Genomic DNA, 72089 nt, shown 5'->3' with positions numbered 1-72089 from the left:
GGTCTGATGTTCTGGGTGTCACCTTATGAGCCATCAGAAACTAAGGTAAACCTTTGTTCTTCTCAGATTGTACCTTCTGAACAGAGAAATGAAGGACCAATTAAGAGAAAAGAGACGTTCCACAAGATGCATTCTAGATAAGAAATCTAGGGCTAGGTACAGTGGCTCATGCCTGTAAACTCAGCTCTTTGGGAGGCCAAGGCAGGAGGATCGCTTGGGGCCAGGAGTTTGAGACCACCCTGGGCAACACTGACTGACTCCTGTCTCTACAAGATATTTTAAAATTAGCCCAATGTGGTGTGTGCACCTGTGGTCCCAGCTACTCAGGAGTCTGAGGCAGGACGATCACTTGAGCCCAGGAGTTTGAGGCTGCAGTCAGCTGTGATCACATCACTACACTCCAACCTGGGTGACAAAATGAGACCTTATCTCTAAAAAAATCAAAAAATTAAAAATTAATTTTTTTTTCAAGACAGAGTCTTGCTTTGTTGCCCAGGCTGGAGTGCAGTGGTGCGATCTCAGCTCACTGCAGCCTCTGCCTCCTGGGGTCAAGCAATTCTCCTGCCTCAGTCCCTGAGTAGCTGGGATTACAGGCACATGCGACCACACCCAGCTAATTTTGTATTTTTAGTAGAGATAAGGTTTCCATGTTGGCCAGGCTGGTCTCAAACTCCTGACCTCTAATGATCCCCCGCCTCAGCCTCCCAAAGTTCTGGGATTACAGGCGTGAGCCACTGTGCCCGGCAAACATTTTAAATAACACTTCCTAGCACTGTGGGTATTATATCACAGAGGCCAGAGGCAGCAGCCGAGAGAATGTGGGATTCTGGAGTAGAGATGGGAACGATGGGAGTGGAGGAAAGAATAAGACCATGGTGAAGTGTCCCAAACCCTGCATGCATCAGACAACTGCAGTCTCTGAGCCCCATCCTTGTGGCCAGGCACAGCTCAGGCCAGCGGGAACAAACAGTAAATAAATAACTGCTAAGATAAGGAACCCTGGGAGAAGAGGGGGCACCCATCAAGAGGGCGAGTTGAAGATACAAGAATGGGAAGGAATCCACAGCATGAGAGATGGCAAAATGAATACCCCTTCTATTGTAAGAAAGAGGAGGTGGTGTGAACCAGGCAGAAGCTGGTAGGACTGCAGGTTTGGGGGCTGGAAACAGAGGCATCTCCAAATAAGTGCTTCTCTGTGTGGCGTGTTCACTTTTCTCTAGTTCTCATGAGATTCCTCCTGTGGCTTTGGTTGTTAGTGGAGCCCATTCACCCACGTTGCTGCACGTAGCTGGAGTTTATCTTTATTGCTTCCAACGAATACAATTTTCATTGTACCACTTACCCATTCTGCTGTTGATGGACATTGGAGTTCCTTCCAGTCTTGGGATATTTCAAATAATGCTGCTATGTATATTCTTTAATTTTGTTATGTGTTCTTAAATTTATCTTTATTAATTCTTTTTCTTTAGAGATAAGGTTTTGCTCTGTTGCTCAGGCTAGAGTACAGTGGCACCATCATAGCTCACTGTAACTTCAAACTGCTGGGCTCAAGCGATCCTCCCACCTCAGCCTCCTGAATAGCCGGGACTACAGGTAAGTGCCATGACACTCAACTAATTTTTAAAATTTTTGTAGAGATGGGGGTCTCACTATGTTGCCCAGGCTGCTCTTGAACTCCTGGACTCAAGCGATCCTGCTGACTTGGCCTCCCAAACTGTTGGAATTACAGTTGTGAGCCATTGCACCTGGCTTATGTACAGTCTTATACACCTCTTTTCATTACTATGAGCATATTTTGGGGGGGTGTATATCTAGGAGTAGAACTGCTGAATCACAGGGTATGCACATTTTCAACTTTAGAAGACAGTGCCACATTGTTTCCTAAAGAGACTGTTCCAACTAACTCCCACCAGTAATGCATGAAATTTTCAGTTGCTTCACTCCTCAAATAGCCTGTTTTTAAAATTCTAACCATTCTGGTGAGTGGGTAATGGTATTTCATTGTGATTTAAATTTTTATTTCCCCAATTACTAATGAAGTTGAGCATTATTTCATATGTTTATTGACCATCTGGATTTCTGCTTTTGTAAAATTCAGTCTCTTCCCAAATTTTCAATTGGGTTATCTGTCCTTTTCTTAATGATTTGTAGCAATTCTTTCAATATTTTTGATATAATCCTTTTGTCAGTTACACCTGTTCTCAGCATCTTTTCCCAGTCTGTGGCGGGCTGGCCTTATTTATTTTGCTCATAGTGTCTTTTCATGATCAGAAGCCTTTAATTTTAATGTAGGCTTGGCCGGGCGCGGTGGGTCAAGCCTGTAATCCCAGCACTTTGGGAGGCCGAGACGGGCGGATCACGAGGTCAGGAGTTCGAGACCATCCTGGCTAACAAGGTGAAACCCCGTCTCTACTAAAAATACAAAAAACTAGCCGGGCGAGGTGGCGGGCACCTGTAGTCCCAGCTACTCGGGAGGCTGAGGCAGGAGAATGGCGTAAACCCGGGAGGCGGAGCTTGCAGTGAGCTGAGATCCGGCCACTGCACTCCAGCCTGGGCGACAGAGCGAGACTCCGTCTCAACAAAAAAAAAAAAAAAAAAAAAATTTTAATGTAGGCAAATGTATTGATCTTTTTTTTAAAAAGAGCATTAATGCAAGATCAGGAAATTCTATATCATCCTCTAAAAGCTTTTTCTGCCTATCACATTTTTTTCTACAGCCTCTCTAGGATCGACTTTTATGCATGGTGTTAGGTGGGGGACAAGTTTCTATTTTTTTTTTTTCCTTGTGGATGCCCAGTTATTCCAGGATCATTTATTTTAAAGTACATTTTTTCCCCACTTCTTTGCAGTGACACCTCTGTCAAGAATCAGCTGGGTGTGGTGGCTCACACCTGTAATCCCAGCACTTTGGGAGGCTGAGGTGGGCAGATCATGAGGTCAGGAGATCGAGACCATCCTGGCCAACATGGTGAAACCCCATCTCTACTAAAGATACAAACAATTAGCTGGGTGTGGTGGCACACACCTGTAGTCCCAGCAACTCTGGAGGCTGAGGCATGAGAATCGCTTGAACCCACGAGGCGGAGGTTGCAGCGAGCCAAGATCGCACCATTGCATTCCAGCCTGGGTGACAGTGCAAGACTCTGTCTCAAAAAAAAAGAAAAAAGGTATCAATGTCTATGTATTTAAGGATCTGTGTCTGGGCCTTCTATTCTGTTCTATTGCTGATTGTTAGACCATCACAGCATTGGCTTATTATTGTACAATTTTATAAGTCTTGATGCTTAGAAGAGTAACTCTTTCCATCTTGCTTTACTTCAAAGAGGGATCTTCTTTTCTTTTTTCTTTCTTTTTTTTTTTGAGATGGAGTTTCGCTCTTGTCACCCAGGCTGGAGTGCAGTGGCAAGATCTCGGCTCACTGCAACCTCCGCCTACCAGGTTCAAGGGATTCTTTTGCCTCAGTCTCCCGAGTAGCTGAGATTACAGATGCCTGCCACCACACCCAGCTAATTTTTTGTATTTTTAGTAGAGATGGGGTTTCAACATGTTGGCCAGGCTAGTCTACAACTCCTGACTTCAGGTGATCCACCAGCCTCGGCTTCCCAAAGTACTGTGATTAGAGGAATGAGCCACCATACCTAGCCCTCTTTTGTTTTTGTTTTTTTAATTGAGACAGGGTCTCACTGTCACCCAGGCTGGACCACAGTGGTGCAACCGCAGCTCATTGCACCCTTGAATTCTTGGGCTCGAGAGATCCTCCTGCCTCAGACTCCTGAGTAGCTAGGACTATGGGCATGTGCCATCATGCCCAGCTAACTTAAAAAAAATATTTTGGCCGGGTGCGGTGGCTCACGCCTGTAATCCCAGCACTTTGGGAGGCCGAGGCAGGTGGATCACCAGATCAGGAGGTCAAGATCATCCTGGCCAACATGGTGAAACCCCATCTCTACAAAAAATACAAAAATTAGCTGGGCATGGCAGCACATGCCTGTCGTCCCAGCCACTTGGGAGGCTGAGGCAGGAGAATTGCTTGAACCTGGGAGGTGGAGACTGCAGTGAGCTGAGATCATGCCATTGCACTCCAGCCTGGGTGACAGAGCAAGACTCTATCTAAAAAAAAAAAAAAATCGTACAGACGGGGTCTCACTATGTTGCTCAGGCTGGTTTTGAAACCCTGAGCTCAAGTAATCTTCCTGCCTCGGCCTCCCACAGTGCTGGGATTACAGGTGCGAGTCACTGTTCCTGGCTGAGGGTCTCAATTGTTGTTGTATTTCACATAAATTTAAAAATCAGATTGTCAAAAGAAACTCTTGAGATAGAATAGCACTGCATCTATTCATCAATTTATGGATACCCATATCTTTACAATAGTGAGTCTTTCAGTTCATAAGCATGGCATATCTCTCTCCATTTATTTAGCTGTTTTTAGTTTCCTGAAAAGCGATTTTATAGTTCTCTATATAGGGATCTTACTCATGTTTTATAAGATTTATTTTTAGGTACTTTATATTTTTCATATCACTGTAAGTGGTATTCTATTTCAAATCATTTAACCACCATTTGTAACGAAATTTTTGTATACTGACTTTGTATTCAGCAACTTACTGATTTTAACAAGTTCTCTGTAAATCTTAAAAGATTTTCTAAGTACATAATAGCATTCCCTTCAAATAACAGTTGGTCTTTTCTTTGCAGTTGTAGTGCCTCTGATTTCCTTTTCTTGATTTATGACACTGGCCAAGAAATGTTGAATAGCCATGGTGACAGTAGATATCCTTATCTTGTTTCCGACATTAAAGAGAAAGCTTTCAACTCTTTGCCACTAAGTCTTTGGTATTCCCGGAGATTTACTAGGTCTGGCTGTGGATTTCTTTTTTATTTATCCTGTTTGGATTTGGGGGTTTTCAATCTTCTGAAAACTGTGGCTTTATGTCTTTTGTTTTGGAAACTGTGCAGCTAAAACTCCTCAAATATTGCTTCTGCTCCCTTTTCTCCTTTATTTGTGGAACTCCAATTAAATCAATTTAGACCAGCACTAATACAACCTGCTGAATCTGTGTCCATCCTGGGGCTATTGAGCATTTGTGTTATATATCAGTATGTGACTATTAAGCATTTGAAATGTGATTAGTGCAGTCGAGAAACTGAATTTTTTTATATTTTATTTAACGGCAATTAATTTAAATTTAAATAACCACATATAGCTAGTGGCTACCCGATTGAATGGTGCAGATTTAGAACCTTCCAACTCTGTCATAAATGTCTTTTGCTCTCTCCTATGTATGTTCTATCCTTCTCATCTATCTTCCAGTACCCTTACTCTCTCTTGAGTTGTGTCTAATCTATGTTACATCCTTCTATTGTGTTCTGAATTTTATCTATTTTATTTTTCACTTCGAACATTTCTTCTGATTTCTTGTTCTGGTTATCAATGTGTTGCCTCTTGCTTCCAAATGCATCCTTTTAGGCCAAGCATGGTGGCTCATGCCTGTAATCCCAGCACTTGGGAGGCCAATGCAGGCAGATCACCTGAGCTCAGGAATTTGAGACCAGCCTGGTTAACATGGTGAAACCCCGTCTCTACTAAAAATACAAAAATTAACTGAGCATGTTGGTGGGCACCTGTAATCCCAGCTACTCAGGAGGCTGAGGCAGGAGTATCACTTGAACCCAGGAGGCGGAGATTGCAGTGAGCCGAGATCGTGCCATTGCACTCCAGCCTGGGCAAGAAGCGTGAAACTCCATCTCAAAAACAAAACACAACAAAACAAATTCACCCCTTTCCATGCTCTGTGAAAGTGGATCTTGTCCCTTAACTATTTTTTCCCATGCTAGCAGACACCAAGGCTTTCTCAGTGGAGAATGATGGACAGACACTGCAGGTGAAGGTCCCAGTGTACTCGGCTGGGCAGGCTCTTGCAGAGGGCATGGTTTTTCCCGTGCAGGCTTCTGCAGTGAGTGCAGCTTCCTCAGCACCCAGCTCCAGCAATGCACCCAGTACTCCCTCCCCTGGCACTTTTGTAGTAGAGCATCTCATCTCTAGTGACGTCCTTCCCTGTAGACAGCTTTCCCCAGCACCCTAAAGGGCAGTGGATTGGTCTGTTTTCACACTGCTGATAAAGACATACTTGAGACTGGGCAAATTACTAAAGAAAGAGATTTAATGGATTTACAGTTCCACCTGGCTGGGGAGGCCTCACAATCATGGCAGAAGGCAAAAGACACGTGTCACGGCGCAGCAGACAATAGAAGAGGAGCTTGTGCAGGGGAGCTCCTCTCTTTAAAACCATCAGATCTCATAAGACTTACTCACTATCATGAGACCTGCCCCCATGATTCAATGACCTCCCACTGGGTCCCTCCCACAACCTGTGGGAATTCAAGATGAGATTTGGGTGGGGACACAGCCAAACCACATCAGGCAGATTTCCAGCATTTCCACCAGTGCAGCAGCTCAGCAACTTCTCTGCCTTCCAGTGAGCCAGAGCTGTCCATGGCCTCTCAACAGGGTCAGAATCTGAGCCCTGGACATGGGCTAAGGTGCTCTATCTCAGCCCTGGAGTTAGCGACTGCTCTTCAAATCTGCCAGTTCTATATTTTTTTAGAGGCATTTACTTCTTACTAGTCAATCCCTTGCTACTCTAATGCTTTGATTTTTGTTGTTGTTGTTGTTGTTGTTTGGAGACAGAGTTTCACTCTTGTTATCTAGACTGGAGTGCAGTGGCACAATCTCGGCTCACTGCAACCTCTGCCACCTGGGTTCAAACGATTCTCCTGCCTCAGACTCCCGAGTAGCTGGGATTACAGGTGTCTGCCACCACACCCTGCTACTTTTTTGTATTTTTAGTAGAGACGGGGTTTCACCATGTTGGCCAGGCTGGTCAGGCTGGTCTCGAACTCCTGACCTCAGGTGATCCACCCACCTCAGCCTCCCAAAGTGCTGGGATTACAGGCATGAGCCACTGCACCCAGCTCTAATCCTTTGTTATAGTATTTTTTTTTTTCCTAGACAGGGCCTTGCTGTGTCACCCAGGCTTGAGTGCAGTGGTATGATCATGGCTCACTACAGCCTTGACTGGGCTCAATCGATCCACTCATCTCAGCCTCCTGAGTAGCTGGGATTACAGGCATACATCACTGGACCTGGCTAATTTTTGTATTTTTTTTGTGGAGATGGGGTGTTGCCATGTTTCTCAGGGTGGTCTCCTGAGAGTCTCCTCAGCTCAAGCCCTCCTCCTGCCTTGGCCTTTGAAAGTGCTGGGATTACAGATGTGAGCCACCATGCCTGGCCAATAATTCTTTATATTAAGTGTCCCCGTTTAAATTGCAATGTGTTTTCTCTCTTGTATTTGGACCTAGGCAGATATAATTTTTTTGTTCAAATATGCATGTCACTTTTTTTTTTTCCCCTTAAACAGGGTCTCGCTCTGTCCCCAGGCTGGAGTGCAGTTACAGCTTACTGCAGCCCCAAATTTCTGGGTTCAAGTGAGCCTTCCAACTTAGCCTCTCATAATGCTGGGGTAACAGGTGTGAGTCACTATGCCCAGCTAATTAAAAAAGGTTTTTTTTGACCTGGAGCAGTGGCTCATGCCTGTAATCCGAGCACTTTGAGAGGCTGAGGCAGGCAGATCACTTAAGGTCAGGAGTTTGAGACCAGCCTGGTCGACATGGTGAAACCCCATCACTACTAAAAATACAAAAATTAGACAGGCATGGTGGTGTGAGCCTGTAATCCCAGCTACTTGGGGTGCTGAGACACAAGAATTGCTTGAACCTGGGAGGTAGAGATTGCAATGAGCCAAGATCATGCCACTGCACTCCAGCCTGAATGACAGGGTGAGACTCTGTCTCAAAAAAAAAAAAGTAGAGACAGGGTTGCTTAGGCTGGCCTTGAACACCTGGGTTGAAGTGATCCTCCTGCCTTAGCCTCCAAAATTGCTGGGATTATAGGCCTGAGCCACTGTGCCCAGCCCAGTGTAACTTTTTATAGATACAGTTCCTTCCTGAAAATGTTGGTTTCCATCTCCATGAACATAATAGGCATAGGGATTTTACAGTTTGTATCTAGTAGTTGCACTATCAGGAGTAGCTGTGAGTCTGTCCCTACTGTCTGCTGATGCTGATTCTCATTATTTGGCCTTGTTCCCTCAAGTAGTAAATTGGATCTGATTTTGTGTTGGTCATTACAGTTTTGTTTTGTTTTTTAGAGACAGAGTTTCGCTCTATAGCCCAGGCTGGAGCACAGTGGCGTGACCTGAGCTTGCTGAAACCTCCACTTCCCAGGTCCCAGTTCAAGTGATTCTCCTGCCTCAGCTTCCCGAGTAGCTGGGATTATAGGCACGCACCACCATGCCCAGCGAATTTTTTTGAGTACAGACAGGGTTTTACAATGTTGGTCAGGCTGGTCTCCAACTCCTGGCCTCAAGTGATCCACCCGCCTCAGCCTTACAAAGTGCTGGGATTACAGGTGTGAGCCACCACGCCTGGCTAATTCTCTATTTAATCCTATCTAGACTGTGAGTTACTTGAGGACAAGTAACTCTCTGTGTCTGTGGTGTCTATCATGGTGCCCTGCCCCTAGGAGACCTCCAATAACTGCTACATGAATGAAGGAATGGTTAAGAAAGGATTTATTCTGATTTCTTAAATTTTGACATTTCCTCCAGAAGGGTGATCTTATCTTTGGGAGTAAGAGTTCAATCTGTTTTTCAAGGACTGACTCTTAAGGACTGAACCTACAGAGCCTGCTCAGGCGTGCCGTAGATGGCTTTCTTCCTCTTTCTCATAGCACTAATCTCTGCTTCACAGAGAACTTTTCTTTCCAGGTATTCATGTTTCAACAAGTCAGGAAGCAAATGATTTGACATTAATTTGGTGTCAAAAAGACGTCAGCCCAGGATCCCAAAATTAGATTTAAAAAAATCAATGCATGGAGATTAATTTACTTTAAAATACTGTAACTTTCTTTTAAGTACTTTGGCAAGGATAATGCGATGTGTGTAGGCATGCCTGCTTCTGTGTGTGTGTGTGTGTGTGTGTGTGTGTGTGTGTGTGTTCGTTTAAGATACACTTCAGGGAAGTCAATGTCTTTAATCAGGAACTCGCTCTTCAAGAGTGGTCAGCTAACATTTCACCTAAGGCCGCACAGCAGAGTCAGTTACCTCAAAGGCTTCACTGTACATATGTTGATCAATAGAGCAGGATTTTAGTAGCAAAATGAATGTCATAAATAGGTTTCATTTGTAAAATTGGTGGCTTGCTAAACAGTATGATGAATGTCAGAAATGGTCTGTTTTTCTACAAAGAAAATACCAAGCCCAGTTAGTTTCACAGACAAGTCAACTTTTTTGAAAAATGTCATTCTACGGCCGGGCGTGGTGGCTCAAGCCTGTAATCCCAGCACTTTGGGGGGCCTAGACGGGCGGATCACGAGGTCAGGAGATCGAGACCATCCTGGCTAACACAGTGAGCTGAGATCTGGCCACTGCACTCCAGCCTGGGCGACAGAGCGAGACTCCGTCTGAGGAGAAAAAAAGAAAAAAAAAGAAAAATGTCATTCTAATTTTATAGATTTTCCTAGAGAAGAGAGAAAATAGATTACTCCCCAACTCATTTCATGAGGCCTATATAAATTCCATTAAAATAATTAGTATCCTTTAAAATCAGGAAGAAGACAAAGATGCCCCATATGACCATGTCTATTTCATATATTCCGGCCAATACAAAGAAAACAAATTCGAGTCAAAGGTCTGAAAGGGAAGAAATAAAACTGTAATTATTTTGTGATTGTATGAATCCTCTCCTAGAAGATTGAATATATAAAGGAGAGAGTTTAGCAAGATGATAAACAGAAGATCCACATATAATATGCCACAATACATTCTATTCATTAGCAACAATATTACTAATATTGTTAGTAATATTACTTCTTTACTATTTATTTCGTTTATTTTACACTGGCATTTCCTCTCTTTACTTTTTTTCTTTTTTTTTTTTCTTTGCTGATGTGATCACATCCTCCTTTATTTTACCCTTCCTGCTTATTATTTTGGAGATTGGCCAGCAAGATGCTTTCCAGCTGGAAAGATGGATGGTGAGGGACCACTCAGTGATGCCAAGGAACTGACCCTGATCCCTACTCCCACTCCAAAGATGTGACCTTCCTGGCTCTAAAATTAACTCAAGAAACTGCAGACCCCCAAAATTAGATTGTAAAGGTTCTCACCACAAAGATCTGGGTGTGATAGCTCATGCCTGTAATCCCAGCATTTTGGGAGGCCAAGGTGGGCAGATCACTTGAGGTCAGAGTTCAAGACCAGCCTGGGTAACAGAATGAAACCCTGTCTCCACTAAAAATACAAAAATTAGCTGGGTGTGGTGGCGTGTGCCTGTAATTCCAGCTACTCAGGAAGCCGAGGTGGAAGGATCGCTTGAACATGGGAGGCGGAGGTTGCAGTGGGTCTACATAGCCTCACTGCACTCTAGCCTGGGTGGAGAGCGAGATCCGTCTCAAAAAAAGTTCTCGCCACAAAGGAATGACAGTATGTGAGGTGATAGATATGTTCATTAGCTTGATTTAATCAGTCCACATTGTCAACATGTATCAAATCATCACATTGTACTCCACGAATATATACAATTGTTACTTTGTAAATTAAAAATAAAATTAGGGGCCCGGTGTGGTTGCTCACACCTGTAATCCCAGCACTTTGGGAGGCTGAGGTGGGCAGATCACGAGGTCAGGAGATCAAGACCCTCCTGGCTAACACAGTGAAACCCTATCTCTACTAAAAATACAAAAATTAGCCAGGCATGGTGGCAGGCGCCTGTAGCCCCAGCTGCTCAGGAGGCTGAGGCAGAAGAATCATTTGAACCTGGAAGGCAGAGGTTGCAGTAAGCCGAAATCGTGCCACTGCACTCCAGCCTAGGTGAGAGAGCGAGACTCTGTCTCAAAAAAATAAAATAAAATAAAATAATAAGATTAGGTCAGGTTCTGTGGCTCCTGTCTGTAATCCCAGTGCTTTGGTTTGTTTGTTTGTTTGTTTGTTTATTTATTTTCAAGACAGAGTTTTCCTCTTGTCGCCCAGGCTGGAGTCCAACGGTGGGATCTCGGCTCCCTGCAACTTCTGCCTCTCGGGTTCAAGTAATTCTCTTGCCTCAGCCTCCTGAGTAGCTGGGATTACAGGCAAGTGCTACCACACCCGGCTAATTTTGTATTTTTAGTAGAGACAGGGTGACAGGGTTTCACCATGTTGGTCAGGCTGGTCTTGAACTCCTGACCTCAGGTGATCCGCATGCCTCAGCCTCCCAAAGTGCTGCAATTACAGGTATGAGCTACCAAACCTGGCCCTGTAATCCCAGGGCTTTAGGAAGCCCAGGCAGAAACAATACTTGAGGCCAGGAGTTGGAAACCAGCCTGGGCAACATAGCAAGACCCCATCTTTACAAAAAATGTTAAAATTGGCCAAGTATGGTGGCATATGCCTGTGGTCCCAGCTACTCAGGGGTTCAGGCAGGAGAATTGTTTGAGCCCAGGAGTTTGAGGCTGCAGTGAACTATGATCATGCCACTGCACTCCAGCCTGGGTGACAGAGGGAGACCCTGTCTCTAAAAAAAAAAATGAAATAAAATAAAAACAAATTAAAATTTAAAGACCCTCATAACTAGATGGTACATTTAAACCTAAATAGATCAATACTTTTATTAAACATTAATGTCATAAATACTCCAATAGACATAGATTGTCACACACACATACAAACACACACACACACAACAAGCAGCCCCTCATGTTTGTATCCATTCATTACACACAAGTATTAAGGTAGTTTCTATACATTTTTCCTGAACAGAATGCAAGTCCTAAAAAATAAAGGGCTGTTAAACACCCTAGAATTAAACCTCTCAAATCAGGCAAGATTCTATCAGCACCAAAAACACATCTTTTTTAGTCTTGCATTGTATCTTTAATTTGTTGAGCTTCTGTGTCCTTGGCTAAAGAAATCAAGAATTTCCAGTGTATGGATGTGGAAATCGGAAGTGGGGATGGAGCAAGGAATAGGTGTGTCATTCTGTCATTCCTTAACAGACCTGAAAAATGCAAAGTTCTGATGTAATTTTCCATTTCACTAATGATTCCATTTTATACTGGATACATATAAACAAATATTTCTCTACCATTACCTGTGAAAAGAAAAATAAAAGCACACTATCAAATATTTCTGTTCATCAAGGCACTCCATTCCTTGGCCAGTAAGATAAAATCTTAGGAACGCTGTAACTATCCTTCTGCTCCCTTACCCAGTATTGCAACACACACACACACACGCACGCACACACACAGAAGTTCATTACTCATCATGACAATCTTGTGGTCTTCTTTCTGATTTACTTATCATTTAATTAAAGTTCTTCTGGAATATTTTCATCAAACAGAAGTAGGTGTAGGATTTATTTTCTAAATCTTGTGTAATTTTGAATATATTTCTTTTACCTTAACAGTTATATAGGCTGGGCGCAGTGGCTCATGCCTGTAATCCCAGCACTGAGGGAGGCTGAGGTAGGTGGATCACTTTAGGTTAGAAGTTCAAGACCAGCCTGGCCAAAGTGCTGGGATTAAAGGCATGAGCCACTGCGCCCAGTTCACCAGGATATTCCTTAAGTGTTTTATTAATTCAGATTGGGATTTGGTGAATTCTTTCATTTTGAATACTCAATTTCTTTTTAGTACATAGGATTTATTATCATTATTATTATTATTGGTTTGGTTTAATTATAGCTTCTCTTCTACGTTTCTTTTTTAAAAACCTTTCTAGGCATTATATCATTTACATGTAAGGTTGTCTGAATCTAGACTTCAAAGACTTTGTCAGTTTCTTCAATATTTCCATCTGCTTGTAATTTTGTTTTATGTTTTGAGATTTTTCTCTCACTGAATCTTCTGGGCCACTAATTTAGCCTGCAACTATCCTCTTCTTCACTCATCAACTGAAATTTAAAATGAAAAACTCATGTTTCTTATTTTTCTTTCTTTTTTTTTTTTTTTTTTTTTAGACAGAGTCTCGCTCTGTCGCCCAGGCTGGAGTGCAGTGGCATGATCTCGGCTCACTGCAACCTCTGCCTCCCAGGTTCAAGTGATTCTCCTGCCTCAGCCTCCTGAGTAGCTGGGATTACAGGCATGTGCCACCATGCCCAGCTAATTTTTGTACTTTTAGTAGAAACGGGGTTTCACCATGTTAGCCAGGATAGTCTCGATCTCCTGACCTCGTGATCCGCCCACCTCGGCCTCCCAAAGTGCTGGGATTACAGGCATGAGCTACTGCGCCCGGCCTTGTTTCTTATTTCTGCAAAGTATTTTATGCTGTAATAGAGTCTCTTCTATTCTGGCTGGGCACAGAGGCTCACAACTGTAATCCCAGCACTTTGGGAGGCTGAGGCAGGCGGATCACTTGAGGTCAGGGATACAAGACCAGCCTAGCCAACATGGTGAAACCCTGTGTCTACTAAAAATACAAAAATTAGCTGGGCATGATGGCATGCACCTGTAGTCTCAGCTACTGGGGAGGCTGAGTTGGGAGAATTGCTTGAACCCAGGAGGAGGAGGCTGCAGTGAGCTGAGATGGCACCATTGCACTCCAGGCCTAGGTGACAGAGTGAGACTCAAAAACAAAATGAAAAGGAATCTCTTCTATTTTATTTTATTTTATTTCAGTATATAAATTTAAGGGGTACAAGTGCAGTTTTGTTACATGGATATATCTTGCAGTGGGGAAATCTAGGCTTTTAGCGTAACCATCACCCAAATATTCAATTTTACTTTCTTGTTCCTTTTGGTCCAAGTTATTGAATGCCTTCATAGATTCCTGCTTTTCCTTGGGCCGGTTCCTTTCAGATGGGCCAGTTCCTTTCCTTAGCTCACTCGTGAGTCTATTTATCACTGGGGTCCAGACCGAGCTAACTGGATACTTTTGCAATCTCTCAAGTAGTGCAAGGTCTAGGATTGGCTTCCCCTTTGGTAGGTGACATGCCAGCTGGCAGGTTGAAAGGGGATCTGGGAAGCTTTATTGTCCCTGCTGTCCTCAATGGCAGAAGCTAGATCTGTACAGCCTCAGGCCTGTGGGACACCATCTTTTCATCCTTGAAATTCTCTCCTTAGGAGATCAGCAGTGCATAGATTTTCTCCAGCCCAGCTCTCCCAAGAAAGGGAGCTCTGGTCATTGTTCTGGGCTTCTTACTGCTGGTCCCACCCCCCATCCTGCTTCAGTCATTCCTGTTGGTTGAACAGGAGGCACCAAGCTTCACCTGCCTGATGGCCACAGCTTTAGCTGCACTCAGGAAGGGGAGTTAAGCTGGTGGTTGAAACAGAGGTAGGAAGAAAAACTTGCCATTGTGTCTCATTGGTTTAGGGATGTGAAACCACGGCAACTTCCGTGAAAGGCTGCAGAGAGAAAAAGAGAAATATTTAGAGCAGTAATTTTTTATTGTTGCCTGTGGAGTCTCAATCAACGGGAAGGCAAATATTATTTATCGAACACTTAAAATAGTATGTCAGGCATGGCGCTAGGAACTTCAGATAAGTTATCTCATACAATCTTCACGACAACACTATAGTTTTGGTTCGTTAAGAGATGTGAAGGAACTTGCTCAGGGTCACCTCGGCAAGCTATTCAATGGACTAGAATGATTCAACTTCCAAATGTCTACAGTTCCCCATTGAGCTGGAGAGAGAGGGCAGCCTCCCTAACGAGCCAGCTCTACAGCTTCAGCTCCCAAAGCTTGCAGAGAACCAGTTGCCATGACAACAGGACAAAATGCAGAGACCCTAGTTGCTGGGAGAAAATGACAGGAGCCAAAAGATTAAAAACTCACCCTGGTACTGGAATGTATGAGTTACTTACAAAGACTGCCTGTAATTTTGAGAGCTTAAACCACCAGAGGGAGACAGATTGCCAGAGGTGGGGGAATCTGTATTCCAAATGCAGCTGCCTCCCAGCGCTCCCGCCTTTTCCCCACACTAAGGGCCTCTGCCCAGTCTCCAGGGTTGACCCTCCCTCTTTCAGAGCTCCTCAAACTATCTCCTCCCAACCGGAGCTCAGGACCTGGGACCTGGCCCCTTGAGGGTGACAGAAAGGTGACTTGCATCTGCTGGGGGAAAAGCAGAGGCATTCAGAAACGAGAGCCCTTCCAGAAAACCAGTTTGCACAATGACCAGGAACTCTGACACCTTAAACCCATGGGAATCTTGAACAGAGAAATCTTAGACACTGAGGTAAGGGTGGTGCTTAGAAAGTATTTTGGTCGAGATTTTTCCAGACCCTTCGATTCATAGTGGCATAGATGCTGGCAACCTGCTTGCTAGTCACCCAAGCAATTCCAGCCTGGCGTCAGGGAGGAAGATGCCCTCTGTCCTCGTTCATCTGGAAAAAGCAGGGTAACATGTGTTAACTCTTACATATCAAATTCCTCTAGGAATTCTGGGGATTCCTTTTATTTGGCTCAGAGAGGAAACACCTAGAACATTTATACTCTAACCCAGAGAACTGAGGTGGCTTCCTGGGTATTTCTGCTGTGCATGAAGAAAGAAGCTATTTCATTTTGGCCAAAAACATAAGTGGGGGCTGGATTCAAAAGCAGATTCTCCCCCTTAAAACAGCTTCTTTCTTTGCTTCTAGTCATTAGAGACAAGTCATGAGTCTCTTAAGCAGTAAGCACGTGAACAATTGGTCTGGTTCTAATAAGTGGCCCTTCCAGCAGCACTTTAGGGAGCAGAAGTGTATGCACTGCTGCAGAAAATGAGTTAGAAACTCTCATCAAGGAGGAATGTTGAGCTTGCAGGAAAAAAGTTATGAAGAATTACCATATAGCAGGGGAATGGCGTGTCTTCACTGCTGCTCCAGAGAACTAGACTAGAACCAAAGGGTGGTCCTGGGCATGAGGCATGAGGAGAACTAGGTAGGGAAGAGGTCTGTGGAGAAGTAGTAGAACCAGATAATGGAAACAAACAAACAAAAATAATCAATGCAGACAGAGTCTGATTCTAGCCAGGGCTTCTAGGCAGCTCAGAGCCTAGTGTCAGAGGATGTAGTAAACTCAGCACCACCTGGGACAATCACTGGGACCAGGCACTCCCCTCCAGCAGGCAGGACAAAGGATGCCAGGAAGCTTTCCAAAGATCCTTCCTCAAAGGACCGTCACAGCTGGTGGTGGGGTATGTAGAGGGCAGGAGGCAAAAAAGAGAACGCATGGTACCAGCATTCCATCACCAGGACAAGGCCTGGTGAAGGCCTGGCAGGAAGCTAGGTCACTGAATAGAAACTAAGGGGCTAGGTTCAGTGGCTCAAATCTGTGGTTTAAAAAAAAAAAAAAATTAAAATTTGACTTTAGACAAATTACATTTAAAAGAGTTTAATTGAGCAAAGAATGACTGGCAAATTGGGCCATCTCCTGAGCCAGAGTAGACTCAGAGACGCCAGTGTAGTCACGTGGTGGAAGATTTATGGGCAGAAAAAGGAAAGTGACATACAGAAAATGGAAGAGAAGTGCAAAAACAGCCGGAGTGGTTATAGCTCAGCATGTGCCTTATTAGAACATGGTTGGAACAGTTGACCACATTTGATTGGCCAAAACTGGTTGATTGGCACAAGAGTAGGCTATAGTCTGTTTACAATTCCATTTAGCTTATAGTCCACAATGTACAGAGAAACCTTTAGGTTGAACTTAAAATATGTAAGGAGGTAGCTTTAGGCTAAATTTGATTTAATACTTATAATCCCAGCAGGTTAGGAAGTTGAGGCAGGAGGATCTCTTGAGGCCAGGAATTCAAGACCAGCCTGGGCAACATGGGGAGACCCCATCTCTATAAAAAAAATTAGCCAGGGCATGGTGGTGTGTGCCTGTAGTCCCAGCGACTCGGGAGGCTGAGGTGGGAGGACTGCTTGGGCCCAGGAGCTTGAGGCTGCAGTGAGTTATGATGGTACCATTATACTCCAGCCTGGGTAACAGAGCAAGACCTTGTCTCTAAAAAATGAAGAAAGTAAAAGGAACTAGGGGAGTAGACTTTTGGTTAAAGCCCAGCTGGTAGACTCAGCCAATAAAACAGGAGGATTAAGCAGGAAGGAGAAGCACGAGGAACACTGTGGCTTGAGCTTCACACGGCCCAGGATGCACGAGGCCTGTGGTGCCCTGCTGTGAGAGCTGTGGCAGAGCATGTGGCATTCTGGAGTCTCTGATCTTCTTCTCACAGTAATGTTTTTCAGTGCTTGAAATAAAATACCCAGGATTATAAAGGAAACCAACAACATTGAAGGATTGTTATCAAAATAGTATTAGAAAACACATTTTTGAGTCCAGGCACGCCTGTAACCCCACCCCTTTGGGAGGCCAAGGAAGGCAGATCACCTGAGGTCAGGAGTTCAAGACCAGCCTGGCCAATGTGGTGAAACTCCATCTCTACTAAAAGTACGAAAATTAGCCAGGCATGGTGGCGTGTGCCTGTAGCCCTAGCTATTCAGGAGTCTGAGGCGGGAGAATCACTTGAACCCAGGAGGTGGAGGTTACAGTGAGCCGAGATCACACCACTGCCCTTCATCCTGGGCGACAGAGTGAGATTCTGTCTCAAAAAAGAAAAAAGAAAAAATTTTGACCTAAGGACATGTAACAACAACAGATATTCCCGTGTATTAAAGTACCTAGGGGCTGGTGAGAGGTGTGGCAGGACATGTGGGTCTGGGGAATGGAGAGCAGCATGCAGAGCTGGGGAAGACCAGGAAAGACAGAGGGAGGGACCACAATGTGGAGTCCACTGAAGACGCAACTTTGGGAGGTGATAGTGACTGAAATACCAGAAAAGTTACTACAGAGGTCAGAGGACTTGCTGTCGGGCTGCTGGGAAGAGGGTTTTTCGGTGTGTGAAAGGTTAAGCCTTTAAGACTCAACTCAACCTCCATCCTCCTGGGGCCCAGGAGACACAAGACCCAGGAAATACCGTCTGTAGATCCTCACTATAGCCACCCAACTGTCTTCCATGTTTTTTGTTTGGGAGCTGAGTGCTTCAGAAGCAGGATCCTGTGGCATTTCTTGTTTGAAGTGTCCAGTCAGCTTGACTGCCAGCTCAGCTTCCCCTAGTCTCCCCAGCCTGGGACCTGCGGACCTCCCTTGCAGGCATTTCTCCATTCTAGCCTCCAGGTCCATTCCCTGCTTTGGGGTAAGAGGCCCATAGCCCAGCACTGCTCATTCAGGCTTGTTTGGTGCCCAATGATGATGCATGAATTTCCTCCTGCTTCAGAGACCTTCAGGCCCTAGTTGGGTGAACTAGACATCTGCCTTGCTTCTTCCACTTGGATCTCTGTCATGGAAGCCTGTCTAGTGCTTCAGTTCCTCCAGTCCTGTGCCTGGCTTGCCCATTCTGGGCTCAGTAGCTAGGGCCCTGGTAACTGTGGACTTCCTTCCTGATGGCACCTTCTGCTTGTCCACCCTGCTGAACATCCCTTGCCTCTAGTCATCCTAATATATTGATCTGGCAGCCTACTGCTTTACACACATCTGCTTTCTGCTGGCCTACCGTCATTGTCTCTGGTGGGACCTGTCTGCCAGGTGCTGAATATGTTCTGAAAGTAGACCTGGCCATGCATGGTGGCTCATGCCAGTAATCCCAGCACTTTGGGAGGCCAAGGTGGGAGGATCGTTTGAGTCTGGGAGTCCGAGACCAGCCTGGGCAACATAGCCTCTTGAAAAAATAAAATAAGAAAATGAAAATAGAGCCAACAGGGTTTCAAGACGAATTACATGTAGAGTGTGAAAGACATGAGTAAAGGGCCGGGCACAGTGGCTCACGCCTGTAATCCCAGCACTTTGGGAGGCCGAGGCACGTGGATCATCTGGGGTCAGGAACTCCAGACCAGTCTGGCCAACATGGTGAAACCCCATCTCTACTAAAAATACAAAAATTAGCCAGGTGCAGTAGCGCGTGCCTATAGTCCCAGCTACTTGGGAAGCTCAGGCAGGAGAACACTTGAACCCGAGAGGCCTTGCACTCCAGCCTGGGTGACAGAGTGAGACTCCGTCAAAAAAAAAAAAAAGACATGAGTAAAGAAAAACTCTGAGGTTTTTGGCCTGAGAAACTGGAAGGAAGGAGTTGCCATCAACCAAGATGGGAAAGGCTGGAGGAAGATTGTCTTGACTAGCTCAGATTACTATAACAAAATACCTTAGGCTGCATAATTTATAAACAACAGAGATTTATGTCTTACAGTTCTGGAGGCTGGGAAGTCCAAGATCAAGGCAGCAGCCAATTCTGTGTCTGGTGAGGGCTCACTTGCTCTGCTTCACAGATAAGGGTGCCTTCTCACCCTTATTCCCTATAGCTGCAGAGCTGAGATCGCTGAAAATCAAACACAGAATTTCACCCTGTGTCTGGCTGAATCTCATTGCAAGTTGTACTCCTGGCCTTGCAGAGTGCCCACTATTAAAGTGAGAGCATTGACTGAGAAAGAATGGAATCTTGTTAGTTGAGGTGGGAACGTATGGCAAGATCCTGGCAGAGCAGAGGGCACTGGGTCCCTGAATTCTGATGAGTCTTTTTGCCAGTGAAAGAGGTCTCTACAACCCTAGTGGTATCAGCCTCTCTCCTCACAGTGGTATCAGCCTTTCCACCCAGTCAGGACTCACAGGTCCAGGAATCAAGGGGTGAAAGTGACAGCATCACTGTTCACTATTACCCTTGGTAACCCATTAGCAAAATCTTTGCTTCCTGGCCCCATAATCTTATGCTCTGGTGTCCTAGAGGTCTTAGTTCTGGAGGGAAGAATGCTTCAACCGGGAAACACAGCAATGATTTCATTGAACTGGAAGTTAAGAGTGTCCCCAAGCCACTTTGAGCTTCTCATGGCTCTGAATCAACAGGCAAAGAAGGGAGTTCCTGTGATGGCTGGGGTGACTGATACTGAATACCAGGAGGAAATTGGACAACTACTCCACAGTGAAGATCAGGAAGAGTATATCTGGATTACAGGAGATCCCTTAAGGTTGTCTCTTGGTACCACCTAGGATTAGGGTCAATGGAAAACCACAACAACCCAATTCAGGCAGGACTCTTAATGGCCTAGACTCTTCAGAAATAAAGATTTGGGTCACCCCACCAGATGAAGAGCTACAACCAGCTGCAAAGGGAATATACAGTGGGCAGTAGAAACAAGGTGGTTACAAATACCAGCTATGGCCATGTGACCAGTTACAAAAACAAGGAATGTAATTGTCATATTTCCTCCTCATCTTGTTATGAATGTTTTTCTATTTTTCTTCTTTTATTCCCTTATCATATAACATAAATACTGACTTTATATCATAGTATTTATTAATTTTACACCATAGTATTTAAGTTACGGGCTACCAATAGAAGAATAAACATCACTGATGGATTTTACCTCCTCTTTTGGGGAAGGGATTGGTGCGTTTTCAGTTGCATATAGGGTAGTTAGTTGTATCATGTTAGGTGGAACTATGACCTTGTTATTGACTTTTTTTGTTTGTTTTGAGGAGTCTCACTCTGTCACTCAGGCTGGAGTACAGTGGCATGATCCCTGTTCACTGCGACCTCCACCTCCTGAGTTCAAGCAATTCTCCTGTCTCAGCCTCCTGAGTAGCTAGGATTACAGGCATGTGCCAACACACCTGGCTACGTTTTTGTATTCTTAGTAGAGACGGGGTGTCATCATGTTGGTCAAGCTGGTTTCAAACTCCTGACCTCAAATGATCCACCCTCCCCGGCCACCCAAAGTGCTGGGATTACAGGCATGAGCCACTGTGTCCAGCCTGTTACTGTTTTCATTTGGAGATTAAATATGTTTTACAGGGAGGCATACAGGTGCCAAGTTGACAAGAGGTAGACTTGTGATGGTTAATTTTATGTGTCAACCTTACTAGCCCTCAGGATGCCCAGATATCTGCTGAAACATTATTTCTGGGTATGTCTGTGAGGAGGTTCTGGAAAAGAGTAGCATTTGAATCAGTGGACTGACTAAAGTAGATTGTCCTCTCCAACATGGGTAGGCATAATTCAACACTTTGAGGGCCCAAGCAGAAGAAAAAGGTGAAAGAAGGTTGAATTCTGTCTCTCTACTTGAGTGCTTGAGCTGAGACATCAGTCTTTTCCTTATCTTGAATGTGAGTTATGCCATTAGCACTCCTCCTTCTCAGGCCTTCAGACTCAGACTGGAATTCATGCCATTGGCTTTCCTGGGTCTCTAGCTAGAAGACAGTGGATTGTGGGATTGGTCAACCACCAACATCTTGTGAGTCAATTCCTTATAATAAATCTCATTTGGGCCGGGCGTGGTGGCTCATGCCTATGAGCCCAGCACTTTGGGAGGCCGAGGCAGGGGGATCACCTGAGGTCAGGAGTTCGAGACCAGCCTGGCCAACATGGTGAAACCTCGTCTCTATTAAAAATACAAAAAATTAGCCAAGTGTGGTGGCACACACCTGTAATCCCAGCCACTATGGAGGCTGAGGCAGCAGAATCGCTTCAACCTGGGAGGTGGAGGTTGCAGTGAGCTGAGATTGCGCCATTGCACTCCAGCCTGGGCCACAAGAGTGAAACTCTGTCTCAAAAATAAATAAATAAATAAATAAAAATAAATAAATAAATAAATCTCATTTTACATGAACAGTCAGCCCTCTGTATTCATGGGTTCCACATCCATGGATTCAACCAACTACAGATCAAAAACATTTGAAAAAAAGAAAAGAATAGTTGCATCTGTAATGAACATGTACAGACTTCTTTTTCTTCTTATAATTTCCTAAACAACACAGTATAACAACTGCTTACATAGCCTTTACCTTGTGTTAGAGATTATAAGTAATCTAGAGATGATTTAAAGCATACAGGAAGATGTGCATAGGTTCTATGCAAATACTACATCATTTTGTATAAGGAACTTGAGCATCTGTGGATTTAGATATCCGTGAGGGGTCCTGGAAGCAATCCCCCATGTAAACTGAGAGACAACTGTGTGTGTGTGTGTGTGTGTGTGTGTGTGTGTGTATCCTGTGGGTTCTGTTTCTCTGGAAAACTTGAATACACAGATGATTTTCATAAAAATGAACATTCACACCCATGCAAATACCCTAATTTTGAGTTCACATCACACTTCACATTACACTTGTATTTTTCAAGTGTATTTTTGGAAACCACAGCACTATAATACTGTGTTCTGCTGCATCCCAGGAGATTCCTTGGTTGGTCACGCACTTGCCCTTTCATGGATAGTCCCTGGTGGGTTTGATGGTCTAGCAGGGATCAAAATGAGCCGGCTGTCTGACCTTTCTCTGCTTTCTCTCCCCTCATCTCTGCTTCCTAAAGAATCCCACATTGGTTGCTTCAAGGACTTCCAATTGCTGTCAGAACTTTCAGATCTAATTAGATTGAATTTTAATTACTGGGTCAGCAGTGAGCCTGATCTGACTTTTGGAGAGCTAAGGTTGACCCCCACTAAGGGTGCAACTGCCCAAGAAATGCAAACTGGCTCACTCCATTTAGACTTGGAGGTCAAACACCAGAAATAGTTCAGAAAAGTAGTGGTGGCTGGCTATTGAAGCCTCTTCCTTAATTTGAGTAGCTCTCTTCCCTACTTTACGGAGCAGTGGAGATGGCGGCCCAAACCAGAGCCAAGTAAGTAACTTACAAGTGAAGGCACATGCACCTTCCTGACTGCTGACACCATGTATTTCCAATTTACCATTACCAAGTGGCTGGAGGTCCTCATCTTTCTTGGCTGTCAACAGTTAGAGACGATTATTTAAAAATATACAATCTAGGGTGGGTGTGGTGGCTCAGTCTATAATCCCAACACTTTGGGAAGCTGAGGCAGGTGGATCACCTCAGATTCGAGACCAGCCTGGCCAACATGGTGAAACCCTGTCTCTACTAAAAACAAAAAAATTAGCCGGGGTGGCCAGGCATGGTGGCTCATACCTGTAATCCCAGCACTTTGGGAGGCCAAGGTTAGTGGATCACCTGAGGTCAGGAATTTGAGAGCAGCCTGACCAACATGGAGAAACCCCATCTCTACTAAAAATACAAAATTAGCCGGGCATGGTGGTGCATGCCTGTAATCCCAGCTACTTGGGAGGCTAAGGCAGGAGAATCGCTTGAACCTGAGAGAAAGAGGTTGCAGTGAGCCAAGATCGCGCCACTGCACTCCAGCCTGGGAAACAAGAGCAACATTTCATCTCAAAAAAAATAAAAACTAAAAAAAAATAAATTAACCGGGCGTGATGGCACACGTCTGTAATCCCAGCTACTTGGAGGCTGAGGCAGGAGAATTGCTTGAACCCAGGAGGCGGAGGCAGCAGTGAGCTGAGACTGTGCCACTGTACTCCAGCCCGGAGGACAGAATGAGACTCCATTTCAAAAAACAAAAAAAAAAAAGTACAATTTAAACAAAGTGTCTCAGATATCTACTTTGCAGCACTGCACTGATTTGCATTTGGCGAGTTTCCTTTAACATCAGTATACTTCTCCTGCATCATTGACCTCCTCAGGCCAAAATTTGGTACACTTGATGCTAGACCAGCATTCTTTTTCTCGTGTGTGTGTCTGTGTGTGTGTGTGTGTGTGTGTGTGTGTGCGCGCGCGCATGTGTTTTGAGACGGCTCTGTCACCCTGGCTGGAGCACAGTGGCAGGATCTCAGCTCACTGCAGCCTCTGTCTACTGGATTCAAGTGATTCTCATGCCTCGGCCTCCCGACTAGCTGGGACTACAAGTTTGTGCCATGCCCTGCTAATTTTTGTATTTTTAGTAGAGACCGGGTTTCACCACGTTGGCCAGGCTGGTCTCGAACTCCTGACTTCAAATGATCCCCACCTCAGCCTCCCAAAGTGTTGGGAACACCTTACAAAGTGTTCCCATCCTGATTCTTAGAAACTAATCCTTAGAAGCTGTTTGAACCATTCTCCTTTCTCTGACCCTAACCCGTGAGTCAACACTTTCCAGGTTCATTGTGCCTAGAGAATAACAAACATTTATTACCACATGAATGTGTTGCAGACATGTTAAGTCATAAAAATGGGAATGAATAGGAATGAGATTTAGGATAGGAAATAGAAAAAGACCACTCACTGCAACACAGGAAGGCAAATCCTAGAATGTATTAATATATAAATAACTAAAGGAAGGTGTGAGCCACTGCACCCGGCCACTAGACCAGCTTTGTTTCTGCTAAAAGTAGATCTGAGCTTATCATACCTGTTTTTTCCCCTAAAGACAAACAGCCTGAAAACCATCCATTTAAGAATGCTGAGGCTCTCGGCATAGGATTGAGTACTACTGAGCTAGGGACAGCCCCATAAGCTAGTTGATACCTGAACAGGGCTGCTTATGAAAGTCACAGAAAATTTTCATCTTTTTTTCTGCATCAAAGTTTCTCCAAGGAAAATATCAGTCTGGCCATCCAAGTACAAAAATAGCAACCCACTAAGTTTACTCCTTATCCAAGGCTGCAAACTTCAACACACTCTACAATTCTTCAATTACTAGAACTATAAATAGTAAGCTACTAACAATGGAAAAAAGGAAAACAATAACAAAACATCTAATATTGCCCTTTGTTATTCGAATTCTTTTCCACATGTTGGTTTCCAAAGGTTTCTTCCTTTGCTGATGACTCATTTTAAGCTTGCCAGGAGTACAGTGCAAAAGCAGTAGTGAGCAAAGATTTATGAATATAAGAAAGAACCAGCCGGGCGCGATGGCTCACGCCTGTAATCCTAGCACTTTGGGAAGCCGAGGCGGGTGGATCATGAGGTCAAGAGATCGAGACCATCCTGGCCAACATGGTGAAACCCTGTCTCTATGAAAAATACAAAAAAATAGCTGGGTGTAGTGGTGCACACCTGTGGTCCCAGTGACTCGGGAGGCTGAGGCAGGAGAATCACTAGAACCTGGAGGTGGAGGTTGCAGTGAGCGGAGATCACGTCACTGCACTTCAGCCTGGTGACAGAGAATCCAGCAGGTTCACCTTGGGCTCAATGACCCCGCTTCTGTAAATGTGTCCTCACCTCAAAGCGGGGGTGAAAAGACCACTCACTGCAACACAGGAAGGCAAATCCTAGAATGTATTAATATATAAATAACTAAAGGAAAAATCTCATTCCTATTCATTCCCATTTTTATGACTTAACATGTCTGCAACACATTCATGTGGTAATAAATGTTTGTTATTCTCTAGGCACAATGAACCTGGAAAGTGTTGACTCACGGGTTAGGGTCAGAGAAAGGAGAATGGTTCAAACAGCTTCTAAGGATTAGTTTCTAAGAATCAGGATGGGAACAGGTGCACAGTGAACTTTCAGCCTTTACAACCACCTGCTGCACTTGGACATCTCAAAAGCACATCAAGTGCACATTGTCTAAAACCCAGCCTACTAACTTCCTTCTCCATTCTGGCTTCTAGGATCCTCCTAACTCACTAAATGGTATTAGTTGTGAAAGCCAAAAATCTAGGTTGCCATCCTTGACTCATCTGTTCCCCCACTCACCCTGTCTCAAACCATAACTCACTCCGGTTCATCCACTTGATCCCTCTGGAAGTAGCCACTGTCATTAAGATCACTCCTGAGCTGGGCACAGTGGCTCATGCCTGTAATCCCAGCACTTTGGGAGGCTGACGAGGGCAGATTGCTTGAGGTCAGGAGTTCAAGACCGGCCTGACCAACATGATGAAACTCTGACTCTACTAAAAATACAAAAATTAGCCAAGCATGGTCATGCAAACTAATCCCAGCTACTTGGGAGGCTGAGGCACAAGAATCGCTTGAACCTGGGAGGTGGAGTTTGCAGTGAGCCGAGATGGCACCACTGCACTCCATCCTGGGCGACAGAACAAGACTCTGTAAAAGATTACTCCTGCCTAGACCTCCTAATTTCTTCTGATCCCTTTTCCCTTAAAATTTACAAATATTGGCCAGGCATGGTGGCTCACACCTGTAATTCCAGCACTTTGGGAGGCTGAGGCGAGTGGACCACCTGAGATTGGGAGTTCAAGACCAGCCTGGTCAACATGGTGAAACCCCGTCTCTACTAAAAATACAAAAATTAGCTGGGCATAGTGGTGTGTGCCCATAATCCCAGCTACTAGGGGGGCTGAGGCAGGAGGATCAGTTGAACTTGGGAGGCGGAGATTGCAGTGAGCAGAGATCATGCCACTGCACTCCAGCCTGGGCAACAGAGCAAGACTCTGTTTCAAAAAAAAAAAAAAGAAATTTACAAATATTATGACATAGTTCACAAACGCCAAAGCAAAATAATATATAAATATGTACACCATAAAGCATGTTAACAAAATGAATATTCACACACTGACTAGCCAAGTTATGAAAACATTGCCATCACCTTTTAAAAATGTAAATATAACCAAATCACTCTCTGCTTAAAATGCAAATAATTCGGCCACACTGGTCTTTTTGATTTCCAGGTTCTGGATGCCTCTTATCTCAGGATCTTTGCTGTCACTTCCGTTTAGAATGTGCTCTCCCACCTTCATTCTCCACCCATTAACCTCTCTTATGAAATCCTCCTGAGCAGTCAGGATTTCCTTCACAAGCACTTACCACATCTGGAATGACACAGCTCTGACTGACTGTTAAAGACCGGAAGCTCCATGTGAGCACAGACCGCATCTTTTCTGCACATCATTGCATACTTGTGCACCCAGTGTAACGCCCTGGCACCAGTACCTGTTTGCTAGATGATAAGAGGAGGAATTTCCTGGGTTGTGGATAGGGGCCAGGGGAAGAAAAAAAAAATCTTACAATTTCATAGGTAGTACAGCCATTCCTTATGAAAATTAGCATTTTTCCCCATTAGTAAATCCTACCTTTAATAAATTCTGGCCTATGCGGCCATGTATTTCAAAGGAGTGCCTAATTTAATTGCTTCGGCCTTGATATGCTCCAAGAACATAGCAATCTTCTACTAGTGGGTCTCTCCACATTAATTTCCATTCATTTCGCTATGGCCCATGTGCAACAGCCCTTAGGACTAGTATATTTATTTATTTATTTATTTGAGACCGAGTTTTGCTCTTGTCGCCCAGGCTGGAGTGCAATGGCGCAATCTCGACTCTGCAATCTCCACCTCCTGGGTTCAAGTGATTCTCTTGCCTCAGCCTCCTCAGTAGCTGGGACTACAGGTGCCCGCCACCACGCCCAGTTAATTTTTTGTATTTTTAGTAGAGACAGGGTTTCTCCATGTTGGTCAGGCTGGTCTTGAACTCCTGACCTCAGGTGATCCACCCACCTCAGTCTCCCAAAGTGCTGGGATTACAGGCATGAGCCACCGTGCCCAGCCACGGATTAGTATTTTTAAAGTTCGCATCTTGACTTTGACCTTGCTCAAACAAGAATTTATTCTTGGAGCCAAAAATTAAGAGGTAATTATCCTTTTCTAGTAGATAGCTCAACAAAATTAACTGGTAACAACTTTTAAGTATATATACACTGTGAAATAAATGTTTTGTAATAGTACATGTGAATGTAAAATACTACATTCACAAATACCCTTTGTCATGAATCAGCTATGTGCCAAGACAAATTCCTTAATCGTGTGTATTTACATCATCTTAAATAAGTATCTTAAGAAAAATACGAAGTGTTCATCATACATTATTTAACTAGAAATAAATTGTTATTCTAAAAAGTCAGGAAAAACTATTCTTTATGTATGAAATGAAGTTATTTCTACTTATTTTAGAGGCTATATACATAGAGAGGCCATACTTATAACATCCATGGAATTGACTGGCATTTAAATTCAGGTTCTGCAGTTTACAATAGTAACTCCTGGAAAAGTCTCATTTAGTTTCCTCACCTATGAAAAAAGCAGCATTGCCTACCAAACAGGATTACCTGAAGATTAAATAAAATAACATAGGTGGAAGAACCTGTCATCAGTTATACTCAAAAAGTTTTTTTAAAAAGTGGACATGGGATAGCATGGTAGCATATATAGGTTACAAAATCCTAAGATAGTAAGTTATAAAGAAAATAAAGCCTGGCATGTTGGCTCACACCTCGAATCCCAGCACTTTGGAAGGCCGAGGCAGGTGGATTGCTTGAGCTCAGGAGTTTGAGACCAGCCTCGGCAACGTGGCAAAACCTTGTCTCTACAAAAAATACAAAGATTAGCCAAGTGTGGTGGCATGTGCCTGTGGTCCCAGCTACTTGGGAGCTGAGGTGGGAGGATCACTTGAGCCTGGCAGGTCGAGGGTGCAGTGCGCCGTGATTGCATTACTGCATTCCAGCCTAGGTGACAGAGCGAGACCCTGTCTTAAAGCAACAAAAACAGCACACAACCCCCAGAGTGTTTAGTCTGCACCTTCAGTAGCAATTAAATATTTGCTTTCAAAGGGGAAGGATATTGGCATGTTGACAAGGCCTCATGATGACTGGCTATAAAATGCATCACTGACTCATACACGTAAACTGCCTTAGTATTAATGACTTCTAAAAAACTTCTGAGGGTTTTGCTCACTTGTGTTTTCTGTAGTGAAGCATAGAAAATCCTCCTCTCCTTGCTCCTTTTTCCTTTTCGTAGCTCTGGGCTACTTTGCCCACTCGCACTAGTTATTGCACAGCAGGGCGGCCAGGTCAGAGCTCTGGGCTGTGTGCTACAGCTTCTGCAGTGATGACTTCAATCTCCTGACCTAACTTGACAAGACTACAACTCTTCCCTGCACTCTGCAGGGGAAGGTGTGTGCTGCAATGAATTCCAAACATTGCTCATTTTCTGAATGGTGCCTTGGTTGAATGGATCTGGCCTCTTTTCTTCTTCACGCAAGAGATGTTTCCTTTCAGGTAAAATGGAGAAAGGATGTGAAGAAAACTCTTGTAAGCCATCTCTGTAGACCTTCGCACAAGTACTTTGTCCATTTTTCAGTATTTTTTCTTGACAATTAGATACCAGGATAAGACTTGATTTAACATTTATAAATATTTAAGAAAAAAGGAATCAATTTGGAAAACTTTTATCAATCAACAAGTTATCAAAACAAGGGTTTGCTTTTTGACAGTGAATGTACAATATTATATGGTTTGCCATTATTTCCTCATTTGGAAGAAAGGTAAAATGAGAAATACAGTATATAAGTCATTATAAGTTCAGCAGATTTTAAAAACATTGAGACACGAGTTAGAAAAAATGCAATCGAATAAACCAATTGTAAAAGCCATTTCAAAACAACAACAAATTTAAATATCAACCACCTATTAGATGATACTAAGTAATTATTGTTTTTGTTAGGAGTAATAATATAAAATTGTGGATATTTTTTAAAGGTCTTATTTAAGTATTATAAGTGAAATACTTTCTGTGCGATTTGCTTTAAAATATTCCGGATTTTAAAAATTGTGTGTTGGATGCATGCAGTGGCTCACGCTTGTAATCCCAGCACTTTGGGAGACAGAGACAGGATTGCTTGAGGCCAGAAGTTCCAGACTAGCCTGGGAAACATGGCAAAACCCCATCTCTTATTTTTTTTAAAAAAAAAAAAGAAAGAAAAATTATTTGTCTGTTGAGGGAGGAGGGGTGTGGTGGTGGTAATGGTGTTGATAGACAATAAATATGATAATAGATCGCAGTATTCTAACACTGCTGTTGATATATATATATATATATATATAATAAACAAAATAATGGGATTTATATATGTGGCACCCAGTACAATGTACAATTTTCTTTTTTAAAAAAAGCATTTAGGTTATGCATTGCTAAGCACATCTGTGATTGATGAGAGTGACTCTGGTATCTAAACTGTTGGAGGAGGGCTGTAAGGGTAACAGGTAGGGAAGGCATATAGAAGGAATATGTTGATATCACAGATTTCCTAAGACTCAGGGAAGGCCATCGAGCTAGGGTACTAGTCTATGCTAGAACTAATGGATTATGCAACAGAAGAAAGACAACTTCTGAATGAAAAGCTCTCTCTGTGCCAGACTTGAGGTCACCACACATCCTGCTCACACTCTGCGATGTCTGTGGGGTAGCACACCACCAGAAGCTGCTGATGGAATTACATCTTCAAGATTCAAAATGTTTAGATCCAATATATCTAATCCATAAAAATAAAGCATTCTTTATCCTGAATGCAGTCCTATGCATTCAAGAACAATAATCTAGACATTTTTCATGTAGGATTTAAATAGGAGTACAAGTGAATTAAACCGTTCAGATAAAAACGCAACTAAAGATGCATTAGCTGCTTTGAGTCAATATATTTTGTGGTCAACCTGATACTCCATCCACATAAAAAAGGCATTCTATTTCTTTATTTTTTTTATTTGACAAGCAGCAGTATCATGTTTGTCATTTTAATGTAGATACAATTATTAGGTTATCTGTCATATTACAATATTTAAGTTTTTAAATTTTATGTCCTTTAAGATACATTAAAAAAAAAAAAAAAAGACACATCAACTGCAAACGTGAAGGGGAGAAAAAGCATGGTACCCAACCAAATGTCCACATTTCAGCAATACTTCACTCATTCTTTTAATAAAGTTTTAAGAAATGTCATAATGACATGAGCTTGAAATATCTGTAGGCATTTTCTTTGACGCTCATGACGTGGCACTGGTGATGTTGTAAACAGCAGAAAACAGGGGCTGCCAAATGACCAAATTATGGAGGCACAGGCCTGCTTTTTCCCACAGGAATACACCAAATGGTGATGGCAATGATCTTCTCACACCACGCTGCAGGAGAGCGACATCACGCGACGTAGCTGTATTCATCTGCCGACGCCTGGCTGCGTTCGATGTACTGTTTGTCTATCAGAACTTCAATACACTTCTTAATCATGCTGATACTGGGATTAAACCTAGCTCTTGACTGACTAATCACCTGTGGAGGAGAGATGTCGAAGTCAAAGTACTGCCAGTTCTTCAGCTATAAGTAATTACTTTTAACCAATCAGTTTAAAGTGCCTCAAAGGTACTGAGGTTTCAACAAATGGGCCAAATTAAGTATGAAAATAGGAACTAAATTGTGGAAAATGGATACAGCAAAATCTAATAATGATACATAATTAAGTGAAACAATAAACTAATCTAAGTACTCACACACAACCCCAAGCTTCTATTTAACGTTAACTCAACTCTCAGTTCTTAGTTCAAACACCACTTTCTCAAGAGTTTCCCCCAGCAGACCCCAGGCCAGGATATTTAAATACATTCTCATAGTACTGCATACCTTTCCTTTAGTGCATGTTAATATAATTTTATATTTATTTACATATTACTTCAATAGTGTATTTCTTCCCCCATTAAACTGTGAACTCCAAAACAGCCTGCCACATCTTCAGCTGCTCTGTACTACATCCCAGGGACCAGCCCAGCTGTCTATCACATGGTAGGCTCAGGTAGTTATGGAATGAATGATGGGTCAACTTCCTTCAATAACTGGACGGAAGACTCAATGAATCGGTAAGTTTTAGACCTCTAAAATAAAGCCAAAGCAAATACGAATTTATTATCATTTGAGATAGCGTCTCACTGTGTCATGCAGGCTCAATCCCTGGGCTCAAGCAATCCTCCCACCTCAGCCTCCCAAGTAGTTGGTACTACAGGTGTGCCACCACACCTGGCTAATTATTTAAGTTTGTTTTTTTTTTTTTTTTTTTTAGGTGAGATGGGGTCTCCCTGTGTTGCCCAGGCTGGTCTGAAACTCCTGAACTCAAGTGATCCTCCTGTCTTGGCCTAACAAGGCATTCAGATTATAGGTGTCCACTGAGCACGGTGGCTCACGCCTGTAACCCCAGCACTTTTGGAGGCCGAGGCAGGTGGATCACCTGAGGTCAGGAGTTCGAGACCAGCCTGGCCAACATGGTGAAACTCTGTCTCCATGAAAATACAAAAATTAGCCAGGTATGGTGGTACACGCCTGTACTCCCAGCTACTCAGGAGGCTGAGGCAGGAGAATCACTTGAACCCGGTAGGCAGAGGTTGCAGTGAGCAAGATCACCCCACGGTATTCCAGCCTGGGCGACACAGCAAGACTCTGTCTCAACAATAACAACAACAACAAAAAGGATTACAGGCATGAGCCACTGTGCCCAGCCTGCAAATCCGAATTTAATACTGAAATTATAAGTGAGTACGATTCAGATTAAGTATAAACCATTTCTTTATGCTATCTGAGGATCAGGTTATTTCTATATCCTCTTTAAGAAGAAAGAGATTGAATCTGTACAATGACAATGCCCTCTATCCTAAGAAGCCCTGAGGACTGCCCTCTTTTTACCTCTTGAATAAGGGCATTGTGCCGAAGCACTTTTCGTGCTTTCATGATACGAACTATAGCAGCTTGGAGATACATTTTCCGGTCCTCATCGACTGCACTTCTAGTCTGCTCCATTTCCTGTTTTACAGAAGAAAAGAAAAAAGACCCAACAAGACATTAAGTCACTGAACTTGTTTTAAATTCATTTTATCAGTGAGTGCAAATACTTTTTTTTTATTTTGAGACAGGGTTTCACTCTGTTGTCCTGGCTGGAGTTCAGTGACTCGATCTCAGCTCACTGCAACCTCCATCTCCTGGGTTGATATGATTCTCATGCCTCAGACTCCTGAGCAGCTGGGATTACAGGCATGCACCACAATACTGAGCAAATTATACAGCGTTGTTGTGCCAATATCACATAACCACTGCTAAAACATCTACTCTACAATTTCTAGGGTTAAAGTTGAAAGGTTATTAGAAAAAAATTTACATTATTATGAACTGTACTGTTAAGGTAAACAGGTAATAAAGGAGGACACAGCAATAATTCGCAAGATCATTTCTTATTAGTGATTACAGAATCTGTATCACGATGCTTTTAGATGGAGTTGTGTCAACTGCAGTAATTAGCTCTAAATGCATACTGTATCAGGCTTCAAAGGGAACAGCTGTGAAGTGCCATTTTATGTGGCTCAAGCAGAGAAGCCAGGAGAGGGGGCCTATCTCCACGGAGCTCAAGAAACACAAGAGAAGCAAGGCATAGAAGCAGGCCATGCCACATTAATAGGATCTCCTTATAGCTTTTCAAAGACAAAATACAATCTATATATTTATGTATTAGCCTGGAGGAAAATGGAATCTTGACCATTTTAGCTTTCAAAGTGAATCACAATTAATATTTGTCTCCCCCATGGGGAATTAAGTTTCTGGAGAGGGTCTAATGTCTTATATTATCTTCACATTCTGCACCAGCCCAAGGACTGCACACAGGAGGCAATCAGGAAGCATAAGTGATAGAAACAGTCTATCCTAGACCAAAGCAACAATCACTGCTGAGTTAAAAGAATGAAGAGCAGAAGTCGCCTCCTCACACTGGCCTGTTAGGACCTCACTCCACACCCACTAGATCACAATCTGCATTTGAACAAGATGCCCAGGTGGCTCATTTGCATATGAAAGTTTAAGAAGCATTCTCTACTGACAAGTTTTCATTTGAAACAAATGAGCTGTAGGCCATGCTGGGTGGCTCACACCTGCAATCCCAGCACGCTGGGAGGCCAAGGCGGGTGGATCATGAGGTCAGGAGATCGAGACCATCCTGGCTAACACGGTGAAACCCTATCTCTACTAAAAATACAAAAACAAAATTAGCCGGGCGTGGTGACAGGCGCCTGTAGTCCCAGCTACTTGGAGGCTGAGGCAGGAGAAAGGCGTGAACCTGGGAGGCGGAGCTTGCAGTGAGCCAAGATCACACCACTGCACTCCAGCCTGGGTGAGAGAGTGAGACTCCGTCTCAGAAAAAAAAAAAAAAAAAAGCTGTAGAACTTTCCCTTATTTTACAAATGAAAAATATGAAATTTTATTACTTCTCAATGTGGGAATTTTCGGAGAGGATGTAAAGTTACACATTCTAGTGGTTTAAAAGCAAATACAACAAAACCATACTCTTCTCCTTAGAAAAAACTAAAATACAAGTAGAGATTTCTGTTTGATTGTAAGGTTAATAAATGCCAATAACAAACCAGAAAAGACATACCCCACTATTAATTTTGCTGTGCAACGTTTTGCACAATCTCAGTGTAAACACTTATAAAGTCCAATGCTTAAATGTTTCCCCTCAAAAAAACTTGACATTAAAAACACTTACTTGTGGTGTGTCTTTCTGCATTGATGTAGTAATTTTAAATTTTGTTCTTTTACTGCTAAAGTTCATATTTAATGAAAATGAAGATTCTGCATCAATATCTTCCTACATTTAAAAATAAAACATTTATATTTACAAAAACCAAAATCTTATAAATAAGAGCTTGCTGCAAGCAATTCCACTAAATTAATGACCAAGCAAAAAAGTCTCCACTCTTACAACTTTTATATTATAGATTACCAAATTTAAGAGAAAAATAATTCTTTTGTTCAAACAAACAGGAAAAACCCAATTTTATTTTCTACTTTTACATCTGCCAGAATCTTAAGCAGTTTATATTCGGGAATAAGCTATTTTCTGGTCCTACTATTATATATACACTACTTTTTGATAAAATAAGAGTCAAGCTCATTGCCTAGAATTTGACATTTTAATTTTTATGAAACACCAAAGTTCATAACTTTTCCATCACCCCATTCTGAAAAACCAAATTTTTTTTACAAATGCTGCAGTAACAAAATACCCATTGTAAATGGCCTGACGGCAGGAGAAAGCTGTGCCTCCAGTAGCACACAGCATCAATTTGCCGTGACCTGGGGTGATGGTGAAAACGTTTACTTCAATCCATCTTTTATTCACTCTTCAAGAAGCAAGTGGCCTTTGCTCAGAGGAAAACTGTTAAGCCAATTTTTAGAAAAACAACTTCTATATCAGGCTTAACAAAGCCACTGATATCATAGGGTGGAATTTCTCTGGCAGAAGGATCAAAAGGCATTTGGAAGATGAACTAATTCTCAATAATAATCTAAGACATTCTGCTAAGGAATGGACGGATTCATAATTAAATTAAAAGGCCAGGCATGGTGGCTCACGCCTGTAATCCCACCACTTTGGGAGGCTGAGGTGGGCAGAGTGCTTGAGCTCAGGAGTTCAAGACCAGCCTGGCCAATACAGCAAAATCCGGTCTCTACTAAAAATTTAAAAATTAGCCTGGCATAGTGGCTCACACCTGTGGTCCCAGCTACTTGGAAGGCTGAGGCGGGATTATCACTTGAGCCCAGGAGGTGGGGGTTGCAGTGAGCTGAGATGGCACCACTGCACTCCAACCTGGGTGGCACAGTGAGATCTCACCTCAAAAACAAATAAAAATAATATAAAATAAAATTTAAAGTGCAAACAAGGAATCTATGTTTACTTTGTCAATTTCTGGGCAGCATGTTTTAGAAAAAAATATCAAACCTTTAAGCATTTACTAGCCTAAAATTAAAAACCATAATTAACCTTAAGAAATCCCTATTTTGGGCCGGGCGCGGTGGCTCAAGCCTGTAATCCCAGCACTTTGGGAGGCCGAGACGGGCGGATCACGAGGTCAGGAGATCGAGACCATCCTGGCTAACACGGTGAAACCCTATCTCCACTAAAAATACAAAAAACTAGCCGGGCGAGGTAGCGGGCGCCTGTAGTCCCAGCTATTCGGGAGGCTGAGGCAGGAGAATGGCGTAAACCCCGGAGGCGGAGTTTGCAGTGAGCTGAGATCCGGCCACTGCACTCCAGCCCGGTGACAGAGCGAGACTCCGTCTCAAAAAAAAAAAAAAAAAAAAAAAAGAAATCCCTATTTTGGCCAGGCACGGTGGCTTACACCTGTAATCCCAGTACTTTGGGAGGCCAAGACGGGCGGATCACCTGAGGTCAGGAGTTCCAGACCAGCCTGACCAGCCTGGCCAACATTGTGAAACCCTATCTCCACTAAAAATACAAAAGTAGCTGGGCATGGTGGCATGTCCCAGCTACTCAGGAAGCTGAGACAGGAGAATCATTTGAACCCAGAAGGTGGAGGCTGCAGTGAGCCGAGATCACGCCATTACACTCCAGCCTGGGCAACAAGAGCGGAACTCCATCTCAAAAAAAAAAAAAAATCTGTATTTTGCTAAGATTCTGATGCCAGAAAAATCATTTCTCAAAATTATGAAAACATTGATTTGAATTTCAGAATATATGCCTTTTACAGTTGTTCAATTGTAGACTATAAAATGTCATCATCATCTTCGGGATGTCAGCAAAATGAATTGAGAGAAATAAACTATAGGTTATTAACTTTATCAAAATAAAAACAAAACATTATTTATAGAAATTTTTTTCTTATAAGCACAATAATTTGAAGGAGATATAATCCCACCTCTGTTGCATTTTTAACTATTTAAACATCTAGGATATACTATGACAACAAAACAATGAAATCTTGTAACTAGAAAAAAAGTTACAGAGAAAAAAAGTAATATACTAATGGCTTGTTATTCTTGTGACAGGTATCAAAAATATATGGTGGTTAAAAACAGATGATAGTTAATTGAGTGCTGACATTAAGAATACTTGGAATGGAGTTACACATATTAAATATGTGTACAAAGAGACATCAACAGGCTGTTTGTTGTTTCCTGGTATAGAACCACGAAATTAAGCACATTTATAAAACCAAAAACCCAGAAAGTCTTTAAAGGCTAGTTTCAAAATCTCAACTAATCAAAATCTTCCAGATGGCAATTCTTTTACAATTATTCAATAAGCTTTAACAGTATAGGACAAATAAAATCAAACTATAAAGGGCACATGGCACCAACTCACACAGCACGCTCTGTGTTGCCTTACGCTCACAGCTCTATGGAGTGTGCAGTAATGTAGTGAATACAAGTGCTTTCCAGAGCACAAGGCGCAATGACAATTACAGCCTTACTTTAAAACTGCCAACGTCTCATGAAAAAGCTTTAATGTTGATAATGCTTAAATTCTTTGGAATATTACTACATACCTTTTCTGAATCATGGTTAATCATTTTCACATCAAGTAATGATTTGATTGTTTTTGTCAGTTCCTTTTCATTCATCTGAGTGCTGTCTTGAAGCTCCTTATAACTGACAGTTTCACTGTTGTTAAAGGCAAGAAGAACTGCCATTTGGTATGTCGTAACCATGGCTACATATGGTTTGCCCAAATAGTTCATTTTAACTTCACCTACAATTAAAACAAAAACTGACAGTGAAATGACCATTCAAAGAAACATTTCAAATTTACTCTATTTCAGACATTTTCCTCTGAAAGAGTGAACCAACAGTTTTATTAAATTGTTGTAAAGCCACTGCTGTTAACAAGCTAGTCATTTTGTTTCTTGGGGAGGTGAAGATGGAATTCTATTAGTTTTGAGTATATGGTATAAATCAGTTAAGCTATCATAACTTCACCAGTAGGTTAAAACAGTCTTTAAGGCTGGGCACAGTGGCTCACACCTGTAATCCCAGCACTTTGGGAGGCCAAGGCAGGCAGATCACTAGGTCAGGAGGTCGAGACCAGCCTGGTCAACATGGTAAAACCCTGTCTCTACTAAAAGTACAAAAATTAGCCAGGCGTGGTGGCGCATGCCTATAATCCTAGCTACTCGGGAGGCTGAGGCAGGAAAATCGCTTTAACCTGGGAGGCCGAGGTTGCAGCAAGCCGAGATCGCGCCACTGTACTCCAGCCTGGGTGACAGAGCGAGACTCCGTTTCAAAAAAAAAAGTCTTTAAGTATTAATAGAAACGCTAAGACTTAGGCAGAAAAAGAAAAAAACAAAAAACCCAAACAATAAAAGGAGGTGGTTGAAGGAGAAATGGACGGACAGACAAAGGGGAAAGTGATACCAGCAACTGACTCAAGTCTCCCATGGAAGGTTCAAGCCTCCTGGGAGGTCTACAGCCATATGGAAAATGCTTTTACAGCCCTGTCTAAGCTGTAATTTTGGCCAAAATTAATGCTATTATGTCTTATAAATAACATTTTTCTTTCCAGTAACTTCCTAGAGGCAAATAGGTATGAAGGGAGAGACAAAGAGGCACACCCATTCTTTTGCTGAAATAGTTGATAGCAAAAGAATTTAATTTAATCTGAATCTTTTCATAAAAATGAAAAACATTTAATCTGAATGTTTTCATAAATATGTTCCATATGGGCCAGGCACGGTGGCTCATGCCTGTAATCCCAGCACTTTGAAAGGCCGAGGTGGGCAGATCACTTAAACCCAGGAGTTCGAGACCAGCCTGGTCAACATGGCAAAACCTTGTCTCTACTAAAAATACAAAAATTCGCCGGGCATGATGGCATATGCCTGTAATCCCAGCTACTCGGGAGGCTAAGGTATATGAAGCGCTTGAACCTGGGAGGCGGAAGTTGCAGTGAGCCAAGATCGCACCACTGCACTCAAACCTGGGAGACAGAATGAGTATCTATCTCAAAAAAAAAAAGAAAAAGAAAGAAATTCTGTATGCTAAACGACCCTGAGCTCCAAGAGATAGAGCAAGTATTATGTATACTACAGTTCTGCAACATCCTGGGAGACAGCAGCATGACATCAGCACACGGAAAGCTCATGACACACACACAGCCTGCATTATTTGACTGCTGAGCAGATTATAAATGAAATCAACATGAGATTTGATTTTAAAGCTCTTCATTGTTAACTCAAGGAAGTTGTATTTCTCATGAAATTACCCCAGAGACTGCATTTTCCCTCTCAAGGAGAATTAGTAACTCCGATTAAGGTTTTCTGCTTTATGTATTCATTACCTCATTAAAGATTTTAGGCTGGGCGTGGTGGCTCAAACCTGTAATCCCAGCACTTTGGGGGGCTGAGGCGGGCGGATCACCTGAGGTCTGGAGTTCAAGACCAGCCTGACCAACACGGAGAAACCCCATCTCTACTAAAAATACAAAATTAGCTGGGTGTAGTGGCGCATGCCTGTAATCCCATCTCCTCCGTAGGTCGAGGCAGGAGAATGGCTTCAACCCAGGAGGCAGAGGTTGCTGTGAGCTGAGATTGCGCCATTGCACTCCAGCCTGGGCAACAAGAGTGAAACTCCATCTCAAAAAAAAAAAAGGTTTTAAAGGCCATGAGTGAATTCATTAGCTTAATATCACCGTAAATGCAATACTATCTTGATTATCATCATTTATGCCTTGACTTATTTTAGATAAAACTGATATTCAGAAATATTTTTCAGAATTATTTGGATGGGAACACCAAGAGAAAAAATTCATAATCCTTTAAATTTTCACAAAAGGAAGTTTAATATATTAAATTCAATATCCAATTCATAGAAACAGCTTGTGTAAAAACTTATCATTTGGCATACACTATTAACACTTTCTATAAACAGGGCTCTTACCAACATCAAATTTGGAAAATGTGGTAAGAAGTAAAACATTACATAAATTGCATTTTGTTATTTCTGCAATGACAACTTAAACATATGCAGAAACAGAGAATTATGCATCAAGCACCAAGATGATTAAGTGGCACCATCAGCCAGGATGTCACTGATGCTGTAATATGCTGCCATGGGTTTGAAAACAGAATCAGTCTTCTGCCACACAAAAGTCATCGTTTAGCACCACGAGACCCAAAGAGCATTAGGAGATTATGTGAGGGGCCAAAGTATCATGTACTTCTTATTGAGTTCATTCTTGCATTGTGCCCTTTCTTGCTATTTTTCAATACTTTACCAGGAATTGGGGTACACTGACCTCTTCCCACTTTTCTTAGCACCATACTCTTACTGAAAAGACTGGGGAAGGGGTGGGAAGGCATGGGGGGGCGGGGGAAGGAAGCCCCAAACTTGGATGATTCATTTAATTACTGTGATGTAAAAACACAAATGAGAAATGACAAGAGTGGTGATTTACCCTGCAGAATAGGCTGGTGAACTCTAAGAGACTAAAAACTAAAATAAAACATTCTGATACATGATACTTAAAGTAAGCCAACAATAATTCAAGCAGCATTTACATGACAGGAAATAAAGAGTGGGCAGAACTCTCATAACAGTTTCATCTAAGTCACTACCCAGTATCTGTGTCAGCTCTCTACTCTCTCAGGGAATGCTGAAGGCATGATAGAATATCACCATTTTGCAATCAGTAGTGAAACAACTGATTCTGGCAAGGATCATCAGTGGAGGCTAAAACTATATTAGGTTCCTGGAATAGGGTATTCATGCCAAAGTATCATCCCTCAGATTGTCTGCTAAGCTAACCGAAAAGGGGAAAGAGTGCCTCTACCATGGAGATATCTGGTGGTTACTGCCTTCATCGAGTGACCAAATTTAGCATCTCTAATAGTGAGACAACCTGACATTAGATGCCTTTGAAATATGCAATAGGAAATACACAGGACCACCTATGAAATACCCTTGCCAATAACACTTAACTGAATATAATCAAACCTTTACAACTAATTTCCACTTTCTAGAACATACAAGGAATAGAAAACAAATTAAAAAGTAAAAAATTAAAAAAATCCCAAATAAGTAATCCAGAGTACTGGATATTCCACAAGACAACTGGCCTGGTCTGTTCAAAACGGTATGTCAGATGATGCTGAGAAGTGGGACAGTGGAAGGGAAACGTAACAACCAAATACAATTAGTGACCTCTGACAGTCAAGCAAGTCAACTTGGGACAATCAGGAAAATTTGAATATGGACTGGACATTAGACAACATTAACACCCCTCCCTATTTTTAGCTGTTGGAAGTATTTGAAAACAAAAGCGAGACAAACTTAGTCAATAGAATCATTACCTTTTAAGGTATGCACAATTATATGGTGTTACTTTTATTTTGGCAAACACTAGTAACTACTAACATATACTATAATGTAGGGTTCACAAAGTTCTAGCTTGATCCATACTATGTACTGTCTGGTGAAGTTTTATCTTCTTTGAGTTCATCATTTCTCAACGTGTCTTTCAGCAACTGACCAGGAATCTTGGCAACTTCTTGCTCTGCTACAAATAAAACTTATTTATATGCAGACAGTGTAATGGTTTCTGTCACACTGTCTGGTCATATCTCTTTATCAAGTATCTGTATGTCTTTATCAAACTGTTCCTTATGGTTAATTGTATCCAAAGCCCTAGTCATAAATTCACTGGAATTTTCAGGATTTTTCTCACTCTGTAACATCTGGCATCACAGATTGCTTCTTAAAATTCTTACCTCTGTTGGTAATACACTCTCAACACTCTCCTTTACCTAGCTTGGTTAAGTCCTATTCATTATTTTTATTTTATTTTATTTTTTCAAGACAGGGTCTCACTATGTTGCCCAAGCTGATCTTGAACTCCTGGGCTCAAGGGATTCTCCTGTCTCAGCCTCCCAAAGTGCTAGATTACAGCTGTGAGTCACTGCACCTGGCCCTATTAGTTCTTGAAAACAAGTTGAGATGTGATTTCCCCAGAAGCCCTCCCTCGCAAGGACCTGACTGCCACCACCATTCTGTGTTACGCCCTGGGCTGGCCTCTACCACGTTCAAAACACTGTACCGTAACTATGTGCTTGTCTGTCTGCCTACTAGACATGAGCTTTTTTTGAGGGCTAAGGCTCTGTATTTTATTTCTGTCCACTTGGTGTTTAGAAGTACTTGAGACACAGAAAATGTTCTTTGAATTGATCAATGAATTTTACAATGATAAAGACGAGGAAACAGGCTCAAAGGAGTTAAGTAACTTGCTCAAGATTACACAGCTAGTAAGTTGTGAGCTAATAACTCCGACCACAGGTCTTCTAATTCTAAATTCCCCCAAATACCACTTTGTGTACCATCAACCATTTGTAAAGACTCTTCATTTACAATAGAAAAATTAACCTTTTCTGGGGTATTCACTGAGCTAGAAATATAGCAATGGACTAGGAAGGAATAATTTCATTCTGTGTTTAAGTGGAAGTAACAGGGGTTCTCGAGAAACAGAACTCTGGGCGATCTGTCCAGCCTCAGAGCCAGTGTTTTAAAGAAGTCCTGGAGCCTTAGGTCATATATGGGTAATCTAGAACAAGCATCTTCAATACACATGGTGTGTGAGAACCTTTTTGTTAAATGAATAAATGGAGAACAAAAATAAAACGAAAAATGTTGGTCAAAGGGGACAAAGTTTCAGTTAGGACCAGTAAGTTCTGGAGCTCTATCATATAGCATGGTGACTCTTTTTTTTTTTTTTTAATTTTTTTTTTTATTATACTTAAAGTTCTAGAGTACATGTGCATAACGTGCAGGTTTCTTACATATGTATACTTCTGCCATGTTGGTGTGCTGCACCCATCAACTCGTCAGCACCCATCAATTCGTCATTTATATCAGGTATAACTCCCAATGCAATCCCTCCCCCCTCCCCCCTCCCCATGATAGGCCCGGTGTGTGATGTTCCCCTTCCCGAGTCCAGGTGATGTCATCGTTCAGTTCCCACCTATGAGTGAGAACATGCGGTGTTTGGTTTTCTGTTCTTGTGATAGTTTGCTAAGAATGGTGGTTTCCAGCTGCATCCATGTCCCTACAAAGGATGCAAACTCATCCTTTTTTATGGCTGCATAATATTCCATGGTGTATATGTGCCACATTTTCTTAATCCAGTCTGTCACAGATGGACATTTGGCTTGATTCCAAGTCTTTGCTATTGTGAATAGTGCCGCAATAAAGCATGGTGACTCTTAATCACACTGTGGAGTAAACTTGAAAGAAAATTACTGTGACAAGGCCGGGCACGGTGGCTCACGCCTGTAATCCCAGCACTTCAGGAGGCTGAGGTGGGTGGATCACGAGGTCAGGAGTTCGAGACCAACCTGGTCAACATGGTGAAACTCCATCTCTACTAAAAATACAAAAATTAGTTGGGTGTGGTAGTGTGTGCCTGTAATCCCAGCTACTCAGGAGGCAGAGGCAGGAGAATCACTTGAACCCAGAAGGTGGAAGTTGCAGTGAGCCGAGATCGCGCCATTGCACTCCAGCCTGGATGACAGAGCAAGACTCTGTCTCAAAAAACAGCAGCAGCAACAACAACAACAAAAAAATACAAAGGAAATTGCTGTGACAGTAATTGCTGTGACAGTAGATGTTAAATGGTCTCACCACAAAAAGATAAGTGAGATGCTACTTACGTTAATTAGCTTGAGTTAATCATTTTACAATATAAACATATAGCAAAGTATCACACTGTACACTGAAAAATATATACAATTTTTATGTGTTAATTATATCTTAAAGCTGGGAAGAAAAACAACTCTAACTCCTGGTTTCACTGATAGGTCACAGGTGTTTTCAGTACCTTCAGTGATTCAAAAAAAAAATAAACTTATAAGGTTCTCTTTCCAAAGTATGTAACTATTTGGTTTTAACTAAAACACAAATAATATTAAATAAGATAAAAGAAATGAACAAACAAAAGAGCTCCCAAATCAACTTATTATGTATCAGCTTAGAAATTTAGTATAGCTCAAAAACAGAAAGTTATTCTCTTTCCTATTTAGGTGATATTGGTGACTATTTTCGAACTAAATTCCAATGGCTAAAAAACTATGTATATAAATTTATTTTCTTCTTATACACCACTAGTTGTTATGAAAAAAATGAGCCCCTTATAAAAATTACTTTAGGAGACATGATTATTGCTGAAATGAGAATAACCAAGGAAGTTTAAACTCCCCTAGACAGATATTTATGCAAAGTAAAAGCAAGCTAAATTGAACTACACTAAGATATATTAGCTTTCTTAGAAAAAAAATATATATAAAACCCTGGCCCAGCATTTTTTTCTTAAAATCAATTATATTTGCTAAATGAAAATAGAATATCTGTAAAATTAAAGGTCAACTTACTGACTGACTGATTGAGATAGAGTCTTGCTCTGTTGCCTAGGCTGGAGTGCAGTGGCACAATCATGGCTCACTGCAGCCTCCAGCTCCCAGGCCCAAGTGATCTTCCCATCTCATCCTCTCGAGTAGCTGAGACTACAGGTGTGCTCCACCACGCCTGGCTAATTTTTGGATTTTTAGTAGAGACGAGATTTTGCCATGTTGCCTAGGCTGGTCTCGAACTCCTGGGCTCAAGTGACCCACCCGTCTCCGCCTCTCCAAGTGCTGGGGTTGCAGGCATGAGCCACTGCGCTTAGTCAAAGGTCAAATTTTAACCACCACTAAGAGTATCAGTGAAAATCTCCTTATTTCAAAAATTATTTTAAAAATTAGAATGTCCAACTTGCTCAATAAAGATCAACTTACATAAGTAATGCAAAATGTATTACTAATACAATGAGATAGAGAAATGTTTTACTAATGTATTACATTTCCCAAGGTGTAAATCAGTCAAATAAACAGCAAGTATCATAGTTACTTGGATGAAATCTTCCTTGGGGAGGAGACAGAACATATTTCCTAATAAAGGTTTGGCAAACGATTTTCTTGTACCTTTCTAAGAAATATTAGCATATATACCCTTTCCTTCTGGTACAAAGGAAAAGTGATTCAATGAACTTGCCAAAGCATAGTTTAGTTAAAAAAAGAGAGAGAGAAAGAAAATTCAAGTGTTTGCTTTGGCTTACATCTTCAGGTAACTCCACACACAGTCCACAATAATTCAGGTATGAATCCCACTGTAAGTAAGTGGACCCCATTGTTCCAGAAAGAAGCAAAGGAAATTAGATTGTGACTAAAGTTTTTTAAAATTGGAAACTACTGAAAATTAAGTGGGACTTTCTGCAAAAAGCTTTACTATCTATTGCATTCACTCCAGTATCACAAGTAAAAATGAAATGGTTAGGTCTCCTTACGATGCTTTAATAATGAAATTGGCAAGGAGATCTGGCATATTTAGAGAACAAGTTTCTAAGTGTGTCTGACCCATCAAATCTGAGTTTCTAATAAATTTGCTAATGTAGTGGTTGGCTACAGAAATGTAATAAATCAGTATAAAGTCAGAACATTTCTTTAAAAGCAGAAAGATTATAAACAGTATAATTATAAAATACTATTAAAAAGTGCTATACTTTCATTTGAATTTCATTATTACTTGCTTTAATGGGGAAAAAGGTTGATGGAAGAGAAAAGGTTAAAAACTGTAATTGGGCCACAGAAAATCTGTTTCTAAATTAATATAAGCATCAGGTAAATTTCATTAAGTCAGATATAATTAAATGCATTTTACCTGTACACAGATAATGTAACCATGTAAGTTTCCTTCCACTGAAATGTTGGCTATAAAATAATTCAAACTGTAAAAACAAACAACAAAACACATTATTTTTAGCTACTATAACTTGCCTAGTTAATTAACACTATACTACAAAAGCAATAAAAACCATTCATATTAGAAAAGACATTATAGCCAATCTGATTTACCTCCTTCTTTTACAGAGGAGAAAGCATGTTCCTGTAGTCCCTAATCAAGGCTATACACGTTATTCCAGCTCTTTTAATTGACAACCTGTTCTAGAGTTCTCTCCACTAAACCACAGCACTACAAATTTGACTTTCTGAAATGACACAGTGATTATCATTTCTGAATAATATTAACATGGACTTTATAAATTCCACTTACTAACCAAACACAGCAACATACATATTTCACCATGAAAACAGAAACCCCATTTTCATTTCTAATCTCCCATTTGCCAACATATAGCTTCCACATTTGAATGACACAAATACGAAGTTTTAGAGTATGTCTCTGGATACTCTTTTGCTGATATTATTGTGAACAATTACATTTAAATTCTATTAATGTAGCCTTGAAATTTTAAACATTCCTCCCTGGACTGAATGTGTAATTACAGGACAAAAATACGGAGTTCCTTTTTCTTTAATAAAGAGCTAGTATACAACAAAAAGAGGAAAAATGATGCTGAATGTGAAAAAGATAAAAACTCAATTTTTTTACAAAACTAAAAAATAAACTGCATTATGCCAGTTCAGAATTCTGCATAAACTTTTAGCATGATGTACCATATATAACATACTTAAAGCTTTTATTTGTATATCAAACTTTACCTTTTGTACTTTAAAAAGGAAGTTCACAGAAAGCAGTCACCAATGACTGACCTGTCAGCTATGGTATGACCACTCCTTAACAGCAAAAGTTAATAGCTCCAGCCAAGAAAACGAGTCAATTCTTTCAGTAGTTACTCTAAGTTTGCCTAGTCCTGGGAAGCTGAAATCTGTTGAGCCTATTTTCCCTCTAATGGTGCAGCATCCTCCTCTACCAGCAGATCCACCAATCCCTTTGCAGGATGAATAGGAAATGACTAGCACCTGGAATACTTCAGATTGCCTGCTTAGTTCTAATCCAGACAAACAGCAAATTGAAATACATCATAAGGGGATTTCAGAAGTATGATCTGACTAATAATCCCGAGGGATATCAATAAAATTCAATCACTACTATATAATTCACAATTTATCTATAACACATTTACAATGAATCTCTGGACAAAAGCAAAATAAAAGTTTTTAAAAATCTTTCATTTTTTCTCAAAACACTTTTGGAAATGATAAATTCCAGCTTTAAAATGCTCATAATTTAAACTGCAAAACTGGCTTTAAAATGTATATTCCGGCCGGGCGCGGTGGCTCAAGCCTGTAATCCCAGCACTTTGGGAGGCCGAGACGGGCGGATCACGAGGTCAGGAGATCGAGACCATCCTGGCTAACACGGTGAAACCCCGTCTCTACTAAAAAAAAATACAAAAAACTAGCCGGGCGAGGTGGCGGGCGCCTGTAGTCCCAGCTACTCGGGAGGCTGAGGCAGGAGAATGGCGTAAACCCGGGAGGCGGAGCTTGCAGTGAGCTGAGATCCGGCCACTGGACTCCAGCCTGGGCGACAGAGCGAGACTCTGTCTCAAAAAAAAAATAAAACAAAATAAAATAAAATAAAATGTATATTCCATGCTCTAAAAACATGTTTTACCTCTTCAATACTAATATTTGGTAAAGTTTTATTGATGATAATATCAATATGCCAAAAGAAGATACTGACTCATACTTACATTTAAAATCTGACTATAAAGACTCTCATATCTATAGCTAGTCAAGAACAAACTCCAATAAATTCATCAATTCATCCGGCACTACAAAGACGAAAGTTATAAAACCTTCCTTGGTTATGTCATTAAAATAACTGTGTTAGCAAAGCTTATTAGTAAGAAATTAATGCCCTTTAAGGGCATTAATTAGATCTCAAAGAGCCTTAAAAATTCAATGAGTTTATTTACCTTTAATAGACAGCTACATTATTATACTCTACTTTAGATACTTCTTCTTTTTATTTTATTTTATTTTTTTTTTGAGATGGAGTCTCGCTCTATCGCCCAGGCTAGAGTGCAGCAACGCAATCTCGGCTCACTGCAACCTCCGCCTCCTGGGTTCAACTGATTCTCCTGCCTCAGCCTCCCGAGTAGCTGGGACTACAGGTGCATGCCACCACACTCAGCTAATTTTATGTATTTTTAGTAGAGATGGGGTTTCACTGTGTTAGCCAGGACGGTCTCAATCTCCTGACCTCGTGATCCGCCCACCTCGGCCTCCCAAAGTGCTGGGATTACAGGTGTGAGCCACCGCGCCCAGCTACTTTAAAAACTTCTTAATATTATTCAGGGTTGGCCTAGGTAAAAAAGAAATGTAACAATTAAGATTTATTGGCCTAAAGTATAAAAGAAATTATTTTTAACTACATCTTTAATTCTACAGTTTTGAGACACTTTGGTGTAAAATAAAGGTAATTCTTGATAAATAGTCATATTTAAGATTAAGATGTAAAAAAATGCACATCATCACTAAGGCAGGATGAATTAATTTACATGTGAAAACTGTACATTATTAAGTATACAAATGGATTTCAATCCTATGTGTCTGAAAACTTGAACTTTACTAGAAAAAAATAAAGGACAAACTCCCTCTACTGGTAATTGGAGACAATTCAAATGGAGAGAACAGTATTTTTGGAATCAGAATTTTATAGACAGAAAGAAACTCACTTCCTATTTGTAAATGGGGAAACTAAAACCTGATGAAGGCTATACATCAATAAAGTTTAAGGAGTTAAAAACTATAAATGGAAAATAATTATTTCAAGGAAAGAGGAAAGAAAAAAACTAAAGGAAAACTTCATTTCTGTCAGCTCCTATTCTCTCCCTTAATTTCAATCAGGGACACAGGATTTTTAAAAAGAAATGTAGAAGACTGCCAAGGCCAGGCATGGTGGCTCATGCCTGAAATCCCAGCACTTTGGGATGTATCCTTTCTGCAAAATTTGTAATAACCTTGGATTATAGTCTGCCTCATCCAATGAATGTCTGCACAAATGCTCTTCTTCATGGTTTCTAAAACAGTCTGTGCTACAATGTCTTTTCAGAGAAGATGTAAGAAGTCCTAATTTAGCCTCCTATTCTGAAAGTCTATCATGCTTGCCTTCCTGAAACCTACCTGACTGGTTACAGCACTCTCCTCTATTATTACCACTGTTGATCACTGTTACTACTTACTCTACCAGCAGTTACTTCACATATACTCACCTACATTACAGGACAGAAATAAAAAATATTACAAGAGTTGAATGAGGTATTTGGTCAAAATTCAAAAGGAAAACTGGTAAGTGATATTTTAAGTGTTGAATTCTAAGCTTTCTTCTGATATCAACATTTTTATAATTTAAAACTGCTTAATAGCAGATGACAGATTTATTCAGAATAAGAGACATGCTTTGACAAAGAACTGTATGACATTCTTAGCATTTTAGTTTTAATATTAGTAACTACAACAACTTACATTCTTCCCAAAGGGCAGACTGACTATAATTTGTGAATATATTTTTATCACATGAACCCTTAAGACTTTGAAAAAATATTAAAGGTGATACAATATGAAGACAATTATTAAAATTCCTTTAGTCTTCTAGTATATTTCCTGCAAACTTACCATCTGTACACTTTTTTCTAATTCCTGGGGAATTGCAAACGTAGATGAAGGAGCCTGAGTAAGAGGCCACGTACCAGCCTAGAAGGAAAAAATAAGCTAAATGGATCAACATCTAAATTGAAAGTAAATATTTATTAAATAATCTAAACATCTAAAACATTTTTTTCTTCCTCAAAATGCTGATAAAATCTGAGTATTTCTATTATGGCACATTTCATTCCAAATCAATAGGACTTTTTTTTTTTTCCCCCCTGAGATAGAGTCTCACTCCATTACCTAGGCTGCAATGCAGTGGCACCATCTCCGCTCACTGCAACCTCCGCCTCCGGGGGTTCAAGTGATTCTCCTGTCTCTGTCTCCCCAGTAACTGGGATTACAGGTACGCATCACCACGCCTGGCTAATTTTTGTATTTTTAGTGGAGATGAGTTTTCACTGTGTTGGCCAGGCTGGTCTGGAACTCCTGAGCTCAAGAGATCTGCCCGCTTTGGCCTCTCAAAGGCTACCACGCCCAGCCCAAATCAATAGGACTTTGGAAGCCACGATCTACTGACAGAATCAAACGTAATCAGGCATCCATTTATGAATCCTTTGTATCAAAGTCCTGAAATGATTAGTAAATGCTCATAGTAAAACACATATTCATACCTGTAGAACATATATTTGAAAACTAATTCCCAAATCTATTACTGTGTCTTGGTTTTTGATAAAATTGTTGAACTTATTGTTGAGATCAGCGCTGACACTCATATCTGTATACATCCGATGTAGCTTGCTGGTAAACTCATAACCACAGGCTTGCTATAAAAAAAGTTTTAGAAAATACATGACTTCAAAAGAAAAATAATAAGTCATACTGGTTAATAAGAATGTGTCAGTATTGCTAGGTCTTTGTTCAAATGTTCTTGCATGTACACTTATACCCAAGGACTAGTAATATATTCCTCATAAGTCAAAGCAACTAATCAAAACCTTTCAAACTTTCTTTCTTTTTAAAGGCATATTTTAAGTAAGTGAATAAAAACCACCTATCTAGGAACAATAAATCTCCCCGTAAACAAAAACTTTTTTATACATTCATCTCTTATTTCAGCACTGCAAAATGCCCCATTACTATACATAAGATACCTTATAAGGATTTTATGTTGTGTTTTGTTTTAAAGACATGGGGTCTCACTGTTGCCCATGCTGCAACACAGTGGCTATTCATTGGAGCCATCGTGGTGCACTACAACTTCGAACTCCTGGGCTCAAGCCATCCTCCTATCTCACTCTCCCAGTAGCTGGGACTACTGGCACATACCACAGCTGCTGGCTCTTATAAGGTTTACAGATAGTATCAAATGAAAGATTACATAAATGATTACTGGGAATACTCCAGCCAGTAGTCAACTGAAAAAGGTCTACTTAGGCATATTAGGCATATTTTTAGTAGCATCTACTGAGTGATGAAGAAAATTATTTCTTTAAAATTATTGAAAATTATAGGGGGCCGGGCGCGGTGGCTCAAGCCTGTAATCCCAGCACTTTGGGAGGCCGAGACGGGCGGATCACGAGGTCAGGAGATCGAGACCATCCTGGCTAATACAGTGAAACCCTGTCTCTACTTAAAAATACAAAAAACTAGCCGGGCCCGAGGCGGGAGCCTGTAGTCCCAGCTACTCAGGTGGCTGAGGCAGAAGAATGGCGTAAACCCGGGAGGCAGAGCTTGCAGTGAGCTGAGATCCGGCCACTGCACTCCAGCCTGGGTGGCAGAGCAAGACTCCGTCTCAAAAAAAAAAAAAAAAATTATTCAAAATTATGTTGTTACTAGGTCAGAAAATCTGAATCTCTAATCTTGAAATATAAAAAGCTCATTAACACTACTTTTTTTGGGGTAATTAATCTATTTAGAGGCAGGGTCTTGCTGTGTCACTCAGGATGGAGTGCAGTGGTGTGATCATGGCTCACAGCAGCCTCGATGTCCCAGGCTCCAGCAATCCTCCCACCTCAACCTCCTGAGTAACTGGGACTAGCCACCAAGCCCAGCTAACTTTTGTATTTTTGGTAGAGACGGGGTTTTGCCATGTTTCCCAGGCTGGTCTCGAACTACTGAGCTCAAACAATCTACCCGCCTTGGCCTCCCAAAGTGCTACTATTACAGGTGTGAGCCACCACACCTGGCCAACTCTTACTTTTAGAAATTAAAAACCAAGTTGTTTTTTTTTTCTTTTTTGTAGGTGACATAGCAACTGGGTGAAGTGGTGCACACCTGTTGTCCCAGCTGCTCAGGAGGCTGAGGCCGGAGGATCGTTTGAGCCCAGGAGTTAGAGTCCAGCCTGGGCAACATAGTGAGATCCTATCTCTTAAAAAAAAGAAAAAGGAAAAAAGGAGTGCATATTATATTCAAAATGTCTACTATGCAAGAAAAGTTACTGAATAATGCAAGAGAAATGAGAATCTGCTACCACTTATTGGTGTGCAAGCAAGCTGAAATGATGTAAAAATAAACTGAAATGGAATTGCACTCCAAAATTTGTACTTAAAGGAATATTTTAGGTGTATTCATTTAAAGTAGTAATAATCTTTTATCGTTAATACTGATTATCCTGTGAATCAGGAAAATATACATATTTTGTCCTTTTAATATAGTATTTGTATATCCCACTGTGTGAATATAAAAATATACATTTAACTGGATGAATTGTTTCCTGTTACTGCATACAATGCTGCAATGAACATCTTTACGTGCTTGTGAGTGAATTTCTAGGACAGTACCAGATTAAAGACTTACATTACCTTTAATTTGTTGATCATGGCTTCTTCAGAGTCCATAGACATGGATAACCCATGAATTAAACGTTTTGCCAGTATTCTTGCGTAGAACTGCATTTAAAAATATTTTAAAAGATCACTTCCTTTCTAATCATTTAGCATTCAGAAATAAAGTTGACCAAAACACAAACGAAACTTTTTTGTTCACAACATACCTTTTGAAAGACATCCTTGTCATCAATATATTTGAACACCGTGATGAAGCTCGTGAGCCTGTCTTCCACTTCATTCTCTGTCATCCCTTTCGCCGACTTCTTCAGTAAGTTGTCACAGTACTTAGCAAGCTCATGTAGAAATTGATAATAAATCTTACAAAGGTTGCTTCTGTATATATCATGCCTCAAAGGAGGCAAAGTGGTGATACAAGATAAGATCAGTGGACAGAGTTTTTACTGTTTTTTTAAGAGACTGGGTCTTGCTCTGTCGCCCAGGCTGGATTGCAGTGGACAACTTCATAGCTCACTGCAGCCTCACACTCCTAGGCTCAAAGGATCCTCCTGCCTCAGCCTCCCAAGCAGCTGGGACTACAGGCATGCACAACCACACCAGGCTTCTAAAGCTTTATATAATAATCATAAGTGTAAACTAAATAAAATACACATCATAAGGTAAATTTTTTAAAAGAACAAGTCAAATATCGAATCATCACTTATTGACCAATAAAGCAACTGATATGGGTAATATAAACTTTTTTTTTTTTTTTTTTGAGACGGAGTCTTGCTCTGCCGCCCAGGCTGGAGTGCAGTGGCCGGCTCTCAGCTCACTGCAAGCTCCGCCTCTCGGGTTCACGCCATTCTCCTGTCTCAGCCTCCCGAGTAGCTGGGACTACAGGCGCCCGCCTCGTCGCCCGGCTAGTTTTTTGTATTTTTTAGTAGAGACGGGGTTTCACCATATTAGCCAGGATGGTCTCGATCTCCTGACCTCGTGATCCGCCCGTCTCAGCCTCCCAAAGTGCTGGGATTACAGGCTTGAGCCACCGCGCCCGGCCGATATGGGTAATATAAACTTTTAAAAGAACACCTGGGTGAGTTTCGAGTGCTTTTATAATTTTTGACATTGAACAAGTACTTTAAAAAAAGTTACAAAAACCTTGTAAGCAAGTTTCCTTCAAAGGTTACCCAAACTCTATCATCAGATTTCCTTTAGATTTCAGATATAACAATCTACATGAAAAGTATTACAAATTATTTCAAAATAGACATACATTAAAACCCAAACTTTGTAAAATGATTATTTTTTAAGAAAAGACACACGGTATGTTGCATTCCTTACATAAATGCCAAACTATATACAATGTAGACAATTTTCCTTCCGTTTTTCTGAAAAATGCTACAAAAACAAAATTAATTTGATATTCTCAGTTTTCCTTTTCTAATACTGACTTTTCCTAAGATTACTTTTCAGCAAACACCAAACTTACCAGTTCAGGTGCTTTGCAAACAGACTTAGGTTCTCTGTAATTTACAACCGACGTAAGGGCCTACATAAAAAACAGGCCATAATTAACCACCAGCCATAGGGAAAAAGTACAGCTAGTTCAATATAGGCCATAATCTGTACATCCAAAATTACCCCGCCACATACAACACAGCATTGCCGGTAGTTCGTTAATATTTTCCCACCTAACACAGTAGACTCCTCTGACTTTATTCTCTAATTACAAAATATCTATACATCCTGTTGCTATTGCAAGATACTCTGTAACTCATTACCAAAATTTGAACAGATAAAATAACACTACTTAAAAAAAAAACTTACAATCTTGTAAGTAACTTTCCTTTAAAGTATACAAAAGTTCACCTAAAACATATCTATTCTCTTTTCAAATATTATTCAATATAGCCTAAGTATTATGGCCAAAGAAAAAAATCAGTACTAAAAATTGTAAAATTATGCATGTCTGTCCAGAAGATATCAGATTAAAAATTCCCCTTATATAGCATAATCATGGGAAATTCTACAAGCATTTAATTTACTATTCAGTTAATAATTTAAAAGTTATATTATTTCCATTTTGAATTTCATATTTAATCTCCATGTCTAGGTCAGAAATCTCATACCAGGAGTCTAATCCTGAAACTGCCTAAAGAATGACAGAGCTTTATCTACATATATAGTATATACGTATTTAAAACTTACCTTATCCAATGCACTCATGAAGTGCTGATCACCATTCAAAACAGTGTTGATAAGCTGAACAGATTTACCATGCACTTCCAAAACTGACTCCACAAATAGTGTCGGCATCTAAAAATATGAAATATAAGTACAAAACCACATTTTAAAAGGTTCAAGGATAAACTACTAGGTTTATTAGACTTGAGTAAATTTTTCCTCAAGGAAATTATGTTTTACACATGCACACTTCTCAGAAAGCGATTTTAAAAATTTAAAACTTTGGTGTTGAAAATAGCTGGTCAGCCGGGCATGGTGGCTCACGCCTATAATCCCAGCACTTTGGGAGGCTGAGGCAGGGGGATTGCCTGAGGTCAGGAGTTTGAGACCAGTCTGGCGAACATGGTGAAACCCTGTCTCTACTAAAAATACAAAAAAATTAGCCAGGCGTGGTGGCGTGCACCTGTAATCCCAGCTACTCGGGAAGCTGAGGCAGGGGAATTACTTGAACCAAGGAGGTGGAGGTTGCAGTGAGCAGAGATCGCACCACTGCATTCCAGTTTGGGCGACAGAGCAAGACTCCGTCTCAGAAAAAAAAAAAAAACAAAAACACACAAAAAAGAAAGAAAACAGCTTGTCATTCAACACAATAAGCTAATGTCATAGCCTGTCTAGTACCTGCCAGAAGAACCCAACAAAAGCATACTTTTCTACTGTGTTGGAATAACTTCAGGATAACAAGACCTGAACTACCAGGTCTATCACTTTCATAGAGGCTTATTATAAGCAAAGACTGCCTGCAAAGTCACTGAAGGCTGAGAGAGAGGATAGTTAAAAAGCCAGTAACCCTGAGAACAGAGACCCCTTGAACTCAGCAAGACAATCCCTCACATCTCAGAGAGAAGAAATACCTAATAGTGCAAAAGTGAGTTTTCCCTCTTAATGGAGATAACCGTGAAGAAATTACTACCTAAGACTTAACTAAGTCAGCTGGATTTGAGTCTACTACTAATGTATTCACTTATATTTCCATCTCCCAGCCTTTTTTTTTTTTTTTTTTTGATATGGAGTCTCGCTCTATCGCCCGGGCTGGAGTGCAGTGGCCGGATCTCAGCTCACTGCAAGCTCCGCCTCCCGGGTTCACGCCATTCTCCTGCCTCAGCCTCCGGAGTAGCTGGGACTACAGGCATCCGCCACCTCGCCCGGCTAGGTTTTTAGTATTTTTTAGTAGAGACGGGGTTTCACCTTGTTAGCCAGGATGGTCTCGATCTCCTGACCTCGTGATCCACCCGTCTCGGCCTCCCAAAGTGCTGGGATTACAGGCTTGAGCCACCGCGCCCGGCAATCTCCCAGCCTTGACACAAAATTCTATGCTTCCATGCCCCATGTCATTGGACATGGAATCTATAAACGTAATAACGTAAACTAGTAAGTTTGACAAATAATACAGAGTAATAAATCTGCATAATACAAACTAATAGTTCCACAAAAATAGAAAACTGTGGTAAAAGGAATTTGAAGAAATTAAAAAATAGAAAACTTACATATTATTGTGGCAGAACATAAAAACTAAAAATTATTACTTGCCAAAGACCAATCTGTCGCTAAGGTAACAGCCTCTAAAAAGTGCTCCTGAACAGTGACGGCTACACACATACACACAGATACTACCTTTTGTTTTTTTTTTTTTTTTTTTTTGAGACGGAGTCTCACTCTGTCGCCCAGGCTGGAGTGCAGTGGTGTGATCTTGGCTCACTGTAAGCTCCGTCTCCTGGGTTCACGCCATTCTCCTGCCTCAGCCTCCTGAGTAGCTGGGACTACAGGCGCCCGCCAACATGCCCGGCTAATTTTTTGTATTTTTAGTAGAGACGGAGTTTCACCGTGTTAGCCAGGATGGTGTCAATCTTCTGATCTCGTGATCCGCCCACCTTGGCCTCCCAAAGTGCTGGGATTACAGGCGTGACAGATACTATCTTACAGATTAAGGGCAAACAGCTCTACTTAAGAAGAGATAGTAACGCCGGGTGCGGTGGCGCAAGCCTGTAATCCCAGCACTTTGGGAGGCCGAGACGGGCGGATCACGAGGTCAGGAGATCGAGACCATCCTGGCTAACACGGTGAAACCCTGTCTCTACTAAAAAATACAAAAAACTAGCCGGGCGAGGTGGCGGGCGCCTGTAGTTCCAGCTACTGGGGAGGCTGAGGCAGGAGAATGGCGTAAATCCGGGAGGCGGAGCTTGCAGTGAGCTGAGATCCGGTCACTGCACTCCAGCCTGGACGACAGAGCGAGACTCCGTCTCAAAAAAAAAAAAAAAAGAAAAAGAAAAAGAAGAGATAGTAACATTTGAAGTTACGTCTCTCTTGTTCATCAACCGTCACCAGTAATAACAAGATTTGGTGATGGGAAAGATAAACTGTTACAGTCACCTGATTGGCAAAGTACTCAAGGAAGATGAGTATTAGGGATACGAGGGTTATTGTTTTGGGTATTTGGGGCAGCAAGCATATACTTACAGAAGATTATTTTAACCTAAATTTGCTTCCTAGACAACCAGATTCACAGAATATGGAAAGGAGGAAAATTACAAGTTGTCTATATTACCACTGATTAATACTACTACCATGACAACAAATTATGTTATCAATGCCAATTACACAAAAACACAGTTACTTAGAAATGGCAAGCTTATTTTTCTGTGAAAAGTTAACAACTGTTCAACGGACACCTCCGTATGGCTAAGCAGCAGCCTATCTCATCAATAGCTTTCTAATAATTTGATAATGCCAAAATGAGTCCAACAAGCTCTAGGTTTAAAATAATTGAATAAAGACATTTATTTTGTGGCATGGTAAGACTTTTTCTTTCATCTTTCAAAACAGTAAAGTCAAAGGAAAGACCCCACGATGGATCTGATTAGGAGGAAAACACTGCAGTTCCCCACACAACTCACGTTTTCCTGAGTAAGATTGCTGGTTGCTCGAAGGCCCTCATCATGGATGTGGTTTTGTAGCTCCTGAATCATATGAGGTAAACCAGTGGACACAGCATGGAGTAAGACGTACATATTTGCCATGTCTGAGAGGAAAAAGACATCTGAGGATTAACTCCTAAATATTTTCATTTATTAGGTAATATATGGATCCAAGTGCAGGAATACAATATATGGGTCCAAGTGCAGAGTACCCAGAGAAAAGTCCCCCATGCCCACCTCCCAGCCACCCAAGCCCCTCTCCCCACAGCAAAGGGATGTGGTTATTTAACATCTTCCCAAAGATATTTTGTGCAAATTCAAGTGAATACATATATTCTTCCCTTTGCCCCTTTTAATACAGTGTACTGTATTTTGTATATTATTTGTAGCTTCAGAACACATTTTAACTTAGTAGTCTTTTCCTATCAGTACACAAAGCATTTCTATGTATTTTACAGCTGCACAGTACTCCATTATGTGGATATATTATAATTTCTTAACAACTGATGGAAATTCAGGTGGTTTCCAGTCTCTTGATATTGCAATGTTGCAATCAATAATCTTATACATGAGCAAGAATATATGCAATATAAATTCCCAAAAGTGAGGTTACTGTGTCAAAGTTTAATCTTGTAGACAGATCCTTCTAACCACAGCTGCCAACAGCAGAGAGTTCCTTTGCCAACAATGTGTTACCAAACGTTTTGATCTCTAACACTGGGAGGTAAATAATGATCTCTGTGTAGTAGGTTTTATTTTAAATGTTTTATTAAAGCATCATACATACACAGAAAAGTATACAAACCTAAGTGTGTATCTTACTGAATTATTACAAGTGAATACACAACACACCCATGTAATCACACGCAGGATAAGAAATAGGCATTACCTACACCCAGGAGTCCCCTTCACGCCTCCTTCCAATCACACACTCTTGCTCCTCTGCAAAGGTAACCACTGCTGTGACTTCTAAATCACAGATGAGTTTGAACTATATACAAAAATGGGATCACACAATTCTTTCACATCTGGCTTCTTGTGTTCAACAAAATGTGTATAAGGATCATCTATGTTGTTGTACCAGGCTTTAATTTGTTCATTTCCACTCCTCTATAATATTCCATTGTACGAATATACTGTACTATTCTATAGTTACTGGACATTTGAGCTGTTCCAGTTTACGGAGCTATTACAAATACTAATGATATGAACATTCCTGTAAGTCTTCTGTACATATGTCCAGGCACTGGCGGTCAGAAGGTACGGTGGGGTGGTTATACGTTTAGGAGTAGAACTGCTGGATCATAAAATATACATAATATATCCCACTTAGCAGTCAATGCCAGTTTCCCAAAGTAGTTGCATCAATTTATACTCTCACTTCAGTGTTCAAAAAGCTCCTGCTGCTTCACATTTCTTTTTATGTTTATTGGCCATCTGGGTATCTTCTATTCTGCAGTGTCTGTTTTTTGGCCATTTTAGATTTTGGATATAAATCTTTACTACTGCAGCTACATTACCCTATAAGTGTCTTCTGATGATCCAGTGGTTTTAATGGCTTTTTTTTTTTTTTGAGACAGGGTCTCACTCTGTCACCCAGGCTGGAGTGCTCTGGCAGGATATCAGCTCACTGCAACCACCACCTTCCAGGCATGAGTGATCGTCCCACCTCAGTCTCCCAAGTAGATGGGACCACAGGTGCACACCACCCCACCTGGCTAATGCTTGTATTTTTTTGGAGAGATGGGATATTGTCATGTTGCCCAGGCTGGTCTTGAACTCCTGAGCTCAAGCAGTCTTCCTCCCTCTTAATGGCCTTTTAATAATCCAAAGTTTTTCATTTTAATGTAGTTCACTGGATCAATTGTTTCTTTGTGGTTTGGGCTTTTTGTGTCCTATTTAAAATATCTTTCCCTATCTCAAGGTTATGAAGATATTCTCCGATATTATCTTCTAAAAGTATTATTTTTTTACCTTGTACATTTAGATAAAAACTCTAGTGAATTGATTTTGTATATGGTATCTGACGTAGTGATCAAATTTCATTTTCTTCCGAAATGGATATCCAATTGACTGAGCAATGTGTGTCGAAAAGACCATCTTTTACCTGGTGCTCTGCAGCGCCACCTTGGTCTTACATCAAGTGGCCACATATGCGTGGGTTGTTTCTGGGGTCTCTTATTTTATTGGGATATCTGTCTGTCCTTGTACCAATGCCTCACTGTCTTAACTACTATAGGTTTTACAATAAGTCTTGCTGGCCATTAAAGTCTTTCCATCATACTCTTCAAGACAGTGACTTTTGGAATTAAAATAAAATTGTGTTTTGACTACATTGTCCTGGGTCTACGAAATCAATGTTGCTTTAAAAAACACAGGGCTGGGCGCGGTGGCTCACGTCTATAATCCCAGCACTTTGGGAGGCGGAGGCGGGCGGATCACGAGCTCAGGAGTTTGAGACCAGCCTGGCCAACAGAGTGAAGTCCCATCTTTACTAAAAATACAAAAATTAGCCAGGGGTGGGGGCAGGCGCCTGTATTCCCAGCTACTCTGGAGTCTGAGGCAGGAGACTCTCTTGAACCCGGGAGGTAGAGGTTACAGTGAGCCAAGATCGCACCACTGTGCTCCAGCCTGGGTGACAGGGCAGGACTCCATCTCAAGAAGAAAAAAAAACAAAAACAAAAAACCTGATTAATGGCCAGGCACGGTGACTCACACCTGTAATCCCAGCACTTTGGGAGGCCGGGGCAAGTGGATCATCTGAGGTCAGGAGCTTGAGACCAGGAGGCCAACACGGTGAAACGCTATCTCTACTAAAAATACAAAAATTAGCCAGGTGTGATGGCACGCACCTGCAATCCCAGCTACTCGGGAGCCTGAGGCAGAATTGCTTGAACCGGGGAGGCAGGGGTTGCAGTGAGCCAAAACTGTGCCATTACACTCCAGCCTAGGTGACAGAGCGAGACTCCATCTCAAAAAAATAAATTAATTAAATAAAACATACATATTTATTATCTTTCCTCCTTATAAAATTAATGCATGTTTTTTGTTTTTTTAAAAAATCAGAGAGGCTGGGCGCGGTGGCTCAAGCCTGTAATTCCAGCACTTTGGGAGACTAAGGCAGGCAGATCACGAGGTCAGGAGTTTGAGACCAGCCTGACCAACATGGTGAAACCCTGTCTCTACTAAAAATACAAAAAAATTAGCCAGGTGTGGTGATGCGCGCCTGTAATCCCAGCTACTCAGGAGTCTGAGGCAGGAGAATCACTTGAATCCAGGAGGCAGAAGTTGCAGTGAGCCAAGATCGCACCACTGCACTCCAGCCTGGGTGACAGAGTGAGACTCTGTCTCAAAAATAAAATAAAATAAAATCAGATATTGCTATTTTTCAGGTTATATAAATGATTACTTTTGTTATATAATATTTGTATTTCCTTTTTATAGTCTTTGTCTTTATTACTACTGTTTATCAGGAATTCTAAATGTATTTAGGAAATTAGCTCTTGTAATATATAAAAATGTATAAACACAATTTCCCACTTTTTCTTCTGATTTTAGAACACTCTTTGAAAACACTTGCCCAAAATAGTCTTTCAAAATAAAGTATTAATAATCTGTCAAAGTTTATTTAAAATATTTTAAAGACTGTTACTAAAACATGCATTAAACCAACGGTGACTAGAAGATGATCTAAAAGGTGGATGTGTAATTTAATTTCTACTCACATATTTGGTAGAAACTTACCATTTTTTTTTCTCTTGTCGAATGATATTATGACATTCTGCATGTAAAAACTGTAAGTGGTCTGCTACCATTCGTTGCTGACATTCATGAATCACTTTAGTATATGAACTTGGATGTAGGTATTTTCGACATCGAATTTCTTCATCTTTTAGTCTACCTAGAACCTACAGAAATATATTCTTACAGTCATGAACACAAAGTTTTACTATGAGGAAAAATCTGTAATATCAGCAAGTAACTCGGCCAAATTTTAATGGCTGAATTAAACATGGCAAAGGTAATAAGGGTTACACAAGCAATTTAGACCCACATTCCATAAATCATTTCAAATTTTTATTTAAGCTAGGACCTGTCATCTACATTCCACCAGTCTTATAAGCAAGAACTAAAGTTAAAGAGTCTGCATTTTGTCTTCATTTACCTACACCATCATCCAATTACATGGACAACATAACATGTAACAGGAAAAGTGGGTACAGATGATTAAAAATCAGAACAGGTGATCTCTGTATGAATAACTATCAAATTAAAAAATAAATTATATTGAGATCAAGTAGATGAATCTAATTATTTTACGTTGGTTTCTCTTCTTGTAAATGGAACTGTATGTACATGATAGTTAACTATCATATTAAAGATTTCATTAAAATTTTTGAAAGTAGGGGCCAGACACGGTGGCTCACACCAGTAATCCCAGCACTTTGGGAGGCCAAGACAGGTGGATCACCTGAGGTCAGGAGTATAAGACCAGCATGGCCAATATGGCGAAACACTGTCTCTACTAAAAATATAAAAATTAGCTGGGCATGCCTGTAATCCCAGGTCCTCAGGAGGCCGGGGCAGGAGAATCACTTCATCCCGGGAGGCGGAGGTTGCAGTGAGCCGAGATTGCGCCACTGCACTCCAGCCTGTGTGACAGAGAGAGATGCTGTCTCAAAAAAATAAAAATAAGGCCAGGTAAGGTGGCTCATGCCTGTAATCCCAGCACTTTGGGAGGCCGAGGCAGGCAGATCACATGAGGTCAGGAGTTTGAGACCAACCTGGTCAACATGGTGAAACCCCGTCTCTACAAAAATACAAAAAATCAGCCAGGCGTGGTGGCAGGTGCCTGTAGTACCCAGCTACTCGGGAGGCTGAGGCAGGAAAACTGCTTGAACCCGGGAGGAGGAGGTTGCAGTGAGCCGACATCGCGCCCCTGCACTCTAGCCTAGGCAATAAGAGCAAGGTTCTGTCTCAAAAAAATAAATAAATAAAAATAAAAATAAAAATAAAAATAAAAATGTTGAAAGTAAATACACATTTAGTCATAGTTAAGGGTGTCAATCAAGACTCATTAAAGTTTATCCTACATAAAGCGCTGAGCTACAAATAACACTGTTTAATATTAACAAGAACTAGCCAATAAGGAAAATAACCAAAGAATTTGACTAATTTCTATCTCAAGACAAAATAACAATATATACACAGACAAATGCACAGGCTTGGAAACGCTCTGTAACATGAAACTGTGTAATTAGAGTTTCTGAAATTAAGTGTTCCCGGGAAACTACATACACCTGGCACTTTGGAGAGTGCTGCTGAGTTGGCCTGGGCACAAGGAGTGAAAATCATTCCTGGAAAGCATACCAGAAATTTTCAATAAAAATGAAGCTCTAGACAGCAGGGTCCCACAGTCCTATCTTTCTTATTGTGTGACCCTTTGAAGCCAGGAGTTCAGGGCAAAGTCATAGACTCAGGTTGGGCAAGAAGGGGTCTAGAGCAGCGGTCCCTAATCTTTTAGCCACCAGGGACAGGCTTAGTGGAAGATATTTTTTCCACAGACGGAGTGGGGGCGGCATTGTTGGGGGCAGGTGGCTTCCAGATGAAGTATTCCACCTCAGATCCTCAGTTATTAGATTCTTCTAAAGAGCACACAACCTAGACCCCTCGCATGCAGAGTTCACAATAGGGTTCACGCTCCTGTGAGAATCTATGAGAATCTAATGCTGCTGCTGTGACAGGAGGCAGAGCTCAGGCGGTAGGTAATGCTCACACAGTGGCTGCTGACTCCCTGCTGTGCGGCCAGGTTCCTAACAGGCCACAGGTCAGTACTGGTCCTCCCCGGTTCCTAACAGGCCACAGGTCAGTACTAGTCCTCAGCCTGGGGGTCGGGGACCCCTCGTCTAGAGGACAAAAGTGTTCACCACATATCACATCAGCTAAGAAAGGCACTTTGGTTAACAATAAATCCTTTAAGGGCTATTTTTATAACAAATCAAAAGGATTAAGCCTATTAGTCATTCAGAGCATACTACAGTGACTTTAACCTGCTCGCTAAAATTATGCAACAGGAATTACAGTGGGTCTGAGAGAGGTGAAAGAGGATGAAAGAAGGAAAACATAAAACAATGATAACTTAGGGGAGAGAGGTGCATATCAAGAGAAACGTAGACAAAGTTGGACTGCCCCAGTGCAGGGCTTCAAACAGCTGTAAACCCACTAGGGGAAAGAAAGGCCAAAGCTAGAGGAATGCAGCAAGGGAGGCAGGAAGGCTGCACTGACTCATCTCCCAATTAACTAAATGGAGAACAAAGTCCAGGATTTTGCCCTTGAAGCTAATATGGTCCAACATTATTTCCTGAAATGAGCTTTTCTTTTTCTTTCTTTTTTTGTCAGACAGGATCTCGCTCTGTTGCCCAGGCAGGGGGGCAGTGGTACAATCTTGGTTCACTGCAACTTACTCCTCTCGGGCTCAAGTGATCTTCCCACTTCAGCCTCCCAAGAGCTAGGACTAGATGACCACACCACCATGCGTGGCTAGTTTTTTAACTTTTTGTAGAGATGTGGTTTTGCCACGTTGCCCAGGCTTGTCTTGAACTCCTGGACTCATGTAATCTGCCCGCCTCAGCCTCCCAAAGTGCTGCGATTACAGGTCTGAGCCACTGTGCCCGGCCTGAAATAAGCTTTTCTAATAAACACTCTTTTCCAAACATAATTTATTCCAATGCCCCTCCCTCCCTTTTAACATCTTGAGATGTAATTTACATATTATATAATCCACCCATTTAAAGTGTGAAATTCAATGGTTTTGGTATATTACATTATCAGTAATATATTATCAGTAATACAGTAAAGCTGATAATATTACATTATCAGCTTTAAATTGTGGTAAAAACATAGATAATAAAATTTACATTAGCCATTTTTACATGGGCAATTCAGTGGCATTAAATAACGCTCACTGTGTTGTGCAACCACCCCCATTGTCTGCTTCCAAATATTTTTCATTACCCCCTCAGAAACCTTACAACCATTAAGTAACAAATCCCCACATCCTCCTCCCCTGATAACCTCTCATCTACTTCCTGTCCTTCTGAATTTGTCTGTTCTAGATATTTCCTATAAATTGAACCACAGAATATTTGCTTCTTTGTGTCTGGTTTTTTTCACTTAGCATAACATTTTCACGGTTCATTCATGTTGTGTCAAGTATCATAACTTCAATTCTTTTTTAAGACTGTGTGGTATTGTGATATACATGTACATTGGTTTTCATCTGTGGTTCCTGGTTCATAACTCCCTTAGTCCTAGTTACAGTCTTTAGTTATAATGTTGAGTGTGTTGAGTCTCAGGAAACAGAATTTCTCTCCTACTCTCCTTTCACCTGCCTCAAGGCAGGACTCTAATCTTGCCCTACCTTTCTGACCGTGGGTCATAAGACCCTCCCCAGAGAAAGCCCCACCCTGTACGCTGGGGGAAACACTACTGACATCATGAAGCTTCCACAAAAATCGAAGAAGACTCGGTTTCACAGGGACAGAAGCTCCTGCACTCGGGGATGATTTCAGATCTTGCCCTATGTATCTCCTCAAGTGGTTGTTTAATTATATCCTTTGAAATATCCTTCTTAATAAACTAGTAAACACTGAGTGTTTCCCTAAGTTCCGTAAGCTGCTCTAGCAAATTAATGGAACCCAAAGAGTGTATTGTAGGACCTCAACTTGAAAGCCAGTCAGTCAGTAGTCTGGAGGCCCAGCCTTGTGACTGATGTCTGGGGGTGTGCAGGGCAGTCTTGGAGACTCAGTCCCCAATCTGTGCGATCGGCCACTATCTCAAGTAGATGGTGTTAGAGTTGAACTGGAGGACACCTGGCTGGTATCTGCTGCTTGGTGTGTGGGAGAAAAGAGCCACAACTTTGTTTACAGAAGCCTTCTGTGCTGATGATCGTTGCTGTGATGTCAGAGCAGAAGAAAAAACATGGTTTGAGAGTTTTTCACTACACTGGATGAATAATATTCCAAAGGACGTATGTATCACATTTTGCTTATCCTTTCAACTTCAGACAGACATCTGGGCTACTGCCAGCACTTGCCAGTGGCATCTTTTTGAGAGCCAGATACAGCAAAGTGTATGTATCACAGATAATCTGTGTGCGATTCTTAGGGCTGGATCTAGAGATTTCAACAAGAGTCTAAGGTGCAATAAGGGCTAAGAGCTTAGAACCACTGATCTAGTATAACCTGAACTTAATCGATGGGGGTAAAGTTCCAGATAATTTGCTCAGGGGACAGAGCTAATTAGTAACAAAAGCAGGAAGAGAGTCAAACAACTAAGACCTTTAGATCTGGGCTTTGTGGACGACAGAACAGTGTATCGGTAAGCACTGATGCTTTGTAACTTGTGGCCTACAGATGTAGGAGGACAGCTCATCCACTTACACGACTTGACCTTTCCTGGCTACATAAACTAACACAAATCATCCAAAATAAAATGCCTGAAATACAACACTGCAGATAAAAAAAAACATGGCTAGAAATTCTAATATAGCTTATATATGGTGATTTAATTTGTATGACCATTTTTTTTCTTCTACTACTGAGAAAATATAAATGGAATTTAACATATGATAACCAATATGTACTGGTTTAGTGATCAATTAAAATTTCTTGGCTGCGTGCAATGGCTCACTTCTATAATCCCAGCACTTTGGGAGGCTGAGGCAGGAAGACTGCTTGAGTTGAGGAGTTCTGAGACCAGCCTGGGAAACATAGCGAGACCCCATCTCTATAACAAATTTTAAAAGTTGCTGGGCATGGTGGTGTGTGCCTGTAGTCCCAGCTACTTGGTAGGCTGAGACAGGAGGACCACTTGAATCTGGGAGCCATGATCAAGCCACTGCACTCTAGTCGGGGCATCAGAGCAAGACCATGTCTCCAAAACAAACAAACAAAAAAACCACCTCATGTGGGGTTGTCTCTCAGCTTTCCAAGAACTTAACAGACCAAAAGAGTGACTTATCCAAATGTCATTCTAGACATTACTATATTTTCCCTATTTTTCCTCTCATTTTAAATGAAGAAAAAAACCTCAACACAGAGCTTCTGCACTTATCCTATTCTCTAAACAAACCACTAAGCATGAAATCCAGTTTATTATTCTGCCAAGAATGTGCATATATATTAATCCAGGCAGTTAGGATTTATCAAAAAGCATCAATTATGATGAAAACTGGAAGGGTACTGTTTTCTCAGGAAAATGTTACAACAAGAGCAATGACTTAACAACGATATTGTATAATAACTATAACTCAGAGTTAATGATTAAATAAACAATCTTTTTCCACCAAAAAACCCCCCAAAAACTAAGAACGATGTTAAATAAAACCAGGCCAGATACAAAAATAGATAAACATATTTAATATGTTTTATTTCTTACCTTTTCCATATACTGTGAGCAGTTTGATTCTTGTAATAAATTTGAAGCTTCTTGTTTATAATACTCTCCTGTTTCAGTCAGAAAGGGAGACTCAAAGATTTCCTGATAAAACTGAATAAATCAATTACATCATATTAGAAGAAATTAGAGCAAGCAGTTTAAAAAATTAACAGTCTAATTATTTATATTTTTAAAGGAGGCTGTTTACCTTTAAGGGGAATTTTTTCTTATACTGTTCAACATGAACAAAGGAGTTAATAACCCCATGGATTACTTTCTGGTTTGGGTCTTCTCCACCACGATCACTAAAACAAGGCATAACACAAAATATTCTTGAGAATATAAATTATCTATGGAAGTATACCAAAGTATGCCAAAATATGGCTCCTTATTTCATTGGTCTAATCACAGTGTAAAGAACTATAAAAATACATTAGATGTCATTTCGAGAAATAAAAGGAAAACTGATTGTAAAGTTCAAGATACTATGCCAGTACTAAGATGACACTTCTTTAATTTTAACAAAGTAGATACGAGCCCATCAATTCAAAACTTTAATACTGGTGGTTAAGAATGCTTGAATTTCACTCACTACAAACTACAATGTCTTAATCGTATTAAGACATGTAGGTGAATGTTAGATTTTCTAATTAAAGGAATATGAAATAGAGCCAGGCACCGTGGCTCATGCCTGTAATCACAACACTTTGGGAGGCCAAGGTGGGAAGATCCCTTGAGTCCTGAGTTTATGAGCAGTCTGGGCAACACAGCGAGACCTCATTTGGAAAAAAAAATTAGCCATGCATGGTGGCACGCACCTGTGGTCCCAGCTACTCTGGAGGCTGAGGTGGGAGGATCCCTTGAGTCCTGAGTTTGAGACTAGCCTGGGCAACATAGGAGACCCCATACAAAAAAAAATCCACAAAAAAAACCAACTTAGCCTTGCATGGTGGCACATGCCTGTGGTCCCAGCTACTCTGGAGGCTGAGGTAGGAGGATCCTTTGAGCCCAGGAGGAGTTGAGGCTACAGTGAGCCATGATTGCACCACCGTACTTCAGCCTGGGTGACAGAGTAAGAGCCTGTCTCAAAAATTTTTTTAAAAAGAAAAATAAAATAGAAAAAAAAAGTTTGTTTAAAGCCACAGTAAAATAATCTAGCCTAAATTGGGATTTTTTTGACTCTAGTACCAATGCTCAAATCAAACCATTATGTTTTATCTCACTACACGCACTCTTCCAACCTACTTTAAAATAATTTCTTCTTTGCATTAATGTCACAAAGAGAGCAACAGAAAACACATTATCATCATTCCCTAGTAAGAGCTTCTTGCTCTTTATATAGGATGTAGGAATTTTCTATCATTTAAGAAAGCATCAAGGAAAAGCATCCAGGCAATCACCTTTACATACTAGAGTCCTTCCCTGCCTCTGAAGCCCTCTAGTCCTCTTTGATTCTTCCTTTAATTATTCTGATGCTCTGGGAAACTTTTTTTGGACATGAATTAATATGGCTACAGTAATTCTGTCATTCATAGGGAATCCTGATATCCTGATATTGCTGATTAGTTCATATAATAAGGTCACACATGTGAGCTCATTTCCATGGCTTGGGTCACATGTGTGACCTTACATAAGCCCACATTCAATCTGGTGTAATACTGAGCTGAACTGTTTTCTCATGTTCTGCTTGTGGTGGAAGAACAGATACTTTGGAGGACATACTGGCAAAACTCTAAGTGTACATACTCTATGACCCCAAGCAAACATCTGCATACGTGCACAACAGAAACAAGACTGGTGTTAGTGGAAAAACTGGAAGGAACCTAATATACGCCACTAGGAGAAGAGTTTAATAAAGTGAGGTAGGCCTCACTAGTTTAAGCCTAAGTTCATTCTGGTAAAGTTTAAAAAGCTAACTGGTCGGCCGGGTGCGGTGGCTCACGCCTGTAATCCCAGGACTTTGGGAGGCTGAGGTGGGCAGATCACCTGAGGTCAGGAGTTGGAGACCAGCCTGGCCAACATGGTGAAACCCAGTCTCTACTAAAAATACAAAAATTAGCTGGGCATGGTGGTGCATGTCTATAATCCCAGCTGCTCAGGAGGCTGAGGCAGGAGAATTGCTTGAACCTGGGAAGAGGAAGTTACAGTGAGCCAAGGTTGGGCACTGCACTCTAGCCTGGGCGACAGAGGAAGACTCCATCTCAAACAAAATAAAACAAAAAGCCCCCCAAAATTGGGTTATTAAAAAGGAAAGAAACAAACAGTTATTTTGCTTTTCCTATATGAACTTACCATTGGGTAACTAAACAGCAGGAGAGAAGAAGCACATCATGATAAAATTTTCCAGGTAATAAAGAAGAACAAAATGATCGATAGCTCTAACAAGCAGTTCTATAATATGCTGACTAAATTACTAACTTCTTTATTTCCTTTAACAGACATTCCCACCTAGAAAACAATTTTAAATACCCAGAATTCTATTCATTGTAAAAGAAAGATGTGACTCACATCAGAAACCCTACCTCAACCTCCATATTTGCTTAATTCTCTACGATAGTTGCTCAATTCTGTGAGTGAACACATTAGATTACAATAAAAAATAATTTGGTTAAAGATTTCTAAATGTCTCCCCCTCCAAGGGTTCTGCACCTATTTCAGTCTAATCTAAAAACACTTGTCTCCCAGAAGAAGGAAAGAAAAAAATAAGAGTAGAATAATGAAAGAGAAAACAACAACATACTAGAGATCATTTAAAATCAAAGTTAGAGCCGCGCACGGTGGCTCACTCCTGTAAACCCAGCACTTTGGGAGGCAATCATTTGAGGCCAGGAGTTCGAGACCAGCCTGGGCGACCTGGTGAAACCCCATCTCTACTGAAAATACAAAAGTTAGCTGGGCGTGGTGGCGGGCGACTATAATCCCACTTACTCAGGAGGCTGAAGCAGGAGAATTGCTTGAACCCGGGAGGTGGAGACTGCAGTGAGCTGAGATCACACCATTGCACTCCACCCCAGGCGACAAGAGTGAAACGCCATCTCAAAATAAATAAATAAAACAAATATAAAAAATAAAAAATAAAGCCAAAGTTAGTTCTTTAGGGGGAATAAAGTCCAACAAAATATATACGCCTCTAATAAAAGTGATCAAAAAAAGAAAATGTGAATACGCAATATTATGAATGAAAGGAAGACATTATTCCAGGTGAAAATGAAAACAATGTCTTTGCCAAATCATCATGATCAAAATTATCACCAATGAGAAGTCATGTTGACACCATCTATTCCTTGATACAATCTGATAAGAAGGGTACATTATCTTCTGGTATTTTTCCAAAAATCCATAGTCTCAGTCTAATCATAAGAAAACATCACAAAAACCAAAATTGAGGGACATTCTATAAATACCTGACCACTAGTCTTTAACATTTTTATGGTCATATATGAAAGGAAAGGGTTCCACAGAATAGAGACATGATAGCTAAATGTGATTTTGTGATCTGGATTGAACGAGAACATCAGTGCAAAAGCAAATGCAAATAAACTGTAGTTTTAGTTAATAACGATACACCCATTTTCATAAATATACTATCAGTTGTAACATTAGGGGAACCTGGGTATGAATCTAAAATTACTTCAAATAAAATTTTTAAAAGAGAACACTGTTACACAACTACTTCCCAATGATTTTGAAAAAAAAAAAAAAAAAATTCACAACTGATTTAAGAGGAAACACAAGTCTGACTAGTCTTAAGATCTGAAATAACAGAGGCATTGTTAAAAATCTTATACAAACAAATCATCTTACAAAGAAACCCCAGGTACAGGTGGTTTTTCAGTTTTACTAAACATTTAAGAAGCTGATAATCCCAATTGTATGCAAACTTTTCTACTCAAAAGAAAAAGAGGGAAATACCCAATAGCTCATTCTACAAGGATAAGCTGGATGCGAAAACCAGACAAAGACATTACAAGACAGAAAAATTACAGGCCAGTTCCACTCATGGGCATAGATGCAAACTTCCAAATAAAGCATCAGCAAATCAAATTCAACAGTCTATAAAAACTATAATGGACAAGGATCAACCTAGCCTTTATCCTAGTTATACAAGCATAGTTTAATATTAGAAAATCCATAAAAAAGCTAGGCACAATGGCTTATGCCTATAATCCCAGCACTTTGGGAGGCCGAGGGGAGCAGATCACCTGAGGTCAGGAGTTCAAGACCAGCCTGGTAAACATGGCAAAACCACGTCTCTACTAAGAAATATCAAGAATTAGCCGGGCATGGTGGCAGGCGCCTGTAATCCCAGCTACTTGGGAGGCTGAGGCAGGAGAATTGCCTGAACTGGGGAAGCAGAGGTTGCAGTGAGCCAAGATCACGCCACTGCACTCCAGCCTGGGCGACAGAGTGAGACTCTGCCTCCCCACCTCAAAAAAAAAAAAAAAAAAAAAAAAACACACTTTTTTGTAATATCAGTGAATATCAAGTACCCTGAAATAAATCTAACAAAAAGCACACAAACCGCTTACAGAAAACTCTAGAATAAAGTTAACTAGGAGATACTAAAGAAGGCATAATAAACAGAAAAAGATGCTATGTTCATAGATAAGAAGACTTAAAACTGTGAAGATGGAAACTCTCTTCAAACTAACTTATAGATTCAATTCAATATCAATCCCACAGAATTTTTTTTTTCTTTTGAGACAAGGTCTCTGCTATCCAGGCTGGAATGCAGCAGCACGAACATGGCTCACTGCAGCCTTTACCTCGAGGCGCAAACAATCCTCTCACCTCAGCCTCCCATGTAGCTGGGACTACAGGCGCACACCACCACACCCAGCTAATTTTATTTTTATTTTTGTAAAGACAGGTTCTTGCCATGTTGCCCAGGCTGGTCTCAAACTCCTGGCCTAAAGTAGCCCTCCTGCCTCGGCCTCCCAGAGTGCTGGCATTACAAGCATGAGCCACTGTGTTTTTCTCCACAGAAAATTTTGTTTTAGGAAAGGGGTCTATAACACATGAAAGAGCAAAGGGCCAAACAACAGCAAGAACACTTCTGGTTTCTGGAGGGCAAACTTATCTTGCCAGATATCAAGCCTTACAATAATAAACACAGTGAGGCATTGGCACAGGATAAACAAATTGATAAAGAGAACAGAAAAGAGTTCTGAAACAGAACCACTCTTGTAAGAAACAGAGAGAGGGTGTGTATGTCATGACTGTCTTGCTCTTGAGTTATTACTTCAGAACATAAAAAACTTTTACTGATTCATCAAATATTAACTGCAGAGACTTATTTCAGATTAAAATTTGCTAAGCAATTCCCTGATTGGGGACAGAGAAACCCACTAAGTAAATGCAAAAATAGCAATTCTGGCCTTGGGATTCCATAAACCTTCTTAAAATTATGTAACAATTTTGTGTGCCTATGCATACCAAGCATTTTTATGTCGGGAGGCTCCACAGCTTTCATCATGACCCTAAAGGAACACAAAGGTCCCTCCAAAAGAGATGAAACCACTGCACTTAAATAAATACAAAGGTACAACCAGTTTTCAAAAGTTACAAGGAGGGGAAAGGAAGCCTACGGCAAAAGGAAGAAAATAAAAAAGGAAGATTGATATTTTGTACACTGTTTAAACTGAAAAAAGCTATTTTATTTTGAAATAATTATAGACTGAAGGAAGTTGCAAAAATAATAAAGAGAGATCTGATGTACCCTTCACCTGGCTTTCTCCAATGGTAGCATCTTACATAACTATGGTACAGTATTAAAATGAGGAAACTGACATGGGTGCAATCTATAGATCTTATTCAGATTTTGCCAGTTTTTACACACAATCATTTGTGTTTATG

The 72089-nt window shown here is 41.1% G+C and overlaps 1 protein-coding gene across 1 annotated transcript; it reads right to left on the bottom strand.

Moving 5' to 3' along the window:
• Positions 1 to 29008: 29008 nt before the first annotated feature.
• CUL2 (cullin 2) lies at positions 29009 to 67953 on the bottom strand. The gene is made up of 17 exons (XM_033208898.1): positions 67893 to 67953; positions 67052 to 67073; positions 66442 to 66538; positions 66234 to 66344; positions 60545 to 60703; positions 56775 to 56903; positions 53848 to 53955; positions 53129 to 53188; positions 51864 to 51992; positions 51673 to 51759; positions 49543 to 49695; positions 48896 to 48973; positions 45132 to 45198; positions 36944 to 37146; positions 34141 to 34242; positions 32295 to 32411; positions 29009 to 30896 (listed from the first exon to the last, which is right to left on the bottom strand). Exons 1-17 carry the CDS (start codon positions 67951 to 67953, stop codon positions 30765 to 30767), a joined length of 1815 nt encoding a protein of 604 aa, XP_033064789.1. The 3' UTR covers positions 29009 to 30764.
• Positions 67954 to 72089: the final 4136 nt, after the last annotated feature.

Source organism: Trachypithecus francoisi, unplaced genomic scaffold (assembly GCF_009764315.1).
Source record: "Trachypithecus francoisi isolate TF-2019V2 unplaced genomic scaffold, Tfra_2.0 Lachesis_group9, whole genome shotgun sequence".
NCBI classification, from domain to species: Eukaryota; Metazoa; Chordata; class Mammalia; order Primates; family Cercopithecidae; genus Trachypithecus; species Trachypithecus francoisi.
This window is presented reverse-complemented; position numbering and strand designations above follow the sequence as displayed.

Coding starts and splice junctions, on each gene's coding strand:
- CUL2 (XM_033208898.1), bottom strand. CDS start 67,953: ATGTCCTCCAAAGTATCTGTTCTTCCACCACAAGCAGAACATGAGAAA. Junction 66,539..67,051: donor CAGAGTAGCTGGGACCACAG/GTGCGTGCCACC, acceptor GCCTTGTTTTAG/TGATCGTGGTGGAGAAGACC. Junction 32,412..34,140: donor TGCAGAAAGACACACCACAA/GTAAGTGTTTTT, acceptor TCTGTAAAACAG/GAAATGGAGCAGACTAGAAG.